Source organism: Nelumbo lutea, chromosome 1, assembly GCF_056320005.1.
Source record: "Nelumbo lutea isolate HS-2025 chromosome 1, American lotus-T2T, whole genome shotgun sequence".
Classification (NCBI taxonomy): Eukaryota; Viridiplantae; Streptophyta; class Magnoliopsida; order Proteales; family Nelumbonaceae; genus Nelumbo; species Nelumbo lutea.
This window is the reverse complement of record NC_142684.1, coordinates 16780111-16841058: the sequence shown is the minus strand read 5'-3', so window position 1 is coordinate 16841058 and position 60948 is coordinate 16780111. Positions and strand designations below refer to the sequence as shown.

Below are 60948 nucleotides of genomic sequence, written 5' to 3'. Positions count from 1 at the left end.
ATTGACTTGTAAGAAATCCAATCCCATTCTCTCTGAATTTCCCCTTGCTTTGGGGGTCATGTCATTGCAAGTTGGTTTTCCTCTAAGCCAAGGCAAGCCGGCTGAAGGATCTTCATGCTTCCTTTTTTGATGAGTATCCTCATGCTTCCCTTCTCCATCTATAATCACAAGATCTCGCTGGGGAACCACTGTATCTTTGAAGCCACTTGGAAGCACCATATTAAAATTCATATCCTTTGCAGTCCTAACATCAACGAAGTCTGAACCCTTGTAATGCTTCACAGAACCATGGTTTTCAAAAATTTCAGAAGTTAATGCCTTCTCATTATTGCAGTTCAGATAGTCAAATCCAACTGAAGGGGAACAAACCTGTAATGGCTTGGACGCCAACTGGGACCCATGGCAAAAGCCATTTCTTTTATGATATATTTCACTTCCAAAATTTGGGTTCAATCTCAAATTGCCATTAAGATGCCATTTGTCTTCAATAACCGCAGAGCCTTGAAGTGACGATTTGGAATTGTTACTCAAAAGGAGCAAATGGGTTGACACATGGGAGTGCTTCAACTGCTATAGGATTCTTCTGACTCAAGCTACACATTGGTTTTCTCCAAGATGAAGCTGAAGGTACTCCAAAATTGGCCATATCAGACCGAGAAACAACTGGATATGGATGGTTAAAATTGGGTAGATTTCGATCTTTATCAACTGTCACAAGTTGATAAAAAACTGATGCTATTTCATCACTATAGTCTATGAAGATCATTATCTCTAATGGGTGTTGGTTACTGGAATTGTCTATCAAACACCATGCTTTGGTGCCTGGAATTACCTCGATGGGCATTTCTCAAACATTATGGAGATGGCTTTAGAATCAGTTCCCTCTGTGTATGTGTGTCTTGCTAGGTTGCCACCTAGTAGGAAATTGCAGGAAATACAACCAAAGTCTGTGAATTTCATATTATGTGCAATAAAATTTTATTTATAACTATATCATCTTATGTTATCTTATGTGAAGATTTTTTAGATGCTGCCTCTTCATTTACCTGACATTTAGTTTTATAAATCAGACTGCAATATTCAAATTCTCAAGGTGAACCAATTAGTTGTAAGCAAGTATTAAATGAACTTATGAATGTAAAGGATGGATTTTGACTGTTCATTTTTTTTTCTCTGAATTGCAAAATCATCTTAATTCATTAATCTCCATTTGTTGCTTAATTCTCTCATATTTGATGGTTTTTCTCTGTTGTCAAGTCAATCCTACTGGTAAATGGTAATAGTAAACCTGATGAGCAGATTTGATTAGGAGCACAGACTTTTTCTTTCTTTCTTTCTTGTATGATGATTATATTGATATATTATAAGCCTATAAGGTGAAAGATGTACTCAATTACCCTATTCAGCAGTGTGTGCCTATAACAACTCTATGTTGATGAATTCATGTATTCTAGTGAACTTTTCATGCATCCACAGTGAACCCCTTGTTGACATCTCAGATTTCATTTTGAGTCACAATGTGGCTATTGTGGTCCTCAATCCTCATGGAATAGAAAGGGATTTCTTTTTCCATATTTTAGATTGTTGGCATAACTTTGTGTTGAAGTTCGGCCTGCCCTAGAAGTCTGTTTTGTTTGTTAGCTGAAAAGTAAAGTAAACAGCAAGAAGGAAGAGAGGAAAGAAGAAGGAAGAAAGAAGAAGAAGAAGGAAGAAAGAGGAAGAAGAAGAGACAAGGTCTGGTTCGAATTAGGAAAAATCAACCCTAGTTTCGGCCAGACCTGTTATTATATTAATAATATAATTGGAAAAGACATAAGTGCCCTTATTTAAGTAAGAGGCACTTGAACTAACACAATAGTACACATCAGCATTCTCAACAGGTACAAAGACCGAAATACCCCTTCACTAACACTTTGTTTTTCCATTTGATTTTCTTGTGCTTATAGGTTCATTATAACAAATAATGGATCTGGACATTCTGTAGCTGGTCTGAGGTAAGACACGTGCCACTTAATATGGCCAAAAAGTTAAACTGTATAATTCTTTTATAACTAGAATATCTCTCTTGGTGCAGTATATATTCTTAAGTTCCAATTAATTTTGAAATGTAAAAGGAGAATATCTCTCTTGGGGAAGACTGTTATGTTTTGATACATTTACCTTGAATTTAATGTTTCAGTAGATAATTTACTGTACTGTAGGTTAAAGGTATGATATTTAGAATAAAAAGGTCATTACCCAGTGTTGGTCCAACTATCTTGGGTCTTGGGAAGGGAAGACTGGATTCAGTCCTAACCTTTGGCATTTTTTGCACAAAATGGCCGCTGTCAGACTCAAACCTGTTTTCTCACACTAGCCAACAAAAGGGGAATTGCAACAGCAACTCCAAAATATATTACTATACTTGGTAATAGGTGACTGGCCTCTCAACAGCAAGAAATCTGGGATGAGTCCAATGTAATCCTAGTAGGGATCATATTATAAAGCTGAAGTTTGATGGTCGCTGTATTGGTAATCCCTTCAGGAATAGGTGGACAGTTTAGAGATGCACATGGCATCATAGTAGTGCTATTTTCAGGACCAGCTGGCCACAAGCACATGACTCAATAAGTGAGGTTTCAGCAGCATTGCAAGGATTGAAAGTGTAAAAGTTATTAAACAGTACAGGAATCCCCAAATTTCATTAAAGCAGGAATGGCAGGGGTAGAACCCCAAATCTTACAGAAGAGGGATTCTATCACTATAAAGTTCTTCCAGAAATACACCCTATTTGGCTAAACCATCTGCTATGTGATTTAGATCCCTAGGAATCCAAGTTAGTCTTGCATTTAGGTAGAAAGGGAATCTTTTAGTTTAAAAAATTTAGTTAACACAATCAGTGGTCCAATAAAGAGCTGTTCTGCAGTCACTTGGCTTCCTTTGGGCATTTAGAGGTTTAGGCCTATGGTAAATATTACATAGGCAGAGCCTGGGTGGGTTAGGACTTAGGCCCCTATCCCACCCTACTAACTTCTGCACCTGCTGGGGGCTGGAAGGATGTCTTTGGTATTACTGCTGATGATGGAGTCAAATACTAAAAATTTGACTATAAATATCTAATAATCCTTAATAATCTTACAGGTTGAAGCTTTTTTTGGAAAAATGAGATATATAATCTGTATTACATCAGGTTATGCAAGGTCATCCTATGTACAATTAATTTGTATTATATTCTTGGCTCATAAGAAACATACTGGTTCCATACTGATTACAGTGATGAGTGGTAGGATTTGATTAAGGTGAGATCATTCTCTTCTTCCAAAGAAGAATTTTATTATATAAACTTTGACGCAGACTAGCAATCTTTTAGCTTTATTTCCTTATGGCTATCTCTTTCCCTTGGTGACTAGGACTGTTGTTCCCATGCTAATGGTGCAGCAAGGTCAGCCTAGCTTTCTGTTTTTTGTCAAATGAGGGTTCAAAGTATTAGGTTTAGGGTTGGAGTGGGGACTGCTCGGCCCTGGTTCAGTGATCCTCTGCTTCACAGAATTGTTGTGATCCATGATCCATAAATTCCATATCCATCCTACACTACACACAAGAAAAAACCAACACAACTACCTGGAGCCTTCTCACTGCTTCTCATTCACTGTCTTTATTATCCACAAAATATGTATTTATAATTAAATAAACTACACTTTGACAACCATACAACCAAGATATCAATTGGGTGGCCCCCTACATACTAACTAAGCCATGGATGCATGGATAAAAACCTAATCCTAATCCTCAAACAGAGCCAAGCAGGATAGTATGCAGGGTCTCTCCCTTCAGTTGGCGAAGCTTAACAGAGACCTCAATTCAAATGCAACCCACCATCTGGGTGCCTTTATCAAATGCCTCAATCGGACCGTCGGATTTATACTTCGATAACAACAAAGCAATAAGGAAAGTAACTCAATAATTTATACTTATAAAAAATTATACTTAAAAAAAAAACAGCAAAGCTATAAGAAAAATAACTGCAACAATTTGTACTTAAAAAATGTATAAATTCCATAATAATTCGAACACACAAATACCAATAAGGAAAATAATGAAGAGACAAAAATTGTTCAAAACTTCAAATACCTTAACGATGCTGCTTTGTTTTGGTGCTTACAGGGATGATATTGGTGGTCAACCTAAAAGGGGAAAACAGAGTAAGAAGATGAAGAAGAAGAAGAAAGAGGAGGAGGAGGATATATACATCTTCTGTGTGCAGCTTGAGAAGGAGATGAAGAAGAAGAAGAAGAAGAAAACAAAGAGACAGAAAGAGAGAGAGAGAGAGAGAGAATTTACCTTGGTTTGAGCTCTTTGGATCGAACTTATCTTTAGGACTTCAACAGATCGAGCTCACCGTTACCCTCGATACCTCAGCACAGAGAGAACCCTCGTGAGTTCAAGTCGAGAACTCGAACGAAAAAAAAAAATCGGTAGGATGGGGCATGAAAAGTTTTCGTGCCCCAAATTTCATTCTGGGAAGAATGAATTCTGCAGCAAGAAATGAATATCCAAACACCTATATCTCATTCATTCTTGTTCATTCTTTTCCAGAATCGGCAAGAATTAAAAGAATGAAGCCACTGGCAGCGAACCAAACATGGCCTAATTTTCCCCTTCTACCAAGCCAATGTTAAATTTTTGCCCAGACCCAAACTTCATTCTGGGAATAATGAATTCTGCAGCAAGAAATGAATATCCAAACACCTATATCTCATTCATTCTTGCTCATTCTTTTCCAGAATCAGCAAGAATTAAAAGAATGAAGCCGCTGGCAGCGAACCAAACATGGCCTAATTTTCCCCTTCTACCAAACCAATGTTGGTCCAGCCATCCAAGTATTGATGTAAGTTTTGCCCACTGGGTACTCGGCCTCCCCAACATGATGGGGTCAGGGATGAGGATTAATAAGGACCCCTGACTGGGGAAGGGGTTGGAGATGGGGAGTGAAGTTCCCACCTCAACCTCGAGATTATATATTTCAAAAAATACTCTTAATTAAAAAATTTCAGGTATTCGGGTCCATACAGAAACCTGTCTCTATCGGAGATCGGAGATGGAGGATAACTTTGATCCCAGTGAGGACCGGAGTTAGGGAGGGGGGTTTGTTTCAAAATAGAGGTCGGGATATATGATCCCCACCCTAAATCTACCCCGTTGCCATTCCTAGCTTCCTACATCCAAGCTCTTAGAAAAAACCCAACGTTGGGCATTTTTTACTCGATGTGGCCACTCTCAAGACTCAAGACCATCTTCCTATGCTTGTCGGTCCAAGATTATATTGCACCCTGCAATGCCCTTACGCTCCCCTTGAAAATCTGCAAATAAAATTAGCCATCTAGGTCTAAGCTGCCATGGGGCCTGCCTACCACTGCTCCTTTTTAGCTTTGATTAGTTTTCCTGGAATTTCCCTCCTAAGAGTCTTTCTTCAAGTATGAAACTGACGTCCTGACACTTATGGAATTCATGGTCGAAAGGTTTGGCTGAATTTGTTGCTTGAATTTGAAAGATCCAGTTACCAACAGGCACACATCATGCATCAACCAGGAAAAGACAGAGACCAGAGAATTGTGGAGTTTGTGTTGAACACGTGTTAAAGCGTTTTCCACGTGCAAATAAGAAGACACCAGCTGAACCCGCCAAATTTTTGGTACATTGAAGAGAGTCCGGATCTGGTAAGCACACTGAGTACACTTGGTCCACAAATATATTTAAATCATTGCATGAATGACCTACAAATTGATTGTATACTTACTGTGAATTTGTGCCTATCAGATCTGGACTCCATTGAAGAATATAATTAAACAAATTCATGATACATCCAGGAGCTTTCTGGTTTGTTAGATGCTGCACAAAAGGAAATGGCTTTGGCAAAGGAAAGTAAGTATTACTTACACACCTATTATGGTAAAGAATATTATTTTTCTCAACTAAGATATCGATTCAGAACTGATAGTTGTCCAGAATCTCCATTCAACAAGAAAACTTCAAGAGGAATATAAGATGATGGAGATGTCAATGATGATCCAAACCTATGAGTAGGTTGGAGAATTTTGCTCCCTTTAGCACATTGAATGGTTCGAAGACGAGGTCCAGTTCGCATCTGCCAAACCTGCATGAAGCCATGAACACCACATTTAACATTCATATAAACAAGCAACCATATAAACAAGCACCCATAATAGCTATTTAAACAAAGAATGGACCCTAGAACAGAGGTAAGTTCAAATAAAAAATTAGGTATGTACAATTAGTTTATTTATATTTATAAAGACAGAAACAAGCAGAGGGAAAAATGTTGCACCATCCATGCTGCAAGTAACGGTTGAAGCATTGAACTAATAATCTTGAGAAGGTCTTGGTCAAGCAGGTGGACAGCACAAGCAAATAAAATGGAGAATAGGCCAAGTACAAGCATGCATGAAATAAGTGCAGAATATGAAGGAAAAGAAGAATGCGAAACATAACAAATGCAGTTAACAAGAATGCCATATTACTTGCAGCCTTAGTTCTCTGTGTCAAAACATGCCAAATTCCTTGATTTTAGTGATGTTAGAAAGTTAATGTAAAACCAAAGTAATAAGAAATAATTTAGGCACTCGTTATTTAACAACAGATATGGCATTGAACAGAAGAGAATGGTGAAACAGGATTAATGTAGCCAACCCCATATAGCGAGGTAAGGTTTAAATGATGATGATGATAAAGTTTATGCAATACAAGGATCCATCATACTAACAGGGCAATGAATCCTTCCACATATGGAGTGATGATGATGATGATGACGATGATGAGAAAGTTTATGTAATACAAGGATCCATCATACTAACAGGGCTCTGAATCCTTCCGTATGGAGTGATGATGATGATGATGATGATGATGGAAGAGTTAAAATAAAAGAGTCATTTTGTTTGGAATAATTCTAAAAGCTTTTTTTTTCTTTTCTTTTTTTTGGTTTTAGAGTGCTCTGAATCCTTCCATGTATGGAGTAATGCATGGTTTTAATTATGTCAATATTTAGTTAAATAAAATTCACATAATTAAAAGTAATAAAAAAACCTTCGTCATTTCTGGGAAACATAGAATTGTCTCATTTTGCAGTAAGATTAGAATTACCAACATTTTAACCAATTGTGGTAGTCTAAATCAAGAAAACATTTGCAACGATAACAAATAAATATACACAAAAAGACGAGTATAAGAAAATTGCACCTCGATAATTCCTTTTCGAGGTGCATGAATAGCTAGGCAGAGGCAATAACCATTCTTTGTGTGTTCATAATAAGCCGAGGTTGATGATGATGCTGTATCCCTATTAACTAGCATCTCCATGAAAAGGCAGCAAGCATCACGATAACCCTGATAAAGAGATGAAGTTCAGTGTCAAGAAGAAAAGGAATTAAATGCATGGATATTCAACTCAATTAGTCTGTGAGAAAACCTTCCAAAGTCGCACAACCACAAGTGCCTGAGTGTCAAGTAGCAAAATACGACCAAGTGAATCAGTAATAGCAGCCAATGTGCCACTAGGTGATAGAGTGAGTTTCTCTCCTTTTCTTGGCTTATCCTTCAAGCATGTTAAAGGAGATGCTGCCACAAAATCATTATCAGAAGAATAAATCAGTGAACTAAAAATATTGACCTTTAAGCCACAATATCTACCAATTTGAGCAAGCATAGGTTAAATCATATTACAAGTAATAAAAGAAAGAATCAAAAGGGTGTATACCATCACACATTCTATTATGTATCCCTATAAATCAATGCATTCAAAATCAGATTTACATGTCCCCTAGTAAGGTGGAAACCTAATAAAACACACTTCCCTTACTATACCCCTATCCAGATCATTGGCTGATCTTGGCACCTAGTGGAATGAGAAGTTCTATCTAGATGCCAATGCTCTAATCTCTCTGATGTGAGCCACAGTATCCAAGGGTCATCAGATCCACTCATTCATTGAATAACTTATCTCTGATTCACCCTCTACTACTACATCAAAAGGTTCAAAACAAAAGAAAAACAATTCAACTCTGTTAGTGTCGAGTATGTAGAGGTATTTCTGTCTTTTTGCTTATGTTTAGGTGCTGATGTGTAAGTTTATGTTAGATCTAATGTCCCTAACTTAAGTAAGGGCACATGTCAATATTTTAGTAATATAAAACAAATCTGGCCGAATGGGAGAGTTGACTTTTCTCTCATTCGAACCAGACCTTTTCCTCCTTGTCTTGTCTTCTACTCTTCTCCTTTCTCTCCTTCTCTCTTTCTCTCTTCTGTCTTTTCCTTGACTGTTATCAGTCTAACAGGCAGATCGAACTCTAATATGGTATTAGAGCTAAACTGAGCAAATCGGATCTGCCCAGAATTTTGTTCTCTGCGCACCCAGTCTAGGGTTTTCTCTTGCTTTCTTCGCCATCAGTTGGAGATAAGGGAAAGGGCTGAAAAGGAGTGATCGCCCTCTTCCCTTGGAGGTTTCTATGCCTCCAGTTGTGGTGTTCGTGGTCAGTTGCTGCGGTTTCTAAGAAGCCCTCCCCTAATCGATGAAGAGAAGAGGGCTAATTCGTGTGGTGCAGTGGGTGCCTTGTGTGGTCTGATTTTCGGGTGATCAGGCAAGAGGTTCTATGCATTTTCTTGGTGTGAATCAAATGATAAGTCTGTTTCAGACTGTATGGAGGGATTTCAGATTGTAGTGTGATAGGGTTTGTGCATTTTTCAGTGTGATTCGAAGGGGAAGTGTTCCTCAAACAGTGTGGTGAAGTTTCAGGTAGTCATGAGGTAGGGTTTGTGGTGTAAAGAGTGCAGTTTACAGCAATAGTAAGTGCTGAAATCAATGTGTAGTGTGGTCTTGTGTGCCGAATTCAGCAATACCAGAATTCAGCAATGGGAGACAACAGTGATAGCAAGACTAATGTGATGATTCCTACTGACTACCTGAATGTTCAAATGACCTCCATTAAGCTGAATGGAGAAAACTATGTAACTTGGGCTAAATAGGTAGAAGTCTTTCTTAAGGCAAAGAAGAAGGTGAAACACATAATGGACGAAAAACCCTCCACCGATTCTCATGAGTATGATGATTGGGAGCAAGCAGATGCACAGATTATCACATGGTTATGGAATAGTATGGAACCCAAGATTTGTGTAAATTTCATGTTTCTTGATACTGCCAAAGAAGTGTGGGACCATGCTAAGAAGCTGTGTTCGGGCCAAGACAATACAACCAGAATATATCAGTTGTATGAGGAATACTTTAATCTACAACAGGGTAATCAGAGTCTTGAGGAGTACTATACTAGTATGAGAAACATTTGTAATGAATTGAATGTTTATCACCCCCTAACTTCTGATGTCAAAATTCAGCAATAACAGAGGGAACAACTTGATGTGACTCAATTTTTGGTGGGGCTGAAATCTAAGTATGAACCAGTGCGGGCTCAGATACTAGGAGGGTCAACTCTCTCTTCCTTAGAAGAAGTGTTTGCTCGACTTAGGAGGATTTCCATTGGATCTACCAAGAACCCTAATGTTTTTGATAAATCAGCCTTTGTAGTATCCAAAGGCCGTGGTGTTAGAGGTGGAGCTCGGGGAGCTCAGTCTGGCCGTAGTGGCAGTAGTGGACCGGCATATGGCCAAAGTGGTGGTAGTGGACCTGCATATAACCATGGTGGTGGTCGTACTGGAGGTCGAGATTCAGGGGGAGCCTGTGGCAGAAGACGTAGTTCAGGTCTGAGGAGGTGTACGCACTGTGGTATGGATAGACATACCATTAATTATTGCTATGACTTGCATGGTCCACCCTCAACTTGGGCCAATCATGCCGTGACTAGTGACAATAGCTTCAGACAGGAGAGTCATTCAGCTGATCAGATACCTTCTACATCCACAAATAATACTGGGGAGGAGATGATGAGTATTCCTCGTGATGAGTATAAGAGGTTTGTTCAGGCCACATCTTCAAGTATGGGTTGTCTGGCATTTACACCCAATCCTTGGATTATTGATTCTGGAGCCTTCGATCACATGACTAGAACTCCAGGTGTGTTTTCTTCCCTCTCTCATTACCCAACATCACAATCTGTTACCCTTGCTAATGATTCCACATCCTCCATTTGTGGTGTTGGTAATGTTAACATGGACCCTGTATCCTTATCCTTAGTTTTGTATGTCCCTAAATTTCCTTTTAATCTTATGTCAGTAAGTTAACCAAGTCTCTTAATTGCTTCATTACCTTTTACCCCTATTCGTGTGTTTTTCAGGATCCCAAGACGGGGATGAAGATTGGTGGAGGGCATGAAGCTGGTGGATTGTATTATCTTGGTGGTGGTGGAAGTACGTCAACAGCTCTCCAATCGTCTCTTTCTTCTCTCCAATGTCATTGTCGATTTGATCATCCTTCACTGAAAGTTTTGAAATCTTTGGTTCCTTCATTGAGCCATCTGTCTGTTTTGGATTGTGAGTCATATAAGTTGGGGAAACATCATCGTGTTCCCTTTAGTCCTAGAGTTGATAACCGTATGTCGAGTCCTTTTTCTTTGGTTCATTCAGATGTATGGGGTCCTTATAAAGTAATGTCATACAATGGATATAAATATTTTGTAATTTTTGTTGATTATTCAAGGATGATGTGGCTCTATTTAATGAAAGAAATGAGTGAATTGTTTACCATTTTCCAAAAATTTTATGCTGAGATTCGCAACCAATTTGGTGTTCACATTAAAATTTTTTGTTCCGATAATGGCCGTGAATATTTCTCTTCATCATTTCAAGAATACCTAGACCAACATGGCATTATCCATCAGAGTTCATGTACCTACACCCCACAACAAAACAAGGTGGCTGGGAGAATGAATCGTCATCTTTTGGAAACAGCTCGATCCCTCATGCATCACATGAATATTCCCAAATCTTTTTGGAGTATGCAGTGCTTACTTTTTGCTTCTTGATTAACCGGATTCCCACGTCTATCCTTGATGGTCATTCTCCATTCACCACATTGTTTCCTACCTTGTCTTCGTTTCTTCTTTCTGCTCGGGTTTTTGGGTGTGTTTGCTTCGTTCATAATCTGGGGCCAGGAAAGGACAAGTTAGATCCACAATCTATTAAGTGCATCTTCCTTGGCTATTCCAAGACTCGAAAAGGGTATAAGTGTTATCATCCTAGCTCTTGACGTTCCTTTGTGTGTGTTGATGTTACCTTCTTTGAGTCTATTCCATTTTTCTTGGGGTCTGGTGATGTTTCTTCCTCTTCATCACCTCCTCCCCTTCCTCTTCCAGTTGTGGATTTTGTTCCTCTTGTTCCAGTTGTGACCAAGACCTTGCCTCCGGTGCCACCACCTGTTGAACGACCACCTATCCATCACATGTATACACATCGCCCACATGTACCAGCTCCTCCTCTAGCTCCATCATCGTCGACAGATCCGGTAGTTGTTCCCAAACCAGCCTCAACCCCAGTATCTGATCTTGATCTTCTCATTGCCTTGCGGAAAGGTAAACGCAGTTGTACTCTTCATCCTATTTCTAATTATGTTTCACTGACTTACCTTTTTGCTTCCCATTGCCAAATTATCTCTTTGTTATCCTTTGTTGTTATCCCCAGGATGGTATCATGCGATGGTAGAAGAACTCTCAGCTCTGGCCCATAATCATACATGGGAACTCACCACTATTCCTCCTGGTAGCAGGCTGTTGGTTGTAAGTGGGTTTATACGGTTAAGTACTTACTTGATGGTAGTGTAGAGCGGCTGAAAGCTAGACTGGTTGCCAAAGGGTATTCCCAAACCTATGGTATTGATTGCACAGAGACTTTCTCCCCAGTTACTAAGATTGGTTCAGTCCGTGTTGTGGTTTCTCTTGCTGCGATGCATGATTAGCCCCTCTATCATCTTGATATCAAGAACGCCTTCTTGCATGGTGATCTGCTCCAAGAGGTCTATATGGAGCAACCACCAGGGTTTGTTGCTCAGGGGGAGGATGGTAAGGTGTGCCAACTACTGAAGGCCATTTATGGGCTTAAACAGTCTCCTCAAGCATGGTTTGGCAGATTTGGTGAGGTGGTAAAGAAGCTTGGTATGAAATAGTGCTAAGTTGACTATTCAATCTTCAGTCATGACTCTCAGACAAGGAAGATCCTATTGGTGGTGTATGTAGATGATATTGTCATTACCGGAAATGATAAAATGGGCATTGAAAGGTTGAAGACTTTTCTACAAGAATATTTTCAGACAAAGGACCTTGGTAAATTGAAGTATTTCTTGGGGACAGTAGTAGCAAAGTCTAAGCATGGTATTAACTTGTGTTAGAGGAAATATGTTCTTGATTTACTTGAAAAAACAGGTTTGTTAGGTGCTAAACCAGCTGAAACATCTATGGAAACAAACATTAAGTTGAGCAGTGATATGAGTGAAGTGAACTACTTAACCATCACTCGGCCAGACATTTCATTCACAGTTAGTGTGGTAAGTCAATTCATGCAGAAACCTCTGGTTCCACATTGGGATGCGGTTCTAAGGATTGTGAGGTATTTAAAGGGGGCTCCTAGTCGTGGTTTGATATACAGAAGTGGTGGAAAACTTGAAATAGAAGGATATACTGATACTGATTGAGCCGGTTCTGTATCTGATAGGAGATCTACCACAGGCTATTGCACTTTTCTTGGGGGTAATCTAGTGACATGAAAAAGCAGGAAGCAAACAGTTGTGGCAAGAAGTAGTGTAGAGGCAGAATATAGAGCTATGGCACATACTACTTGTGAATTAGTGTGGCTAAGGAACCTTCTACAGGAGATGGGATACACTATTGATACTCCAATGAATCTCTATTGTGACAATCAGGCTGCAGTTCATATTTCCTCTAATCCGGTGTTTCATGAGAGACCCAAGCACATAGAGGTTGACTGTCACTTTGTTAGAGAGAAGGTGTTGAGTGGAGTGATAGACACTACATATGTCAACACAGGGAACCAGTGGGCGGATTTGTTTACTAAAGGATTAAGTCGGGGTAGAGTGGATTACGTATGTAACAAGCTGGGATTATATAATATACTATCCAGCTTGAGGGGGAGTGTTAGTGTCGAGTATGTAGGGGTATTTCTGTCTTTGTGCTTATGTTTGGGTGCTGATGTGTAAGTTTATGTTAGATCTAATGTCCCTAACTTAAGTAGGGGCACATGTGACTTTTCCACAATATTTTAGTAATATAAAACAAATATGGCCGAATGGGAGAGTTGACCTTTCTCTCATTCGAATCAGACCTTTTCCTCCTTGTCTTCTCTTCTACTCTTCTCCTTTCTCTCTTTCTCTCTCTCTCTCTTCTCTCTTTTCCTTAACTGTTATCAGTCTAACAGGCAGACCGAACTCTAATAAACTCTTACTAAAAGCCCTAGAAACTCTGCTCCTAAAAATTGAAATTGGCCAACACTTGTGGAGGGAGAGATAAGCTCTTTTTAATGACTTTCTTTCTTTTTCCCACTATTTAGAATGCTTTTGAGGTTGTGTTGTATGTTTCAATCATAATGTCCTAGATCATATCAATAACAGGATTGCCCTAGTTCATTTGTGTCCACGGAACGAGATTAGTTATCATAGGTAAATTGGAATTTGGAAGATGCAGTTGCTGTTTGGAGCATACTGCATACCTATGGTGGTTTCTTCTATATAGGAATAGCTTTTGTGCAAGAAACATTAAAGCTAAATATCACACAATCTCAGGGTGATGAAGGGATAAATCTAGAAATCTAATACCAATTCCTGATGAACATACCTATAGTGGTTTCTTCTATATAGAAACAACTTTTGTGCAAGAAACTCTAAAGCTAAATACCACACAACCTCAGGGTAATGAAGGGCTAATCTAGAAATCTAATACTAATTCCTAATGAACAAGCCCATTGATATCCCTGCAAAGTCATTTATGGTAGTAATCCAATGTGCTCTTCTGATGGTAACCAACTCAATGACCAACTGGAGAATGAGGGTGATTGTATAACATCATTTTTTTTCCATGCAAAAGTTCTTTAAGGTAGAACCTAACACACAAAAGACAACCTCTTATGATGTTACTCCAACACATTCCTATCCGTCTACCATTTTCTGCACAAGATAAAGTCGAGTTAAAATCAGCCCCCCACAATGTCCCACAGTACATCCCCGCCATGTATTGGGAACATCTCCCGATGATGATACCAGGAATGATGATGTCATCATCGGGAGGTGTGGACGTTGTGGGGGGCTGATTCGGTCTCAATAAAGTCTGTCTCTGAAGGCCCATGTTGTCAGAGCCAGATTGGACATAAAACTGTTTTGGCTGCTGGTTTACAGGTAGAATGGTCTGACTGCCCAATTGAACTTATTGACACACTCAAATAAAAATTGTGAAAAATAAAATTTATTAAAATATTAAATGGCTCCATATTATCTTTTAAAGCTATTTCACATTGAAATAAGGTAGAAAGAATATATATTGTAAAACCTATTAATACATGTATTTGAAGTAACTTTGACCAAGTCAACATTCTAAGAACCATTTTGGCTGCTTTTCCTGGCCCAAATGGTCCATCTATTAGTCTGATACAAGTATGACAACAGTGCTGAAAGGCAAGCACCCATTCTCTGAACCATAGGACATATCTGAATATAGCTACTACATTTGCAGGATGCCCATGTGACAATTGTAAACAGATCAGCATTTCAGGATCATGTTTGTGTGTGGTTGCTTGTAATGCTGATATAAGTAGCAATTATGTATATTGACCAACCTACCATCCAATAGATAGAAAATGGCATATCAAGCAGCACTATCCTAAAACAGTTGTCAGTTGTCAGAATTTTAATTCACATCACAGAGTTCAAATCTAAGTCAACAGAAATCATTTTTTTAAATGACAAAAGCACGGAGAATGAAGTAGAATAATAGGATAGGGAAGAACTGAAATAGAGTAGCAGAAGATTTGCAAACCTTTCTACAGATTGAATTTGTAAGCCAGTTCTTAAGAGTCAAAGATTGCACTTACCTCTCAATTAGGTATTTCATGGACATCTAGTTCATTGATTATTGTGAAGGAAGCATTATATAATAGTAAATTTGTAAACTGACTTCACCTCCAGCAAAGGGCTGAGGGTGCACTTCAGATTTCGTTGTTGAAATGCATATTTGAGAGGTTAATGCAATCTTTGACTCTTAATAGTTGACTTACAATGATATAAATGGTAAGTTTTGCAAATCTGCTGCTAATTAATTGATAGTAGCAAGATTTGCAGATGAGATAATGGTAAATTTGTAAATTGACTTCACCTCTAGCAAATGGCTGAGGCTGCACTTCAGAATTTGTTGTTGAAGTTTGGTCACTCTGCCAAATCATTTTAGAGAAAGAAACAATTGTGGAAAATGTAGTAGGCATGACTTTCGACAGAAAAGCTCCAAGTATAGACCTGCTTCTGTCTTCGGACAGCCTGTAATCAAATAAAATGCAAGTTAAAATTCAAAGTAAATCAATTTAGTACTAATAGATGAAAGCGGAAGTTTCGAAAGTAAAAGTAGAAAAAAGACCAAATACACACTGCAAATTGTGCCACACTAACCTGTAAGCCGAAATTACAGCATCACCTCCAATAGTAACTGCACAGTAGTAGCGTTGACTTGACTGCCCAACAATAAAAGCAGCTGAATTCAAAACCAGAATGCTTCAGAAAGTTTTCATTAGAAACATTTAATTAGCAGCAACTGCACTAGATAGTATACTACAGGGTTGTCATGATAAAGCAGAGTGTAGAAAACTAATGAATGTTTATATTCATTGAGATACATTGACATACTCATGGCAGTCAATAGAAGTACAGGGTTGTCATGATAAAGCACAGTGTAGAAAACTAATGAATGATTAGATTCATTTAAAAACATTGACAAAGTGGTAAAATAGAAGCTTAGCAATATAAACATGCCTCGTCTTTTCAATGGCCATATGCACTATATATATATATATATATATTTCACCTGAAAGTTCCATCAGTGGAGGCGGCATTATCCCAGTGATTGCTGCATCAACAGTTGAGCCATACTTGCTAACATTCCATAGCTGATATGGTACTCTCCCATATGAATTTCTAAGATCCTTTGTCTCACTCTTTTTCCATCTCTGATCCCAAAATTGTGACCTTGCTTCTTGAAACCATCGCTGCAGCAATTTCTACAAGTGCATGGACCATGTTAGTTTTGCAGTTCCACATAGCTCCCAGAAAATCACTAGTAACTAATACAAAGAAGATAGAGAATTGAATGGAACCCTGTCCTCACCTTTTTTTTTCTTCTGTTTCCCTTCTTAGGTTGGGGTGGGAAGACTAAGCTTAATGATTTTCTTCAAAAGTAATTCCCAAATCCTAAGTAATGATATTTTCTTCCTCTAAAAGATTTAGTGAATTAATTATGGTGCCTATTAGCAACCACAATGAAACTAATTATCAAGGATGCAGTTAATGATATTTTATAGAACTTCCTCAGTACAAACAACAGGAAACATAGCATACCCGAATATCTGATCCATCAAAACGTGCTATTACATCTGCCATAACAATACAAACCTCCTCTGAGGATGTTTCTTGTGTAAGACCACTCTTGGTTCCATGAACTCGTAGCTTTCGTATACATTCAGGATATATCATCTGTACATCCACAACTCCAAGATCACTACTTCCGGGTAGAATAAAATGCGCTTATGCGGACCTTATTTAAATTATTTTGAATGGTCACTTCATGGTAGTATGTTAAAAAATTCCAGGGAACAAACTTAGAAATTATAAAAGATAATTATCAGGAGTAGAGAAACTAGACCACATAATATGAAAATTCATGCATATTCAAACAAAAAGAAGCTTTTTTTTTCCAGAAAAAGAAGTTTTAGATGGTAAACTCTGGGGAATGGAAACAGCAATCAGCAGAGAGTGAAATCCAACAGCCTAAAAACTACAGCATCCTAAAAAAATCTCACAAGGACTACTTACAACTTCATTATAATAAATGCATTAGTTCAGATATGCAGTCGTGCTTGTATGTGTTGCATCATCACCAATATAAGCTTTTTTATGGATAACTTGAAATTTTTATTAAATTGTGGTATAGAATAGAGAATATGTACAAGGAATACAACCTGTCAACCCCCCCCCAAAAAAAAAAAAGAAAAAAAAATCTCTTTAATTAAGATTCAGCATTATCCTGTCCTCCACTTGTAGTCCCCCAAAATAAATGCTCCCCGCCGGCCCCTTGTCTTAGCAACACATCAGCCATGCTATTGGTTGTTCAACTAATTAAGCTTAATGTGGCTCTCAGCTCCCTTGCTAAGTAGGTTGATTCTCTTATGGTGTGTCTGTAATAACTGTTAGAGATTTTGTCTAAGATGAGTTAGCAATCTGCTGCTAACCTTTAATTATATCATCCACCAGATAAGGTTCAAAGAGACAAAGACAGCTGTTGCTTTAACCCAAAATGCTACCTAACTTAACTGCCATATTTTCAATCAAGTCTTTGGCTGTATAAGTCTCTTCCTTAAAAATGCTACCATTTCCTTCTTCCCAAATCACCCAAAGAATGGCAGATCTAATGCATCTCCGAAAATCCTCCCGGACCTCCCCCTTATTGTAAAGACTAACCAAGTCAATGGGCAGGGACCACCTGCACCAAAAAGGTTAAAAAAAATATTCCCAAATTCTAAAGGCTACTAAAGGACAGGAGATTAGTAAGTGTAGAGTAGTTTCACCACTATACTTGCTATTTAGGATCAACTATATGTGTTCTGTTTCTGTTGTTCCAACCTAACCAGGAACATGTCTTCCATTGAAGCATGAGTCATGAAATCCTTGCTTAGTAGCTTTAACCAACAACCTTTTTTGTCCTCATTTTTTCAAAACCTTCAACTTATATCAAATCCCCTCTCATCAATGATATCATTGATCATTCTTGCCTGTGCTATAAAGACAAGTCAAAAGTCAAGACCTACAAGTTCCGGCACTATTGAGACTTAGAAATTCTCATTGGCTTTTACAATTAATTTTAATAAAATGCTGATAACTCCCAAAATTGACATTAACATGACATATTACCACTTGGCGCTCCCATTAAAACATACCCACAAAGTTTGAGACCATGATTTTCTTCTATTTTCTATTATTTACCTAGTAATCATGGATTATTGGTGTGTATTGATATGGCTGATACTCTTTATTTTATTTCTTTATTTTTTTTAATAATGAGAAGGTCCCAGAAGAGGTCTGAGACCTTTTGAAGTTTTCAAAATATTTGTGTATTGGTGTATCCAAGGGTATCTATATAGTGGATACATCGATACCAATATGATATGCCTGATACGAGGCATGTCATATTGATATTTTAATCCTTTCTAGTAATAATTTTACAAGGATTTAGCATGTAAGATGAAACACAAAGTGTTGGGACAAGGCACCACTTCATAACCATAGATGTTGAAATACATAATTAAGGTAAGCAAACATGCATTTTAGCACAAATGTTTGTCTGAAATAGAACTTTACTAAAATAACTGCCTTTCCACGCACACAAAATCTGTGGAAGGTTTTATTTGAGATTTCCATCTTCCCCCTCTTGCTTTCACTGTTATCATGGTAAACTTAAGGGTGTTTGACTATTCAAATGTTGATTAGTGTCCAGTGTCTCAAGCACCATAAATCCTGGCACACAGGATGAGGTCATAAATATTGCATAAATAAGAAAATCTTGGAAAGTCAAAGTGTTGGAAATTAAGTGGAAGTCTTTTCTGACCATAGTGGGTTTTAAGGATGTCAACTATTCAAGTATCCATAATTATCAGTGTTTCAAGCACTAGAAATCCTGGCACAGGGAGTTGTTAATGTTGACAAGGGGTGTAAATAAATACTAAACTATAATACTGCCTAAATAAGAAAATCAAAGAAAAACTTACAAGAGGGTGGAGAGTTGGAAGGGATAATGTACCACTTACACATCTACAATTTGCAAATGATACGATTCTGTTTTGCGAAGGTGGGGATGTAAATTGGATTAAAAATTTGAAACTCTCTATACAGCTCTTTGAACAGATGTAAAATCTTAGGGTGAACTTTGAAAAAAGTTGTATAGTTGGAGTCAATATGGGGGAAGGGGAGATGGGGGAGTTTGCAGATATTTTGGGATGTGCAGTGTCTAATTGGCCATTAAACTACCTATGCTTACCTTTGGGAGATAATCCTCAGAGAGATGATTTCTGGGCCCCTGTTATGGAGAGATTTGAAAAGAGGTAGGCCAACTAGAGGGAGAATCACCCTAATTAGGTCTACGTTGGCTAACCTTCCTGTATATTTTCTGCCAGTTTTTAGGATACCGATGAAGGTGGCCAATAGGTTAGAAAATCTAATGAGGGATTTTCTGTGGGAGCCAGGGGGAGGAGAAGAGGGACCATAGGGTCAAACGGGAGGTGGTTTGTAGAGCTAAAGTGGAGGGAGGGTTGGGTATTGGTAATATTAGGACTAGGAACCTAGCCCTACTAAGAAAATGGTTATGGAGATTCTCACTGGAGAAAGATAGGTTGTGGGTTAAGGTGGTGGGAAGTATACATGGACTGGCAGATAATGGTTGGGATTCAGAAATTCTAGCAAGGGCTACAAGAGCTTCCCCTTGGAGAGTCATTCAAGCCATCTTGCCTTTATTCTCTCCATGGATCAGGTATGACTTGCATTCTGGTAACCTTATCAAATTCTTGGAACAAGTTTGGGTTGGGGACTCCCCTCTGAAAGATCAATTTCTAGGCCTTTTTGCTTTGTCCTCCCTCAAGAATGAACCAATTTCTTCCTTTATTGTTCCTTCTAATTCACCCTCTGGGTTTGGTTGGAATCTAAGCTTGAGAAGAGGTGTTAGGGACACAGAGTTTGCCTGTACCATAGCCTTACTTTCTATCCTTGAAGGAGTCTTTATTGAGCCATCTAAAGCAGATAGCAGAATCTGGACACTCACTCCCTCGGGCTCCTATACTTGTGCCTCCTTTTTCAAAGCACTGTTACCCTCTCATCCCGCTGGCTTTTCTTTCCTTGTTAAAGAAGTGTGGTGTCAACCTATACCTCCTAAGGTTGGGAGTTTTTGTTGGGAAGCCTTCTTGGGAAGATTTAATATAGGGGATCTACTTCAAAGGAAAAGACCCAGCAGCTGCTTGTCTCCTCATTGGTGTGTTCTCTGTAAGTCTGACGGTGAGTCCAGATATCACTTGCCAATTTCTTGTCGGTTTGTTAAAACTATTTGGGTATGGTTTACTTCTTTGTTTGGATGCAGGTGGACCCCCCCTTTGAATGTTCCAGGCTTGTTTTCTTCCATGCATAATTGGCCAACTAAAAGGGTTAAAATCATGTGGAGGTGTGGTAGAGCTGCAGTTTGTTGGACAGTGTGGGAGGAGAGGAACTCAAGGATCTTCTTAAGTAAAGAGAGAGGTGTGGAAGAAATTATAGAGAGCATTCACATTAGAATGACACAATGGTTGAGAACACTGAAGATGTTCAAAGTGTTCTCAGTTGATGAGCTGTTAAGGAATTGGAAGGAGATTGCAGATTCAGGCTTATGTAGAAAGTTATCAAAAGCTTGCTGGAGTCCTCCACCTATTGGATTCACCCAACTGAATTTTGATGGTAGCAGCATAGGCAACCCAGGGCCTTCTGGAATTGGAGGTGTGATAAGGGATAGAACAGGAAACTTGTTAGCCATGTACTCTGGACCGATTGGGGTGGGAGACTCATTGAGGGCTGAGATTCTTGGAGATATTGAAGGGATTCAAAGGGTCAAGGAAATGAAGATCAAAAAGGTGGTTATAGAAGGTGATTCTGCAATGGTGGTGAAACAGCTAACAGAGGACAGTGCTATGATGTGGATGTTAGACAGTTTTGTATGCCCTTAGCTTCAATCTGTTTTGATGTACTTTTGTTATTTAGTGGAAATAAATAATATGCATGTTTAATTCATGTTGTTTGGTTTAATTCTGTGTAAAACCCTAAAACTGGACATTTATAGAGACTCGTGTTAGTTTTAAATGTTCACAGCCGTTGGATAAATCTGGGGAGATTTATCCTGCCAAGGTTGATGCTGGTGTGCCACCAAGTGTTGGGATGGCCTGTCTCAGCTATCAGGGTAAGACCCGAGGCACATGCAGTATGGGATTACTTGAATCCTTGAACCGGACCAGATTTCCAGTATTGCCCTAGACCTTGGAGATAGATGGGCAAAACTGGAAAGTTACACCTGACCCCTAGACTCGATTATGACATTTCACTAGGTGTTGGATCAGGCTGCCTTTGATATGCCAATCAGTGAGATCCTTAGCGGGGATCAAAACCTGGGTATGTTGGGGCAGTTTGAGAATTCATCTGAGTGGGTGATCATAGTGACAGAATCAGCCACTTTGTCGGACAAAGGGTAATGATCGGGAATGCACTCTCTCTGATGGAAACCAAACTGCCGGCAGTTGATTTCAATCGTTGGAATTTTGTTTTGCAAAATTAATATATTTATATATATGTACGGTTTCGAATTGTTTGCAAATGGTTTTAATTCCCGGGATCCATGTGAGAGGAGAGTGCGGCACTGTTCCTTGCAGCCGAGGGAGAGGTCCTCTCTTGTCGGGTAGTGCTTGATCATTAAGGGCTGAGAGGTTAAGTGTAAGACCATTGAGGATAATACCTGATGGGTTAATCTTGCACCTGCCCACAGTCCCTGGGTTTTTATAAGATGGCTTGGCCCAGGGACCACTTAATGTAAGTGTTGGGCCCATAGGGTCCATATGATGGACTCAAGGGGTTCATTGAGTTTTTTCAGTGAATTCGGCTGGGCCTTGTATTAAAGGCTGGGCCAAACCCATGTGACTGGTGTGTAGATCAATGCTTGGGTCCCACGCCATATAAAGAAGCCCAACTGGGCAGCAGATTGGAATGTAATTAGACACTGAACACTTAATGGGCCAGAAGCCCATTTCGAGGTGGGCTGATATGATCACCCATCCTTGGGGCGAATCTGAGATTAATGTTAGTAAAAGGATTGGGCCTTTAGCCTTATCCACTCTTGGAGACCAAATTCAAATTAGATTTGAATCTGGTAACCTCCTGATAAGATCAGGAGTAAGCTAATTTTATCTGCAGATAGGATTAAGATTATCCCCTATCCAAATACTGATTTGGATTGGGATAACTCCTAATTTGGAGGATTCTTAATCAAGAAGAAAGGAGGAGAAACCCTAACCAAGAAAGAGAAATATCAGATTTCGAACCACCTTGAAAAGATATAGGATATCTCCTGCGAATTGAGAGAGGATCTCATTCATACTCTCCAGAAAAAGAGAAAAAGTAGTTCAGCCTTTTTCGTTTTGGAGATCTCCTCCTACCGCCGCCATCTGCCATTGCAAGATTAGATCTTTGCAGAAAAGAAAGTCAAGAAATCTGTTCTTGACATCAGTCTTGCAAGAAAGACTGAAAAAGATTCAGTGTTTAATACTTCCAGAGGATTCTTGTGAAGGATCCAGTGTGTAGGACGCACCCTGCTGGTTCTGTTCCATTCACAACTGTGTCATCTTCAGCAGGAACAGATCTTGGAGCATTTTTTGGGCGTGAACACCAACTTTGGGAGATACTGCTTCTCCGGATCAGGTATATTCCTCCCATTTATCTTTTAGTACAGATCTGGTTTGATTATGGTTCAAGTAGGATCCTTGAATATTGTATTCTAAATTTAGGGAATATGATTCCCAGTTGAGAGAAGGTAGGAAATTTTTGAAATTCGCCCACCCATTCCGCAACCTTTATGGCGTCCATTAGATGGATCCTACCATTCTTTCAGTGGAAATACAGCAATGAAGAGAGGAAATATAAATGGTTAACCAAGGACATGAAAATTCAATGTAATTGGATTAAGAGAAGTGCAAATGCATTAGCTGACGATCTAGCTAGGCAAGGGGTAAATAGAGACACATTATTCTGGGTTGTTTTGTAATCACTACAAGATCAAAAAGTTCTTGGATAACTGGAGTTAAGACTTTTTAGCTCCATCCCATTGTAATCTTGTTTTTACCATTAATAAAATTTCACTGTTACTGATAAAAAAAATCAAAGAAAAATTTGCAAAGTCAAAGTTTTGGAAGTTTACTGGATGTCCTCATGACACATCATCTAAGAGCACAAAGTACCAACTGCAAACAGATTTTGCCAACTTTATCCCAAGTTCCAAGTGTTAGTATGCAGTCCAAGAGTCAGCACAGATAGACCCTACAGTTTCCAGGTATCCTGGTTATACTGCTAACTTTTCCCCTTTCCTTTCTTAAATAAAGCCAACTAGATCAACTTTTTATTCTTTCTAATTTCTACTTCTCTTTTGATAAAACATGCTACCTGATGGCATCATAACTCTATATATAGTCATATACATTAAACAATTACAGACTAATAGGTAAGAGCAAAGAGCGTGATAGTATTTGTATTCCCTTTCTTTTAGCTTTGTTCCTTTTTCCTTTGGTTAGTCATCTATCTCTCTACCTCCCTCCATTTCCCATGTTTATTTCTTTTTATTATTTTCAACATTTTCTAATTTGCATAGTACCCTCTCTCCCCCTCTTTATCATAGTTTCCTTACTATTTTTATTTATATTATCTTCTTTTTCCATGTTTTTCTTCAATCCTTATGCTCATTTTGTTATACTTCTCAACTGAAAATTGGAAAAAGTGCATCATTAGTAATTATACTTCTTAAGGTGTATGGCTATTTCCCATCCTTTTTCGGTATTTATATTCTGTTTACAGTAAATCCTTAAATCATTTATGTATTTCTGATAGCTTTTTATGTCAGTTTCTCCATGCTGTGATTTCCAGACATCAATATATATACCGGACACCTAGACACTTTGGCACCAGTGCCATAATAAAGCAATGATGATTGTGCAAATAACAAACTGCCTCAATCAACTCACCCCTATTTAATTACATGATGATGCTACTCTGAACCCGGGCCTGAAGTTATCTCTCAGTCATAATCTAATTCTCCCTAGTATTGCAACTTATTAATTTAAAATTCTCATCTCAATGGGGTAACCAATCACCATGAATTGTCAATGAGATAGAGAAAGAAAATATCACAAGAAATTTCACTTCATTTTCGAACCAATAGGGACCTTCATACCTAATGTGCTGGCTGTTTGATGATGGCTGAAGTTGCCGAACTGAACGACTCATTTAGTGGATAAAATCATTAAATAATAAATTATTCGAGGGTATACCAACTTCAGCTTCAGCCATTAAGGAGCTCACAACCCCAAAACTTATCCACTCAAAGAGAAAGCAATAAGCTTTTCAGTTTAACCACTTCAGCTGTTATCATACGGCCGTTCAACGGTGTGAAATTATAGTCGTAACTGGTATCTATCCATCCAATACTTGACCCAAAAAAGGGAAAACTAACTTCTAGCATTCAATTACTAGAAAATTCTCCCAAATATTCAACAAAATAGAAGTACAGTTAAAGACCTTACGGCTCAATCAAATGTGTCAAAGTCGGAGTAAGTTGATTCTATGCCCTTTATGCCCAAGAAAACATATAAATTGGATACTCTAAAATATCAAAACCAAAACTTTTTTCGATTCAACCAGTCTCTAGGATGTATATGCAAAAGAATCTGCAGGTTTACAAAGTGAGGAGTTCGTTCAAAGAGGAAAAAATAAATTTCAAATTGGAGAATGCAGTACCTGTTTATGAATCAGATCAGATTCCAATGAGTAGATGATAAGATACCCATTAGAAGTTCCGACGGCAAGAGCATGGAGGTCATCAAAGACGAGCCACTCGATAGCGGTGATATCTCCCTCGACTGGCGTCAAAGAAGGTCGGATCTTAACTGGACGACTCGATGGGTCGTCGTAGCTCCAACCGAGAATGAGAATAACAGAATGATTGGCAAGAGCGAGGGAGTGGGCGTCAAGGGCAGAAAGAATGTTTGGGTTGTCAACAAGCCATCCTTCCCTGCCGGCGCCCAATTCGGCCAATTCGTCGCAGGCGATGCAACCAAGCTCCGTTACATGCGACCGCCTCGCCATTGATTTCAGAATTAAACTGGGAAGTTGAAAGGATCAGACTGAGAGATTCTTCAAGGTCGACGAATGTGTGAAGATAAATAAAATAAAAATGGCAGATGCTTAATGCTTACTACTACTACTACTTTTTTTAAAGTTCTGGCCTTCTGGGGAGTACAAATGTAAATTTGTAGAGTGACAGTGGCAATACAGATGATTCATTGACTCACGATTTGACTTTCTGCAGTTCAATCTGTCCGATTGGAACCTCTGAGGGAATTGATAGAATACACTAATATTTTTGCAGACAACTACGTGGCTACGTTGCCTGCTCCTCGTCCTAGGAAAGAAACGATAGAATACACTAATATTTATGGGAGTTTCCAGGATCATGGTGTGTCTGCTATCTCAATAAGGGGGCCTACATATGGAGTCGGATTTGACTTTTGTTGCCCATAATATATATGGTCCCACTCCCACCAAAGGAAGTAGGATATTTTGCCGTGTAACATGTAGCATCGCAGCACAAGGACTAGGGAGGGGGAGGGAGTAAGGATTGCCAATTGCCAATTTCCAATCAGAGAAGCAGCCCATAGCCCATTCAGTTCGGAGTGGAGCAACGGCATAAGCCCAGTTCATTACCCATGTAGGCCTGGGCTGGGCATGGCCAACTAAGCCATGGACATTGCCTATTTGCCTGCCTCAGTGCGTCTTTCTAATTCTCTCTGCCTTCTAATTTTTGGCACCCGATCTGATTTTTGGAATTCGGATGATCCATCTACATAATCGGATCGATTTCCAACATTGCATTCCACATTCCATAACCATTAATAGTCAAATTGATGTAGACTTAGGCTTTTTATTTTTTAAGGAGATATTATCTCCTGCTGTTCATTGAGGCATTTTGACAAGTCCTTAAAATAAGGAATGCCAAATGCAGTCTTAATGGCATCCGATCCAAATCCAATTATTATATACTAGTAAGGGGCCTACTTCGCAAGGGCGAAATACAATAAAGTAGCAGAATCTCCCTTTTTAAATTAAAATCTTTTTTGAAAAAAAAAATATTTACTTAAAATAAACAAAAAATATATAATATATAATTTACTTAAAATAAACAAAAAAAAATATTTGTGTAAATATAAACATATTTTTAAATTTAAATCTGAATTTGGCATGAAGTTGGATGACCCGAAACATTAAATTCAAAAGAGAGAGGAGAGAGAGAGAGAGAGAGAGGGATGGAGAGAAGTTATATAATATTTTTATTTTTATAAATATAAATTTGAAAATATTTTCTGTTTACATCCAAATTGATATCAAAACTCAGTAGGATGACCTGAAATATTGGACTTGGAGAGAGAGAGAGAGAGAGAGAAAAGTTAAATATAACATTTTATATTTATAAATATGAATTTGAAAATATTATATGTTTAAATATGAATATGTAATATTCTAAATTTCAAAATATTTTCTATTTAAATCCAAAACTATTTTCTACTTAAATCCGAATACAAGCTGTAAATTTGAAAATATTGATATCAATTCAAACTTGAATGATATCGAAACTAAGTGGGATGATCCGATATATTGAACTTAGAGATATGATATTTTATAGTTATAAACATTTGTTTGTATAAGTTTAAAAATGTTTTTCAATTTAAATTCAAATTCGAGATGAAGTTGGATGACCCAAAACATTGGACACAAAGAGAGAGTAAAGAGAGATTGTATAATGTTTTTATATTTAGGGTAAAATACAAAAACCTTCCCTTAAGTTTTTGATAATCATAAAAACCTCCCCTATAGTTTTACCTTAGCAAAAACATCCTCTCTATTTTTGAAAAATTCAACAAATACCTCACTTCTGTCAATAACCAAGTCGGAAAATGTTAAAGAGATGATTTTTTTTTCAAATTTTTATGAATTAATGTGCATCTGTTTTTATTAAAATAGCCTTGTCTCAGTCAATTTCTTCTTCTTGCTCGATGATGATAACTATGTTCACATGGAGCTTTCCTCGCTATCAAAGAAAGTGAGATGTATTTCACGTCTTTCTAACTGTTGCAGACAAGAAAAGCTTCAGGATTGCCTGTGCACAGACAGCTCATCGCAAGGAGGAGCTCGAGTTTTGGTCCAGTTTCGAGGCCGAACCAAAAGTGATGGAGGGTGATTTGACCCAACCTTCTAAGAAGGCGACATGTGGCATGGCTCAGCATAAGCAATAGCTTAGCATGACAATCTGGCTACGACTGAGTAACAAGCTTGTTAAGGTCCTCGCGGAACAACTCGCTACATTACAACTCGCCATGGAATGAGCTCGCTACAGTGCGAGCTCAAGGACCTCGGTATGTGGAAAGGGAATACTCCAAGTCAAGTCTATCCCAGCTCGCAAGATGAGAGAATCAACTCGCTCCAACACTTAGGCAAGAAGATTGCCCCAAAGACAACCTTAGGCGGAATCACCTCGGGACACATCTAGGAACTTGCTGCAAGGCAGCTCGCTATGGGATAGCTCGCTACAAAGCGGCTCGCTGTTAAGCGACACGGCGTTCTCAGGAAGCTTCTTATCTGACGAGACTGTACCTGTCAAACTGTATCACGTCTTCTGACTGATGGCGCAGTTCCTGCCAGCCCAGCAGACTGCACCCATGTCTCTCGACAGGTGGTGGCGTGTCTGTCCTTTCCAGGTCGTGTCTCTCATCCGATTGGACAGTACTCTACAATAATTACCTGCGCAGCCCTAGCAAATAACGGCTGCAACAGAGGGCCAGTGGCGGTTACGCCCGATTTGACAAGAACATCTGCATTTAAAAGCCCCATAGTTGAAGGGGCAAAGGTACCTTGAGCTAATATTGAATTTTACTGATCTAGCGCTATCTGCACTCTTAGCTCTCTTTGCATCTCTTACAGCTCTCTCAAGTATTCTAACTTAAGCATCGGAGTATTCCCACCGGGCGGACTCCCCAGGAATCCTTCAACTTCCTCTTCTCAGGTATCGTCCGTCTCCAGCTAGGAGCCAAGCGTCCGCTAGCTAGGAGTGCCCGGATCGCGCTGCATCAAGAAGGGCGATACAAACTCAATGAACATGAGCTTGGTGGCATAATCCAGCTACTTTGAGTCCCCTGGAATTGCTTGTACCAACCAGAATGGTCTTGCCCCTATTTCCTCAACCGGAATGGTCTTATGAAGGAAATTCGGCTAAACCCGACGTCCATCTGGAAACCAAACCGCCACCCTGCAAAGAAGGCTCTTTACACACTTGGGTTCTCCGGGGAGTGGTGGATAGATAGTTTTCTCAATCAACGAGGTTTCAGTCTCCGTAGAAGCCAACATCATCTCCTCATGTTCTACAACTTCGGTTTCCTGGCTATAAACCAGAGATTGATGACTCTCGTTATGTTTATAAACAAGAGAATGCAATAGTGATTAATGACTCCATCTGGTACATCAACTCAACCAGAGATTGATGACTCCTCTCGTTACATTTATAAACAAGAGAACGAAACAGGGATTGAGGACTCCATCTGGTACATCAACTCAACAAGAGGACAAAACAATGAAGCAAGATCAAATGAATGGCTTCTCCCTGATTCCCATGCTTTCAATGGTTCCTCTGATGAAGATTTCTGAGCATGGGATGATCAAATTCATTGCACAGTTTCTCTCTCTTCACTGGTAGAGGGGGGCGAACGTCATCTTGAAATCTAGTGTAGAATAACTAGATAGCTTCACTAGTACATTAACTCAACAGGAGGACGAAACAGTGAAGCAAAATCAAATGAATGGCTTCTCCCCAATTCCCATACTTTCGAATGGTTCCTCTGATGAAGATTTCTGGGCATGGGATGATTAGATTCATCGCACAGTTTCTCTCTTCACTGGTAGAGGGGGGCAAACGTCATCTTGAAATCTAGCGTAGAGTAACTGGTAGCTTCACTGGTACATCAACTCAACAGGACGAAACAATGAAGCAAGATCAGATGAATGGCTACCCCCTAATTCCCATACTTTTGAATGGTTCCTCTGATGAAGATTTCTAGGCATGGGATGATCAGATTCATCGCACAGTTTCTCTCTTGGTTGTATTGCTGTTTGGGCTGATTGGCCCATAGAAATTTCCAGGAATGACGAGACCAGTGTGTCTTTCTCGTCTGAAACAACAGTGTTCTCCATGTATGTGAACTAAAGAATTTGAAAGACGCCGAGGCCAGAGCCCCAGCTACCCCCAAAAGAAGGGTAAAAGGACTAAGAAAGGAGAGAGGGCTATTTTAGTAAAAACGGGGAAGGTTGGAAGGGGGAGTGCCATTGTGCATCATGAGGAAGATGAACAGTGTTGGAGTAGACTATGGAGTTGCTAAGATAGGACTATTTTAGTAAAAATAGATGTACATTATTTTGTAAAAGGGTAAAATAGGTATTTTGAAAAATATAAACTCTTTAACGTTTTCTATCTTGGCCATTGATGTAAGGAGGGTATTTGTTGAATTTTTTAAAAATAGAAGAAAGGTTTTTGCTAAAGTGAAACTATAAGGGAGGTTTTATGATTGTCAGAAACTTTAGGGGAGATTTTCGTATTTTACCCTTATATTTATAAATATAAAGTGAAAATATTTTTTTGTTTAAATCTGAGTTGACATTACAACTAAGTTAATGTCATGTGATTTATATTTATACATTTTCTATATAAATTTAAAAGTAATTTTCAATTTAAATTTGAATATGATATAAAGCTAGATGACCCGGAATTCTGAAACATCTAACTCAAAGAGAGAGAGAGAGAATCGAGACAGTGCTGGGTATATAAAACACTTGATTTATTAATTTATTATCATTTTTGTCGAGATTATATTATCAAAAACCAATTTTTAGGAAATAATTATAGCTATCAATGTAATCGAGTCTAATCGGATCATACCTGATTATTAGTTGGGATGGTATTGAGTCAATGATTTTGAACAAAAAGATTAGTTTAATAGTTTCTTACCAACAATTAAATAATTGATTAGTAAATTATGCTTTAGAAACAAAAATAATAATAATAATTTATTTATTAGCATTAATTCTTGGTAGCAATAATAATTTGTTAGTTGTAATATTTCTAAATAAATTATTGATTAATTGAATAATTTAGTAAGTTAAATAAATATAAAAATTATGGATAATATTTTTTTTAATTTAATAAATAAACAAATTTAATAATGGGCTTGGAAGTTGGAACCAACCCCCACCCAAGCCAATTCTAGGATCTAAGGGTTCACCCTACCCAAACCAACCTTGAGAACTGATCCTGGTTGACCTTGATGGAGCTGGTCTTGAAATTGAACTTACATTGAAATAAATCTCAAAATACTTGTAAAGATTTGATCATTTTTATCCAAAACTGAACTTACATTGAACCCAAGCACTCATTATTACGAAGGCCATACTCTCACTTGACCATTAAGTCACTTAAGTGATTTGATCATTTTTTTTATTTTAATATTTGAATGTGTATAATGAGTAATATAAAATATAATATTTACAAAAATTAAATTATAATGATAACTATTGAGCCGTATATTAACATATTATGATAATCTATATATTAAATTACTCAATTGAATTAATAAAGATCATATAAGTTTTCAAGTATATATTACAATTATTGAAAATCAAATGTCTAGAGAATTTGTTCCATTTTGGGGGGAGGGGAGGGAGTAAAGAAAGAACAAGTTCCATGAGTACCCGAAACCAAACCCGGAGTTGCCAAAGCTAGAATTAACCTTCACAAGGTAGGTTTTAATTCCAAAGACTTAAAACTAACCCCTATAGGGTAGGTTTCAGGTCCTACTTTGAAACTGAATCAAATCGACCCATGCTCACCCCTAATCACCCATATATACCTATCACTAATGTGTTCACTCATGATGGATCCAATAGCCAATTTAGCGAGCTTGCATTACTGTGATCATGGTCACAAAACACTTCAGTGACCTCTAAATCTCTAATGGAATGTAAACACGTTGATGTTTGCAATAAATTCAACACATTGCTACAATCGAGTTTTTATTTCAAACATTAGTGTTCACATTTCACCAGGATCTCTGAATTGTTGTGTGGTCCTGTGATTTAGGTAGTGTTTTCTCCAATGTAGCAAACTTGGGTTTGCATCAAATTCACATCCGAATTTTAACGCCCAATTTTCTCTTAATAACAGAACACACTCTTAATTCACGTTGGTCCCAACAAATCTTATACCACTATAAATTTTTTATGACTATTGTTGCATCATCCTTCTTTTTACATAACTTCTACATGAGTGCAATGAAGCGAGCAGCATATCCCACCTTATTCTTGTTGTCATCTCATCATTCTTTTTTCATTACTTCTACAAATAATAGTAGAGTGAAGTAAGCAAATCCTAACTTTTTTTTTTTCAAAACTTCTACACATAGATGAGTGTTGTGGGGATAGCAGCATATCCCAACTCATATCTGTAGACTCATCATTTTTCAGGAGATGTTTAAACTTTAATATGCAGCTCCTTCTACCATAAAAGGGCATAGTCTCCTCTCCCTTTTTTGTTACTTTGCTTTTTCATCTATTTTGATTCAGGTAGTTTTTTCTCCAATTTGGCAAATTTGGGTTCATGTCAAATTCGGCTATATTTGATTCACTGCTCTAGGCCTCATTCTTTTAATTCTTGTTCATTCTAGACAAGAATGGGCAATAATGAATAGCATTATAGTGTTTGATTACAAAATTCTTGTCATTGGCCACATTCTTTTTAGAATGAAAAATTAGCCACATAGCACAAAATTTGAATGGCCTGCATGAAAAACAATGATACCCCATCTTGCTCATTTTCCTTCTTTGTGGAAACTAATTCACATTGATCCCAACTGATGGAGCGTGATTTGGCCCGACCTCATCCTGAGGGGACACATGGACATGACTCAACATAAGCGACAACTCAGCACGACCAGTCCACCAAGATCCAGCGTAGCAGCTCACTACGAGATGACACTCCGATTACCACGAGCTAAAGTTCTTCCAAGTCAGGAATATCCCGAGCTGAAAGCACTTCGGATTGAGCTCGGGAGCCTCCTAAGTTAGAATAAATTTACTCCTGCCCAAACCTAAGTAGGCCACCTTGGGTAGAAGCACCTCGATACGGTACAGGGTAGTTCGGTACAAGGTAGCTCGCGGAAGAGCAGTTCGGCGTATCATGGGAAGATCTCCTGTCTGACAATCGTACCTGCCAAACCTGGAGACCTGCGCCCACGTCTCTCGCCAGGCAGCGCCATTCCTGCCAGGCCTGAGAGGTGTCCCTTCTCTGGTAGGGCCGTACTCTGCAACGGTTACCTGCACCCACTAGCTCAGCCTTGGCAAGTAACGGTTGTGGTAGAGAATCAGATGCGGTTATGCCAGATCTGTCAGGACACTGCTATATAAGAGCTCCGACACCCAAAGAGCAAAGGTATTGCAACTTGCGTGATATGCACTCTAGCTCTCTCATTTTTGCTTTGCAACTCTCTTCCTGTTACTAACTTAAGCATCGGTGTGTTCCCGCCTGGCAAGTCCCCCGGGATCCTTCACCTTCTTCTCCTTCTTAGGCATCACGTCCGTTGCCAGCTAGTAGCGCAGCCCCTTCTAGCTAGGAGTGACCAGGTCGCGCATCATCAATTGGCGCCGTCTATGGGAACGCTTCAAAAAGCCTTCTTCCACCAAACTTTGCAACTTTAGTTTCCATGGCTTCCTCCAGCAATGTCGGACACAATGCAGAAATGAATACCGTCGGGGAACTTCAGGTCCCAACAGTATGTATTGGACAATTCATTGTCCCCCTCTCTGCGGACAGAGTTCCTACTCTAAACATGCCTCAGGTAATGGCATCTGTGAACGCTCCACTCCCCTCAACAGTAGGAGCAACTTTCGCCGAACCCTACATTGTTCCTCCAGTGACCGGCCAGAACCAGCTTGAAGATCTGGTGCACTGCATGCAAGCTATGCAGGCTCAAATGCAACAGTTTCAACAACTTCAGTTGTATCAGCAACAAGTGTTGCACCAAGTCTATCAGCACCAGTATCAACAGTAGTTTCCACCATTGCTCTAGAACCAACAAGAAGTTCCTCCTCGACACCCCACTGCACAACAAGCCAAGCCCCGTCGTTGCAGCGAGCAACACCCTCACCGGGGAGAGACCTCCCAAACTCAGAACCCTCTTGGGAGTTAGGTCTCATCCCGCGGGAAGGAAAGACAACTCACTCCCCCCACCTCGCAGCATGTAGTCAGGTCGAGGGACTCTCAGCCAACCAGGCCCACATCACCTCAACCTTGTTGAGAACCATTTCAAGGTCCTGGCTGTGGATTATAGGCAGGGCCCTTCGGTCCATAGCCATCGGCAACAGTCTGAGCCCCTCCCCGAGCTTACTGTGCCCGACAACACAAAGGCCAGCAACACTAATGCAGAGCCAACAAAGAAGCAACGGAGACATCGTCGAGCTAGCTGAGCTATAGCCTAACGCCTGCCCGAACTCCCCAAAGAAGAGGCGAGCTCGGGAACAGTGAAGACCACACCGCTCCTCTCTATACCATCTCCTCTATCTCTTGATCTCCTGGCCGTCCCAATGCCCAAAGACTTCAAGGTACCTTCCCTAGACACATACGATGGATCATTCGACCCGAATGGTCATGTAGATGCTTTTCAATCACAGATGCACCTAGCTGGGGCAAGTGAGCCTTGCGTGTGTGTATCCTTCTCCACCACATTCAAGGGAGTAGCTTGCACGTGGTACAGGAACTTCGCACCAGGGTCAATCAAAAGCTGGGCGCAGTTCATGCAGGTTTTCACCTCCCACTTTGTTTCCAGCAAAAGATGCCCGAGGACCCAAGAAAGCCTCCTCGACATAGTATAGAGGGAAGGGGAGTCCATCCACAACTACATCAAGGGATTCAATGATGCATGTTTGTAGATACCTAACTTGGACTCCACGATAAGGCTCACAGCAGCCAAGAGAGGCATAACGCACAAGGAGTTCAAGTGGCATGTGGTTGTCAACAGACCAAAGGATGTGACTGAATTCCTCAAGCTCGCGAATCAGTTCATCGGAATAGAGGAAGAGATGAACTAGAAGGGCAAGAACCCACCCGAGAAGAGGAAAAGAGAAGGTGAGTCCTCGACCCACAGGGACAGCAAGAAGAAGAAAGAACTAGCTCGGGGAGGAAGGCCAAATCAGTCTTTCCGAGCTCCTCCAACCGAAAGGTCAAACTACACGCCATTGAACGCAAAGCGAGCTGAGATCCTCATGGCAATCAAGGACGCGTCGTACGTGAAGTGGCCACCTCGACTGAGAGGAGACCCAAGTGTTAGAAATAAAAACTTGTATTGTCATTTTCATAAAGATCACGGTCATAGTACTGAAAGTTATAAAAACCTCCACGATGAGATAGAAGAACTCATCCATCATGGACATTTAAGAAATTTTGTACAAAATGATAATAAAACAGGACGACAGGGGGAGCAAGGTAGAGACGCTCCCGAGTCCAGCAGCAGACAAGGCAAGCAGCCACAGAGGCCACCCCCCGAAGAAAGGCCAGTTCGGGGGACAATCTACATGATCACCGGCGGGTCGATCATCGCGAGCTGTACCTCAGATACGGCCAGGACCTCAGCCCGCGAGGTCGAAAGAGAAGGGCAGAATCCCCCAAAGCGACTGAGGATGGAGGAGCCAATTTTCTTCGCCGATGATTACACATGCGGAGTCCACTACCCTCATGATGACGCGCTCGTCGTGAAGATAAGAATCAAGGATTTCGAGGTGAAGCATGTCCTCGTCGACTCCGGAAGCTTGGCAGACATCCTCTTCAAAGCAGCGTTTGACAAGCTTCAACTTCAGGAAAGCGACCTCAAGCCCGTGAGCACTCCCTTGGTGGGCTTCAGTGGAGAGGAAGTCAGGCCCTTGGGGAGGATTTCCATACCTGTGGAGGTCGGCACCTGGCCCGGCATAGTGAGGCTCAACCACAACTTTTTGGTGGTCGCAATTCCCTCCTCGTACAATGCCATAATAGGTCGGCCCATCACTCATGCTCTACATGCGGTGGTCTCCACCTATTATTTGGCCATGAAGTTCCCCACGGACTTCAGAGTTGGGGTAGTGCGAGGCGATCAACTCGAGTCTCGCAAGTGCTATGTTGCCACCCTTAGAGGAAAAGCCAAGGTAGCAGATGACATCGAGCTGGAGCGACCTGTGGAGCACTATGAAGAGCGAGTTGCACCCATAGAAGAGATGGTTTCCATGCCTACTTCAATAGAGGACCTAGCTCAGACCCTCCAAATCGGCACTTTGGTTGAGGAGTCTCTGCACTCTTAGCTGGTAAGTTTTCTACTTCAAAATTTAGATGTTTTTGCATGATCCAAGGCCGAAATGCCCGACATAGACCCTAAAATCATCACTCACAAACTGAACATTGATCCTGTAGTTAGGCCCGTTAGACAGAAGAAACGCAACCTATCCCCAAAGCGTTGAAAAGCAGTTGATGAGGTCGGGAAGCTCATCGCAGCCAATTTTATCAGGGAAGTCCATTACCCGAGCTGGGTAGCCAACCCCGTTATGATAAAAAAGGCTAACGGTAAATGGCGCATGTGCGTCTATTTATTTAAGAGTGGGAGAGGGCTATGGAAAGGGGACCCATTCTTTCCCTTTCTATTTATCATGGTTACAAAAGCTTTGAGTATGATGATTAGTAGGGTCATAGATGAGGACCATATTCAAGGTTTTAGAGTGAAAGAGGGCAACAATGTTATCACTTTGCTACAATTTGCTTATGACACCATTTTCTCATGAGCCGGTCACTTTGATTTGGTGTTCATGAGGTGTCTTTTTATTTACTTTGATGTAGTTTGAGGTTTAACAGTTAATCTTTAGAAAATTGTATTATTGTCTATTTGAGATGTTCCTAATATTAACGAGTTACTACTACCATTGGTTCTAGAGTGCCTCACTTAATTTCACTTATCTTGGCCTTCCTCTCAGTGCTAGCTACAAGGTCAAAGAGATATGGGAGCTGGTGGTTGAAAGAGTATGGAGGAAGTTAGCATGTTTGAAAAGAGTTTATTTGTCTGAAGGAGGTAAGTTTGCCTTAATTCAAAATTCCTTGTCCAACTTACCTATCCATCTATTATCTGTCTCTTTTCACTACATCAATCTCAATTGTTTAATCCATAGAAAACTGAGTATGGATTTCTTATGGGATAGTCCAAATGAGGAGAAAAAACCTCATCTAGTAGCTTTGAAGCAAGCCCATGTTTGGTTCAACTCTCATTCTTGCCCAAGATGAAATTCTAAAATGGACAAGAATGGATAAAATGAGAAAATATTGCTATGAACCAAACGCTTTTTTCCTAAAAAATGAATTATTTTCAAACTAACAAGTGCCTTACGTTGCTCCAAAGTATTTTTCTAAAAGTGTTTTCATAAAAGTACTTTGTATAATTGCTTTTGTAAAAGTACTTTTCATAAAATTATTTTTATAAAAGTGCTTTTGTAAAGGTGCTTTCATGTAAAAAGTACTTTTATAAAATTGCTTTCACAAAAGTACTTTTGTAAAAGTATTTTGCTTTTGTAAAAGTAATTTTCATAAAATTACATTTGAAAAAGTGCTTTCGAGAAAATGTTTTCATAAAATGCTAATGATTTCTAACCATTGCCATAGAGTTTCTTTAAAGAATGAAAATGGGCAAGATGGGGCATGATTATTTTTCGTGTTGTAGGGTACCCCAATTTTTGTGCTATGGGCTGATTTTCCATTCTGAAAAGAATGAGGCAATGGCAAGAATTTTGTAACCAAATGCTCTAATGTTATTCATTCTTGCTCATTTTGGGTAAGAATGAACAAGAATAAAATTCTTGAGCATTATGTATAAAACTTTATTGGGGAAGTAGTAATGGTACTATGGTACTGAGAGGGAAGCTTTGTGAAGGGTGATGATCCATAATAAATATGGGGATGCAAAACTAAGTTGGGAAAACCACAATAGTCTAGATTTCTTTTGGCACTAGTGTTTGGAAGTGCATAAAATGAATTTTAAAGAAGCTTTCTCTCAATTCATCTCCTTCAAACCTGGGTATGGGGATCAAGTGAGGTTTTGGGTTGACATATGGTGTAGCCAAACATCTTTAACTTTGGTGTGCCCATAGATTTTCAATGCAGTTGTGGACAAGAATGCCTTGATTAAGGACTACTTTGAGATTATAGGGGAATAGGTTATTTGGGTGCCAAAACTTAAGAAGAAACTTACATGACTGGAGGGTGAAGAGTTGTTGGCAATGTTGGGTGAGTTACAACAAGTTCAAATCCAGATGCTTCTCCGGATAAAGGATGTTGAATTATTGAACCGAGAAGAAATTTTATAGCCAAGTCTTTCTACAAAGTGTTGGTAGACCATTCTTTGGAAGGTACCTCTTGGAAGTGGATTTGGAGAGTGGGCCTCCCATCTAAAATCACATTTTTCTTGTGGACAACTATCCTAGAGAGAACTCCATTTGCAGATCATTTGACTTTGAGAGGTATGCCTGTAGATAAACCTTTGAAATTTATAGTCATTGGGAAGAATCGGTCTATCATTTGCTTCTCCATTGTAGAGGAACCTACAATGTTTGGTTTTTGAAGCTTTTCAAAAGTAATTTATATGTCCAAAAGATTTGGTGACTCTGTTTTCTTCTTAGTGGCTGTAAGGGTTGAATAGGAGAGGGGAAATCCTTTGGCTTTTCACACTAGCAACAATTTATTGGTTGGTTTGGAGAGAGCGTAACACTAGATCTTTGACGGTAAGTGGTTGGAGATTCTTAAGTTAATTGCCAAGATTGAGATGCTCCTCATCTTTTGGCACACAACATAAAGGAGTTATTGGTTGACCGAATGCCAACAAAAGCATGCATCAAAATAATAATAACAATTAAACTAAATGATACTTGCAAGGCCCATTGCCATGAACGCCTCTTTCTTCATCTTCTTGCTTTCGATTTTAAGACAAGTAGAACATTCCCTTTAATCAGCTATTCAGTCCATCCTCCTTTTTGTCTTTGTAAACTACTATTTTTACTTATGGACTCTTGAATATGGGCTAATAGTTTGCTGTATTTTTGCAAAGGTTTTTGTATTTTTCTCAATGAAGCTTTTCACTTATTCTATTACTAGACTAAAGAGGCTAGAGTTAATTATCCTTTCGTTACTATCTCCTTTCTTCCCTAAGAGAGTTTGGTGGTAAGAGTAGAACGAATGGGGAATCCTTTCTCTTAGAAGAAAGCTAAAAAGGAGGGGCCTATCCACCTATTTTGTAGATAGTTTTCCCCATTAAGGAATACCCTCTATAACAACCTATTAGAATCACCCACATCCCCACTTATCCTTATCCTTCTAAATTCAATTTTAAATTTAAAATTGGATAATAATAAGTGGGGTGAGGGATTTTAAGGCTTCATAGTTTTGAGTTTTGACTTAACCAAAATGAGAGAGTTTTGCTAGGGAACCCTTATGACCACAACGGTTGGCCATGAATTTATGGGTCCCACACTCTAACAGGAGTTTCTTAGAGTCTCTTGTAATCATTTTACTTTTCATTGGAATAGTATCACTTAGGATAATGAATTTTCAATAGTTTTTTTGCATAACTCACACAAGGATTATCTTTCCTTTTATTTTGTAATTACCTTGTTCGAAGGGTGGCATCACATAGTGTAAAATATTTTAAGAAATTACTATTGGAATGAGTAATAAACAAAAATGTATTAAGAAAACAAAGAAATATCACATAGTGTAAAAGAAGAAAGATACAACTCCAATGGATAAGAAACTATGCTCCAAGCCATACATGTTGATCAACAAAGTGGAAGGCAAAGAACAACTCTGATGGATATTGCCCCTAAGCCATTCATACATATTGAACTTACTAAGCTCCGTGATCACCTAGGCCATGTTTGGTTCTTTACCACAGGCTTCATTTTTTTAATTCTTACTCATTTTGGGTAAGAATGGGCAAGAATGAACAACATAAGGGCATTTCATTACAAAATTCTTCCATGGGCCTCATTCTTTTTAGAATGGAAATGGGCCTTAGCATAAAAATAAAGGCAGCCTACATCATGAAAAATAATTATGTTGCATAGGCCCATCAATGATACCTGAAAATCCAAGGCCAAATCCAACATCCAATTCAGTTATTTCAGATTCAGATTATGTGTTTATGTAATCGGATCCGATTAAAATCTGAGTCGGATTATATTATAATATTTATTGATTTTAAATATTACAATTTTATATAATTATATTTAAAATTATACTTTATATATTATATTATATTATATATGAATATATATATATAATAATAATAATAATAAATTTAGTAATTTATATTTACATTAGTTTATTATATATACATCTTAAATAACTATTCAGTACCCTGAACTTTAGGGGTTGTCTCAAGTAAATCCCCAAACTTTCAAACGTGTCTATGCAGTATCCAAACTTTTAGAATGTGTCTAATAGGTCCATTATTCATTGTCTTATACCTTGAAAGAAGACATTATTTATTACAAGAATAGTTAAATGCAAAGAAGCAACTGATATTATGTCTGAATAGTTAAATGAATGGTTTGTCAAGATTCTCGATGAAGAGTTGGAGAAGATCATTGATTTCTACATAGACAAAGAGGAATAATTTGTCATTCGTTTATAGGTCTTTAATCTCTTGTTTTCATGTTCTTCCCTTTCTTTTTCTTGAAACTAATCCTGAAAAGTACATTCCATTTTTTGTTTATTGTTGTGGGAATTGTGATTGTTGATGTGACCGTTTCTGGTCATGTACCAAATTTTTTTTTCATGACATATCAATTTTTGGCTAAGTACTTCGTCATTTGACCTGCTCCCAGGTGGCCTGTGACTTGGAGGATGATGGAACTCCCTAATGGCGAACTGCCTGGTGGTGAGCTACTTGGTGGCGAACTCCCTTGTGGTGAGCTACTTGGTGGCGAACTCCCTTGTGGTGAGCTACTTGGTGACGAGCTCCCTGGTGGCGAGCTACTTGGTCACGAGCTCCCTGGTAGTGAGCTACTTGGTGGCGAACTCCCTGGTAGTAAGCCACTTTGATGAGCTGTTGGGTGTGCTGCCTTGGTGGGGAGCCTCATGGTAGTGCAACCTGACTACCCTTTGCATGAGATGATCTGCTCCTCTTTATAGACGGTGGGAGCCGAGGAACATGCGAGAACTGAATCAGAGGACCCGGGGGTGTTTACCTGACAGGGCCACTCCGATGGCTAAGTTAGCACTCTGATAGTAGAGAGCTTGAAGATGATATTAGAGAAATGAGAGAGCTAGAGAGCAGGGGTTACCTCCATTTTTCATCTTCCCTCCCTTCTAGGGGGTCGGAGCTCTTATATAGTGGTGTCCTAACATATATGGTGTAATTGCCTCTGATTCTCTGTCGCAGCCGTTACTTGCCAGGGCTGAGCTGGTGGGCACAGGTAACTGTTGCAAAGTACAGCCCTGTTAGACATAAGGCCTTGTCAGAGTTGGCAGGCACGACGTCGCCTAGCCAGAGATGTGGGTGCAATCTCCAGATCTGGCATGTACGGTTGTCAGGTAGGAAATCTTCTTGCAATACGCCAAGCTGCTCTACAATGAGCTACCTTGCACCGATTTATTTTTCATCGAGCTTCCGGTAATGTGCCAAGGTGCTTCTACCCGAGGCAGGTCTTCGTGGCCTACTAGGAGGTGAGCTCTTCGTAAGATGCTGGGCTGCTTGTGGCGAACTGCCTGTAAGTGGCCAGCTGCCTGAGGCGAGCTATGCCGAGCTGCCTATAAGTGGCGAGTTGCCTGTAAGTGGCAAGCTATGTTGAGCTACCTATGGCGAGCTATGCCGAACTGCCTATAAGTGGCCAGCTGCCTGTGGCGAGCTATGCCGAGCTGCCTGTAGCTAGCTCGAGCTATCTAGTTGTCAAGAGGCTGTACTTAGTTGGCATGAGGTGCTAGGTGTCACAATTTCACTAGACGGCCAAATCCGCCCTCATCAATTGTATTGACTATGGAACACTCAATCTCATCGGGTTGTGAGCTACTCTCATGGTTTTTTGGTTTGCTAATAGAACAAATGAGGATTTTGTTCATTACCACAACTTAAATTACAATATTAGGTAAGTTGCCATTAGAGTTGGCTACTAAGTCCCTTAAATTAGCCCAGCCTTAAACTTACAACCGCCCATGCCGGATGGGCAATACTCTAACACAATGAATCACTATTATCTCCACTTGTGAAGTTGTGATAGCATAACGGGGATAGGCAATGGTTTGAGTGGTGGAAAAATGGAGATGGAGAGGAGGGAAAACCTGGTGGAGAGGGTGAAAAGAAGGGGAGAAGATGAGAACCGAGTGAGAAATGAAAGAGGGGAGAGACGAAATCACCACCACTTTTGTTGTTGTCTGTCCATAGATTCATCGTCGATAACTGGTAACCTGTCATTCCACAAGTCTAGGTAGTTTTGACTCACTAGAATTGGAAGGAGTTTTGTTTAAATTGGTTTATGTGAAAGTGGTAGATAAAGAAAAATAGATGACACCTGATGGGTAGTTTTGACATTTTCAAAATTAACTGACGAACTGTTAACAACAGGTACCTATTAGACACATTTCAAAAGTTCGGGGATTGACTTGAAACAATCCCTAATGTTTAGGGTACTGATTAGGAATTTTCCCACAACTAAATTTTTAACTTTTTTAGTATTTAAAAAAAAATCAAAGTGGAATTGGGTTAAATCTCATTCCGATCCGAGTACGGTAGAATTCAAATTTGAGTAGGGGTATTTAAATTCCATCAGATTTTGGATCGGAGTCAGATACAAGTTAATTGGATTGGATTAGGAGTTGCTTAATTTGATCGAAATCTGATTTGTTACACCCCTAAGTGAGTAAGTGCCACAGGTTGCCCATTCACATTTTCTTTGACTGCCCATTCAAATTCCTAAACATACCTTGAACTTTGGAGGTTGTGTCAAGTCACTCTTTGAACTTCAAAACGTATCTCTGTAGTACCTTGAACTTTCAAATTATGTTTAATAGGTCTTTACCGTTAGTTGACCAATAGTCAATACTGTCATGTGACATCAGGTGTGCATTAAATAATTTCAAAATGAAAAAGTTACCCTTTATGATATTTTTTGACCATTTTACCCATTTTGTTTGAGTGTTAAAAGAAGAAAAGAGGAAGAAGGGTTATGAAATCGGACAGGTGATCATCCAGTTACAGTTGAAGGTTGAACAGGGGAGCAAAAGCTTTAATAGTTGATTGATGTCCGGTTTCATAACCCTTTTTCCCCTTTCCTTCTTCTAACACTTAGATGAAATGGGTAAATTGGTCAAAAAAATATATTACCATTTTGAAATTGGGGATTTTATAGTTTAGTCCACCCCTAGGGTAGATTTAGGATTTCTAGGGGTGGACTGAATCTTGCCCATGGATTCATGCCAAATTCACATATAGGATACGATTTATAGGGGGGGTACTAGTAAACTAGGAAGGGGCTGCCATTTCAGATTTCTAAGGGGGAGTACAATGTACTTATCCCTTTGAAATTATTTAGCACACACTTGATGTCAAAGTGACAATATTGACTAATGGTCAAGCTTGGGAACTTGACACAACCCAAAGTTCAGGACTATGATTTTTCCTCTTTATTTGAGATCGACTTCCATCAGAGATGACCCGTGCCCAACCTTGGAAATATCTCAGTCAAATCTATAATACTTCAAAAAGCACCAATGGCCTCAAGAATATTTCTAGATTTTTCTAAGGACAAAATTTACCCCTCTATATTTAAATTTATTGATAAAAAATGAGGGAAAATAAGGTAATCAGTTCTTGATATTTAATGAGTTTAAAAGAGGTAATTTTAAGATATTCAATGCATTCAATTCTCTTTCATTAAATCCAACATTTAAGTTATTAACTAGCATTCATATTCATTGAATCATATATTTAAGTCATTTTTGTTTCATCTTATCATTAAGTTTTATTAATTAAATTCATACTTAATAAATTAATAATTCCAATAACATAAAAGCTTATACTTTTAAACTCTACCTAAAAAAAATAGTGTCTTCATCTAGGTGATGGTAAGAAATTAAATCATTTTGGGTCAAATGGGTCAATCCATGTTGCCACGATTAAATAATAAAATTCAAAAATAGATAAATGAAAAAAATAGAAATTAAAAAATTTGGGAACATTTTTAACATACATATTAAACGATAATAAGTATGATAAATAAGAAATGTTTTTATTAATGATGAAAATGGAATGTAAATTTAAAACCAATTAGAAATAAAAATATTTTCCTATTCTACTCATTAAATCCTATATTTAAGACATATTTTTGTCATCATTAAATTCTTATAATTAAATCCATAATATTAATTTTAATAGTATAAAAATAAATATTTTAAAAACAAAACCATTTTCTTCCTCCTAGTGGTGGGTAAGCAATTCGACCATTTGGGGTCAAATGGATTAATAAATAATACCACAATTAAATAATAAAAAATTAAAACAAATAACTATGTGATGTAAGAAGTATATTTATTAATGATGAAAATGAAATGCTAAAATTAAAACCTACCTAGAAATGAAATGATGTCATAGTCAAATAATAAAGTTCTTAATAATATAAAATACAAAGAATCATAAAAAAGATAAAGAAATTTTAGGCACATATCTAATGTTATATATTTATGAAAAATAAAATATCGGGTACATCTCTAATATTATGCATTCATTATATTGAACAAAAATAAGTTTTATACACAAGAAATAATTTTATCAATGATGAAAATGTAATACAAAATTTAATGTCAACCTAGAAATCAAACTATTTTTCTTTTTAGATGGCGGGTTAGTGTATTGAGTCAAATGATACCATGAACAAACAAAAATTAAGTGTGATACGTAAAAAATATTTTATATAATGTAAATGAAATATATAATTTAAAAGGAAAGTTATAGTCAAAGTTGGTTGTACATTTAAAAATAGGTTGCAAATTGGCCCAGAAACCAACAAAGCTCTGACAACTGGCTCTACATTTCAAATTATAAAAAATCCCCCCCATGTCATTGAAGGCTTATTGCCAACATGGGACTCTTGGTCCATGTTGGATACAACCGAAAATATGTTTTCAGTTTCTCTCCCACTCGTCTATCTCTTGATCTCCCTCCCTTCTCTTTCACTCTCATAGTCATCTCTTGATCTCCCACTCCCTCTATCTCTCCCACTCTTTTTTGGTCTGTAGCTAAATTAAAATCTCCCTCTCTCTTTATCGTTCTCCCTCAATCTCTCATTTTCTTCTCCCTCACCCTCCCTCTCGATCAATATTTCCTTTTCCCTCAATCTCTATCATTCTTCAGTTGGTGTAAATTTCATAGCCAAGAGTTTCTTGTGAATTTTTATCAAATTGTTGTAATAATTTTTGAACCATACCAAGTTGGTCTCATGCTCTTTTATACAATCTAATTAATAACATATAAATGTTTAAGAAAATAAAAAAAAAGAACAAGAGAGGGAGCGAGAGAAAAACTAAGGGAGGACGATAGAAATTAAGGAAGAAAGAAAGATCGACTGAGAAAGAATATGAAAGAAATTGAGGGAGAATGATAGGTAAAGAGAGGGAATGAGAGGAATTGATATAGAGAACATAAATACAAAAACTAAAAACCATTTTTATTTATTTTCAAATCGCACAATCATTGAGTAGATAAAGATGAGAGAGAGAGAGAGAGAGAGAGAGAGAGAGAGAGAGAGAGAGAGAGAGAGAGAGAGAGAACTAAAAACCTTTTTTAATTTTTTCAATCACCCAACATTAAAAGGGCAATTTCGGTATAATTTTTTTGTTGTGTCCAATATAGATTAAGAGTCTCATGTTGACAATAACCACATAAGCCTTTGATGACATAGTGAGATTTCTTTTTATTTGAAATGTTAAGCCGATTGTTAGAATTTTGTTGGTTTATGGACTAACTTGTACCTTAATTTTAATTGTACAACTAGCTCCAACTATATTTTCCCCTAATTTAAAACTAATATAAAAGCAAAGCTATTTTCTTATCTAGATGGTGGGTCAATAATCTAACTTTTCAAGTAAACTCATTATGTCATAATTAAATAACAAATATTTAAAAAATGATAGAACACCAAAAATGAAAATGTACAAAATTTTGTCAAAAACATTGGAGAACATTTATGATGTTATTTATTCATCATATTAAATAAAAATGATTGTTAAAAAAGTTATTTTTATTTATGATAAAAATGCAATACAAAAATTTAATAATAATAATAATAATAATAATAATAATAATAATAATAATAATAATAATAATAATAATTTACCATAAACATTTATACAAACAGAAATATTCTCAAGGCTGCTCGAAACAGGCTAAAGCCCTGACCAGCTTTTCGTAGTCGTCCTCTCTCTCTCTCTCTCTCTCAAGAACATCGTTTAAGGCTGCCATTGATGTAACACATCTGATCGCTTCTTTGGGTTCCGCTTCAAGTTGTGATGAGACCGGATCTGCTCCTCACACAGGGAGCCTCACTCGCGCCTCACACGCAAATCGTGCCATACATTGAGAACATCTTTTGTATTTATACGTTATTATTCACGGGAGATGTTACCATGGCGGATGTGCATGTCAGGCGCTTCTGTGTGAGGAGCAGATCCCGTTCACAAATGGGCGCCACACATCCACCGTGCATTGGAAACTATCTTCTGTGAATAATAATTAATAAGTACGAGATATTCCGCATGCATGGTACGATGTACGTGTGAAGCGCCTGTGAGGCGCCAGATGTGAGGAGCAGATCTGGTCACCTTCCGGTTTCGGTTCTCTGTCGCTTCCATATAATAATGTGTCAATTTTCGGTGTGGCTGCAAAACAAATGTCGGCTTTCCGCTTCCAAGTTTTCCGTTGCTCTCTTTTGTCTTCTTCCCAGTTCCCCAAAAATCCTTCATCTTCATCACTCGAGTTGTTCACCTCGTGTCCACAGTGACCAAGAGGCAACGACTGACGACGTTCAGCAAGCCGGAGACAACCCACTTCAGTCTGGCGATCAAAAAGTTAAATCGTTTGCTAAAGCAGAGGGGTTTAAGTTGTTTGATAGAAACGACCAATGGTCAACCTCTTAAATCCGGCTTCCAGCGACCAAAAGGCTATAGCACAGGGGCTTGAAAGCACCGAGCCAGCGACCAAAGGCAGCGTGGCCAAAAGCTGAGTCCAACGACTGTGACTGGTAAATGTGCATCTCTGTTCTGTAATCCCTATTCATCTAGGTTCCTATGTGTGGGAATTTCTGTTTTCTATCTTTTCTTTTTTATTTTGTTCTCTTCAGTTTTTAGAGTTACAGTGTTTAGGCTCTGATGCGGTTTACTCGTAACAACCGAACAATTTAAGGTAGAGAACTCTCACATATGGCAAGAATAAAGATGAAGCAAGGACAGCCACTTCCAAGATTCGGAATGGGAGGCATTGGGAAATGGTAGTTTTTTTATAGATGTATGTCTGCCTTTTGTTATATTAGTTTTTTATATAGCGGTTGTGTTGATTACTTACTTTAATAAGTGATGTGTATGCCTTTTAAATTTAATTTTGGTTTTTAATTAGATGGAAAAGTTTATAACTATACTATGCTTGTCCCTGTTTGAAGGGATTAACAGAGTTAGAATTTGCTGTATTTTGCAGCAGATAAAGGGGTTTTGAGGGGGAATTTTAGAGCTGAAATGGACATGCCTCTGCTGTGTTTATAGCAGTAGGAGGGGCACAGAGTAAGACTAGTTTCTACTGTGATTTACAGCAGAGAACAAAGACTTTCATGGGGCTGAAATGGAGGAACTTCTGTAGTGATATATAGCAGCCAAATGAGGGTTTTAAGAGATAAAAAGATGGTAATTTCTGCTATGACTTGTAACGGAGAACAAACAATTTCAAAGGGTAACAAATGAGGCCTGTTCTGCTGTAATTTATAGTAGAAAAAAGTGGAAGATGGGGGGTTCGAAGTCTGAAACCTGCTGTGCTTTTTAACTGAAATGGGAGAGAACAAGGTATTATAATGACTTGGCTTCTGCTGTTATTTACAGCTGGGAGGTGAGGGGTAAACTTCTATAAATCAGCAAACTTCCACCTTCAACCATTCATTTAACACATACTGCATTCATTCATCACTTACAACACCATTTGCATCGCCATGAATTGAACAAGATATTAAAAGGTCAAAAAAATCAAGCAATTTTTTCAATCATTTAACACATACTGCATTCATTCATCACTTACAACACCATTTGCATCGCCATGGATTGAACAAGATATTAAAAGGTCAAAAAAATCAAGCAATTTGCTCAATTTGCATAAACAACTTAACAATCATTTGATCACCACAAAACTAAAGCAATTGGTGAATAAATTAGGTGTCAAAAGAACCTCACATCATAGATGATGGCATGATGCTTTTGGATTAAGATTGTTCCTTTTTAGTCTCCTTTTCCTTATTTTTAGGCTCCATCCAGCATTAATAAGATTCCTAAACTTGGGTGTATGGGAACTTTTTGGTAGATGGAGAAGGGAGCCTCTTAAAATGGAATTTGTCTATAAAACAACCATGTGGTCCATGCCCTTTCAAAGGCTGGTTCTTTCTTTTGAGAAGCAATACACCTGAATTAGCCAAAGTTTGCTACAATAATTGCTAAAATCAAACAACTTAGATGTTTAATGTGTGATAATATCATCATTCTAATCTGCATCTCAGTATTGGAATTGGATGGCTGGTCACCAATTGGAATCTTTGTTATTCCAGGCAAATCCACTAGAATGATATCAAGAGCATCTGATGAGTGGATCTTTAGATATATCTTCTTGTCTAAAATATCTTTGTTTCCTCCTATTTCCTCATTGTCTTTGTCTGCAATTTAGAAAACAAAAAGCCTATGGATGTAATATGAAAGCAATAATGGTTATAGGAAAGATATGTAGTTTAAGACTTCCAAAATAGATAATAATATGGCATCAGATGGTCTCAAAGAGCTGGTTCATACTAGTGGATATTTGCCCACTTTATTAAGGGTCAGAGACAACCTTGCATTTTACCCATCTTCCTTATGCGTGTGTTTTTCTCTAATATTGCTAGCTTTTATCAAATTCTTTACTTTTGATGTCCTTATTTTTCAGATGACATCTCTTGCATTTCTTGTTGGCTACTTTATTGGCCTTCTTTTATTACTAGTGGTGTGGTTTCTATCGACCCGACTTCCTCCTGTTTCTGCCTCCATACAAGAGGTTTTTGGACCTCAGAAGCAGCAGCAGCAGGAATCGGATGACGACTCCGAGGAGGATTTGGAGGCATCATTGCCTCCTCCCCAAGATTTGGAGGCAACATTGCCTCTAAGAAAGGTGGGAAGATTGCCACCAAAACCTAAATTATATCATCACATTGAAAAGTGTAACGTGGGCAAGGGTCCCAATGGGGAGCTCAAATTGATACCTGTTTATAAATATATTCATCTTGAGATGCTTTTTGAGGAATGAAATAGAGGGTCCTGAAAAATTTGTAACTTTTTGGATATTAGAACCCTTTATTTTGTGATAAATATTTTTGTATTTGTTCAATTACAATACGCTTGAAGTCTTAAACAAGTGTATTAAATTAAACAATGATGTAAAGTTTAACATGACTCATTTTGTTGATGTAAAGTTTTTGATCATTAAGATGATTGTATATTCTGTTGCAGATTTGTTATCCAAATTAGTTTTTAATAGTGCTCAATATGTAGGTTGGATAACAAACCTTTCTCTACCTATTTCCTCTCTGTTGTATCCAGACTTTGTTTCTCGTTAATGATATTTCGATATTATATGTTAAAAAAAAAGACAATGAACTTTGTCCAGTGGCAGTTAGTTTTATAAAATGCTAGATGATGAATGGTACCATTCAATTTGCATCTAAATATATTGAATACCTTTTTAGGCTAAAATTATAATAGCTTTTAAGTTAATTTGGAAAAATTTGTTGGTCTTTAAGTTAATTTGGAAAAGTGAAAAATTGATTTTTTTTAAATATATAAATCGGGTCGGGTCGGGCTTTAACGAATTTCTCTAAAGAGATGGGCTTGGGCTTGGACAGCTTAAAATAAAATTAGCCTCGGATTGTGCCGGGTTCGGGCCTAAGAAAAAAATTGCAAGCCCGAGTGAGCCTGGCCTGAACCTGGCCCATGAGTAGGTCTACTAGCTATACAAGAAAAGAAAATTGTGTTCACTGTGTCCAACATCAATTTAATTATTTCATAAAGTTTTTGGATATATGTCGATGTGGAATGTCTAATCACATTTCTCTTTTTTATTCTTAGAGTAAAGTTTGTCCATTATGTATTGCTAATAGGAACTCCAAATACTAGTACTTTGCGTGTTTTTATATTATGCAAATTCTTTGTAAATAAAGTATTAGTACTTTACGTTCTAAACTTGGACATGAAATTAGTTTAAAGAAAGAGAATTTCAGACATGAAATGTGATCAAAGACACTCAAAGCAGCAACTTGCTTTAACTTGTCTGCTTGAGTTTTTTTAACTGATTGATCATTTTCAACTGCCATGGAACCTCTATACATGGATATAGATTCAACTCAGCAAGTTGCTGCTGATCCTCTCCCATTTGCTAGAAGGTAAAATTCTTTTATTTTGCTTCTCCTTGAACAAAATTGCTTGTGGTGTAAATATCCCACGTTTAATAAAAAACAAAATACTATAAGACCTACAGAGTGATGAGGGCCAATTACACATATATATGTGTGATTCTTAACATGGTGATGCTATATTCGAAGAGGTGAGAAACATAGTGCAAATAACAGAGCATCAGCAAACGTTGTGCCGGTACTTCTGTGCTTGGTGATGGGCAAACAAACATGGCACTAACACCATCTGAAATGTCTGACATTGACAAACAATTTGGAGGAACAGGTAAATATTTCATGATGTAGCCATCTTGAGGAAAATATCATTTTCTAGCAAGTTTTTTTTCTATCCGGTGGAATTCTCTTTAGCATTTCTATCACCTATGATATATTGCACATCCAACCACACACAATAAAAACCAGAGACAGATGTGTCAGGTTCGGGCCTGGTCTTTCAAGCCGGGTCAGGAAAGGGCCCATACTTAAAACAGTCAAGCTCGACAAGCCCGACTCAACCCGCCCGTTGAACAGGAATATACTGGTGGACCAATTATATTTTATTTTTAATTTTTTTTCCCATTATTATAAAATATTATTAAGAAATTGAGGTCATATTTATGACAATTAATAATTTAAGAAAAAAGAAAAAAAAGCAAAATCTCAACCATTTAGAAACACTATGTAGTATGTAGTTTGTAGTTCCAACGCCTTGACATCGTAATTCAAATCACACCTTTACTTGCCTCTTATTGTATGCACAAAACCTCTTGTCACTTTCTATCCACTTTTCTGATTACTGAATATTCTCTCTCTTAAGTGACACAGTGCGTTGACATTCCATTCCAAGCTCATTCCTTGCTAAGTATAACTTTACTATACATTTTTTAATTTTTTTTTGAAAATAAAAATCTAATCAGCTTCTATTCGGTGAAATTCTCTTTAGCATTTCCATCACTTACGATATATTCAATTGTATTAAGAACCAACCACACACGATTGAAAACCAGAGACACATGTGTCAGGAAAGGGAAAAGAAAAATAAATTCAATTGTATCACGAAGCAAGTTATTGATTTATACCACTAGAATGAAAATTTGAAGATATGAGGTTGGTTGGTTAGGTTTTAATTTTTAATTCTGAACTTTTTTTTTTAAACTTTTTTTACAGCTTACTATAATTTATTTACAGTTTACTTAGATGGTGCTATTAGGAAGAATAGGATGTAGAGAAAAAAAAACATATTTTTAATCAAATATTATTTAAAAAATATTAGGATTGGATAAAGACTATAAAATTAACAATTGGGGTCTGTATTTCCTTCACTCTTTGTACACTATGGGCTTAAGGCCTTGTTAATAAAATTTAAGCTTCTAATAAAAAAAATATAATTGAAATATTAATTACTAAATAAATTAACATTTTAATTCTCATTTTTTAGTTATTTTATTCTTTTTTTTGAAGCATTTTATTCTTTTGTTAAGTGAATAACAATGAGTCAAATTATTAAAAATTCACGTGCAATGCATGTGGGGCAAAAATTAGTTATTTTTAAAATTATTTTATAATAGTATCATTAATTAGATTGCGGCGGGACAATTTTTGATGCGAATTTCATAAAAATTGAACATGTAGTCTGATTTTAATTTTTATTAAAAAAAAACTAGGTTGAAGGCCATGCTATAGGCCTGATGCACTGGGCTGGGCTCGCGAGAAGCAGGCCTGGCGTTGGGCCTGGCGAAGCAGTCATGTGAAACAGGCCTGACGCTTGTCTAAGCCCGCGCCCAGTAGCCCCGCACCCAGCAGGCCCGATTCATTGCACTTTCCCTCTTTCACCTTCGAACTCTTCCATTTCCCTCTTTCCGTGTTTCGTTCCTCTTCCAACTCTTCCCTTTCTCTCTTTCACCAAATCACGCAATTTTCCCTATTTTCCTCTTCGCCCAGCAGACAATTTTCCCTCTCTTCCATTGTCGTTCTTGGTGGCTCTTTGCATATGGTAGTTGTACTTTCGTGAATAAAAGTCCAGTTTTGCTGTTGAAAAAAGTCTTCGACATTTGGTGTTCTTGCTGTTGAAAAAAGTATGGTTTAACTCCACTGTCTCCAGAAGATTAATAAGTCAGTTCTTGTTGACAAATCCTTTCTGTTCCTCTCTTTACTGTGAAAGTAAATTTGATAAATTTGGTTAATAAGGCTCCGTTCAGTTACGTTGTGGTTGCTGTTTTTTTTTGTTTTTTATTTTGAAAAAAAAAACTAAAAACTTGTTCATCTAGGATTGTGTGTTTTCCTTTTCTATTTAATTACACAAGCGTTTTTTGCAGTTTAAAAATGAAATAATGAACAACAAACATTCTGGTCAATCGTTTAGTGCTTTTTTTTCCTTACTCCGTGAACCAGTGACAGACGACTATCCAAAAACAAGTGGATTAGTTTGAATGTGTTTTATGGTTAGAAATATTATTAGATTTCATATGCAGGGATGTATTGATAATTTATATGTTGTGTAAATTTGTGTAGTTGACAAAGACCAAATCTGTGACAAACTTATTTTATTTGTGGTTTTTATTTTTTCAAGTATTTTATTTTGTTGTATTTTTCCATTGATGAAGTTGTAATAGATTCTTCCTGGATGCATTTTCTCCTTGTTTTTAGATTGCAAGTTATTGTGAAAAGAGAGAATTATATTAATGTGGGAATTTTATGGTCAATGGTTGTGTGATGATGATGTTGTTGGTTATTGCATTTGGCCGAATTCCCAATGACTCCATCTTCGAGAAGATTTCAAGTGCTTTCAGGCTTTGTCCATTTGCAGCTAATCCATAGATCATTGCATTCCATGTATCAACACTTTTATTACTTGTTTTCTGGAATGCTTGAATTGCACCTTCTAAGCGCCCACACTTGGCGTACATGTTAATAAGGCATGAATCCACCTTCCTTGAGCAAGTGCACCTAGACAGGCAAATGCAGATAAAACACTAACAAGTGTCATTGGGTTCGGCTGGATACCCATTTCTTGAACATGAAAAGCAATTGATGGAGCGCAATCCGGCCAGTCTTAGCTGTCAACGAATTCACCTCTGAGCCGGAGCGTCGGGGAGCCTGAAACAGGAAAGATGAGCGAACTCCGGGGGAACCCGGTGTGATAACTCTGAAGCTCAAGTCAGTAATCTCTCGAGGGTAAAGTGTAGACTAGATAGCGCAAAGTTCACATACCTTGTTTGTTGGGGGCATGGGGCTTTTATAATCACTTCGCGCACTCGCTCCGAGGCCCTTGTCAGGTCGGGTATGACTACCCTTGCGTCTGTCAACTCGGGCGTCGTCATTTCTGCTGGGACAGAGTCGTCACTGCTTAACCATCTTTCTAACTAGAGATGGCGGCGTCAGGAGGCGGTGGCAGGCGTCCGTTTAGAGTGCGGCTGCTAAGCGTCAGATCCCAAGTCAGTTAGGTGCGGTGCCCTCGGGTACGGACTTCCTCGGTGTCAGGCATAGTGCGGTTTACTTGGTTTTGGTGCCTTGAGGGCGATGTGGAGTGGTGAGCGAGGCGAAGTCTTGAGTTCGGAGGTATGTATAGGGCAGGTCAGCTCGGCGAGGTGTACCCCGAACTGTTGCACGGTAGGGCAGTTCGGCGAGGTGTATCCCGAGCTGTTACAAGGCAGGCCAATTCGGCGAGGGGTACCTCGAACTATTACATGGCAAGCCAATTCGGCGAAGTATGTCTCGAACTGTTACAAGGCAGGTCAGTTCGGTGAGGTGTCCCGGACTAGTTCGGCGTAGTATGTCTCGAACTGTTACATGCAGGCTAGTTCGGATTGCTGTCTGGTTTCGGGCCAAGGGTGAGTTCGGGCCCCTGGTATGGAGTTCGGACTGCTGGTTTCTCCCCTTGGTGCTCGCGCCTTAGGCTTGCTTTTGTGCTGAGCTGTCACCTTTGCCACGTGTTGCATAACTGTGAGGTCGGGCCAAATCTTCCTTCATCAATTGCCCCCCACTCCTCGCGCCAAGGGTCTTGCCCTGGTGTGGGGAGTTTAGCGAGGTGGTAGGGGGATTTGTCCCGTTCTTCAAATCTTGACTGCGTGAGGTGCTTTGCCAGGGTTCTAACGGTTTTTTGGAGCGTCCGAAAAGGCGGGAGACATGCATACTACTCATGAATGTTGACAGATGTGGCAGCGCGCGCTTATTTTAAATTTCAAAAATTCGCGCCGCTGGGACGTGATAGTGGGTCTTGGACGTGACAGTGGGTCTTTCAATTTTGAAAAAGGTGCGCCACTGTCGTTCTGAAGGGACGTGCGCTGGCGGTTGTCAGTTGCAGGGAGACGTGCGGCGCGTTTGTCAGTTTCAGAAAGACGTGCGCCGGCGCGACGTCGGCTTCAAAAAGACGTGCGCTGATGTTTCGCTCTTTTCGGAAAGACGTGCACCAATCACGTTTCGATCTCAGGGGACGTGCGGTCAGCGTGAATGCGGGCCGTTGGATCGTCTTTGATCTGCACTACCGATTCTTGGTCACTGTAGCTATAAATAGTGGGGGACCCTAATCGATTTGTCACTTCTGCGGTTTGCATCTTGAGCTCGCGTCCCAGTTTTTTCAGCTCGCGTCTAGGCTGGTTACTTTGCCTTCAAGGTTCTTGGCTTGTTCCCATCTCCGGAGCCTTCAAAACTTTCTTCCGGTGAGTACCTTCCTGAATCCACCTCTTTTCCTCGATGTCTAGCTTTGATGGCTCAGACGACTCTTCAAGTAGGACTGACGTAGGTTCTACAAGCCTTGGTGACCCTGAGGTGGAACTCAAGGATGACTATGAACCTGTAGGTCGAGCCGCTTCAGTCTATACTTATGTCTTATAGTCTGACTGGGGGGCATACATATTTCATTCCTTCATGATTTTTCGATAGCAGCTCGCTGCGGGGTTGCGACTGCCTTTCCACCCTCTTCTCGTCAAAGTTATAAACCACTTCGGTGTTACCATTGGCCAGCTTCATCCGAACTCTATTTGGAACTTAGTGGGGACTGTCTCCCTTTTTTGCGAGCAGAATTTCCCTTTAGACTTGGAGATATTTTCCTCCATCTTGATGCTCAAGAGACAAGCGGGTTCTCTTCCTGGGGGAAGACGGGCATATTACCTTTCTCCTCGCCTGGGCTTTAAGCTTCTGCATGATCTTCCTAATAAGGTCCCGGTGTGGAAGCGGGACTATTTCGGTGTGCGAAGTGCACAAAGATGGCCTTTTCAGACTGGGTGGGGTGAGGCCGCTCCTGATTCTGGTGTCACTCTCGACAAAGAGACGGTGAAGGGCCTCTGACAATGGGCATGGCAAGGTTTAAAGTACCATCAGTACTTGACGGAGGCCAAGCTTATTGCAGCCAGTCTGAGTTCGGGTAGGTTTCTAGTTCTATGGTTTCTTGTTTGCTTTGTTCCTTCATTTTTTTCTGATGTCGAACTTGTTTCTGCAGGTGTGATGGATGCAGAGAGAACTCGTGGGGGGCGCCTGTTCCAAGGCATGAAGAGGAGGAAGCGGGTCACCAAGCGAACTCGTACCGAGCTGCCCCCGGATGAGGAGCCTCAAGTTCCAGGCCACATGCCGGAGGATCTACCCAGGGAGCCCGAGGTGACTCAACCGATGCATGAAGCAGCTGGGGTGCCTTACGCTGAGACTACTCACACTGGTGCTCCTGCTTACTCCAGTGCTCCTGCTCACTCTGGGTCCGCTCATACGTGAGTTGAGCCCTCGGGCTCGGGAGCTCAAGGAGAGTTCAGGAGCATGTTGACGCAGAACTACACTCTTCAGAAGAGTAGGGAGGCTACTTTCCCAGAGGAGATCGCGGCGTGGACCGATCTTCCTTTGAATCAGGTCGCCTGCCGCGTCGTAACACATGCTATGGTGGTAAGTCAAATTTCATCTGCCTTCATTTTCTATCGCTTTTGCTGTTGTTGCTTACTTGTTTCTTTTGGTAGGTGAATTCTTCTATTCACGCCTTAGCAGCCCAAGTGGAGAGGAGTTCGTGACAGGCGCGAGCTGTTGAGGCTGCCGCTCATGCTGCCGAGGAGGCCTTCCGTGCCGCTGGGGCGAATACCCGAGCTGTTGAGGCAGCCGCTTATGCAGCCGAGGAGGCTGCTCGCGTCGCTATGGCTAGGCAGGCAATGTCTCAGCGGGATGCCGAGGTAATGGGGGTAGTTGTCAAGCACATGGTGGACTTGAGGTTGGACCTGCAGCATCAGGTCGAATATCTTCAGGAGGACATCAGAGAGAAAACACAGATTTTCTCCCAAGGCATTGAAGGCGCCAAGAAGAAGGTCATTGAAGACTATATTGCCTCTCCGCATTTTGACGACCTGATGGTGGATTCTTATCGAAGAGGATTCAAGCTGAGCCGGTGGATGATCCGGAATACGTACCCTGACCTCGACGTTAGCGCCATATCCACTTTGCATATAACTCAGGAGATGGCCAATGCTGCCGATGGCGAGCTGGATTCTGAAGGAGAGGCTAGGCCTTCGGGTGTTATTGAAGTGCCTTCTGATGGCGAAGAGGTAGCTCCGGGCATGTAATGGAATAGACATTTTTTTTTCGATGGCCATTGTACTCCTTTTTCTTGAATGAAATAGACAATCTTTTCGGTGTTCTTTTTCCTGAACTGATTTTTCGTCAAAGTAATAATATGCCACTTGCCCGTTCTTGTACTTGCGTGACCTGTTTCAGTCCCTAGGCTCTTGTCGCGAACTGATCTTTTGCCGAGCTGATAATATGCCTGACTTTTCTTTGCTTGCTTACGCCAAGGTTCCTCTTGTTGGCTTTGCGTCGTGGACCTTGGGCCATTGTAGCGATTTTGTCCACTTCGCTCGACGGTTTATAGGTAGTATCGCCTTAAGTTAACAATGTTCCACGCTCGAGGTAATTGTTTGCCTTCTAAGGTTTCGAGCCTGTATGCCCCCCTGAGCGCTCTCTTTACTTTATAGGGCCCTTCCCAGTTTGGCCCAAGTTTGCCAACGCCGGGTTCGGGCACCATAATTTTACAAAGGACCAGGTTGCCGACCCGGAAGCTTCGTTGCTTTACTCTCGCATTGTAGTAGCGAGCTACCTGCTGCTGGTAGGCCGCTGTCCGGATTTGCGCGAGGTCCCTTACCTCGTCCAGTAGGTCAAGCTTGGTACGTAACTCATCTCCATTTGTCCGATCGTCATATGTTTCTAGTCGCAATATTGGTACTTCAATTTCCGCTGGGATCACTGCTTCAATGCCGTATGTGAGGTTGAAGGGGGTTTCTCCCGTGGTGGTTTTTTCTGTAGTTCGGTGGGCCCATAAAACGCTTGGTAGCTCTTCGGCCCACAATCCCTTAGCTCGATCTAGACATGCTTTCAGTCCACACAGGATGGCTCTATTCATGACTTCTGTCTGACCGTTTGCCTGCGGGTGCGCGACTAATGTGAAGTTCTGCCGAATCCCCATGTTCTGGCACCACTCTTGGAACTTGATATCCTTGAACTGCTTACCGTTGTCAGAAATTAGTACCCGAGGTAACCTGAAGCGACATACTATGTTCTTCCAAAAGAAGTTCTGTATGTTTCGGGCCGTAACTATTGCCAGAGGTTCGGCTTCTATCCACTTCGTGAAGTAATCCACTACCACAACTAGGAATTTTATCCCTCCTGTTGCTGGCGGGAATGGCCCTAGGAGGTCGATGCCCCATTGTGCAAAGGGCCACGGGTTGGCGAGGTATTTGAGGTCGGAAGCAGGCTGATAGTGGACATTGGCATGCTTCTGGCATTTGTCACATTTTCTGACAAGCTCGACTGCTTTTGCCTTCATCGTTGGCTAGTAGTATCCTTGTCGAAGTGCTTTTTGGGCGAATGCTCTGCCACCCACTTGTCCGCCGCATAGGCCTTCATGAGTGTCGCGGAGTACGAACTCGGCTTCGGCAGGTCGCAGGCAACGCAAGTAGGGGAGCGTGTAGGACCGTCGGTACAACCGTTCGTTAATTATGGCGTATTTGGCTGCCTGGCGCTGCACCCTCTTGGCCGCATTGCATTATGCAGGGAGGGTTTCGTCCATCAAGAAGCTCGCGAGTGGGTCGATCCAGCTCGACTCTGCTTCGAGGACGGGAGCGACCTCCTCTTCCCACTCGAGAATACAAGGCCGAGGTAAATTCTCTATGTACACGGTTCTCTTGTTGTTGTGGCTTGTGCTGGCTAGCCGGGACAGAGCGTTGGCCTCAGTGTTCTCTGACCTCGGGATTTGCCTGATGAAGTGTGACTGGAAGTTGAGCAGGGCCTCTTTTACTTTCGCTAAGTATGCGATCATAGAGAGCTCGCTTGCTTCATACTCGCCCGTGACTTGGTTGACCACGAGCTGAGAATCGCTGCAGATGACCAAGTGCTTTGCTCTTACCTTTTGCGCTAAGTTCAGCCCGACTATCAGTGCTTCGTATTCTGCCTCGTTGTCAGATGCCGCGAACTCAAAGCGTAGTGCGTATTCCAATTTTGTGCCGTCCGGGCCGCATAAGACTATTCCAGCCCCGCTGCCTTGCTGGTTCGAGGAACCATCTACGTGAAGGATCCAGGGCTCCTCATCCCACTTCACGGGGTTCAAACTCTATTGGCTCAGGTGTTCTGGGTTCGCCCAAACTGGGGACCTCGGACTCAACCTATTGGGCTTCGTGGCTGAAAGTGCACTCCACGATAAAATCTGCCAAAGCTTGGGCTTTAATTGTGGTCCGTGGTTTGTACTGAAGATAGTACTTGCTGAGTTTGATGGCCCACTTCGTCAGCCTACTGGAGACCTCGGGCTTCAGCAAGACTTGCCTTAGGGGTTTGTCGGTTAAGACGACGACTGTGTGAGCTTGAAAGTATGGGCGGAGTTTCCGAGCTGATATCACCAGTGCGTAGGCTATTTTCTCTATCTACGGGTACCTCGTCTCTGCTCCCTGCAGAATTTTACTAACATAATATACGGGCCGCTGGACCCGGTCTACTTGTTTTACTAATACCGAACTGACCACCTCGTCGCTCGCCGAGAGGTACAGTTCTAAGACCTCGCCCTCCTCGGGTCTGGCTAAGGTTGGTACGGTGGCGAGGTAAGTCTTTAGCTCATCGAACGCGAGCTGGCAATCTCGGGTCCATTCGAACCCTTTGCCTTTGATTGCCTTAAAGAAAGGCAGGCAGCGATCTGCCGACTTGGACATGAAGCGGCTCAGAGCGACTATGCGGCCGTTTAGCCTTTGAACTTCTTTTACTTTCCGAGGTGGTCTCATATCAAGGATGGCCTTTATTTTGTCCGGGTTGGCCTCAATACCGCGCTAGTTGACAATGTACCCTAGAAACTTACCTGAGGTGACACCGAAGACACACTTGTTCGGGTTTAGTCTCATGTTATATTGACGTAGAATTTGAAAGACAGAATCCAAGTCTTTTATTAATTCTCACGAAAACTGTGTTTTGACGACCATGTCGTCTACATAACATTCAGTTTTCGTGCCAATTAAAGGCCAAAAAAGTTTATTTACAAGTCTTTCAAAGGTTGCACCAGCGTTCTTTAGCCCGAAGGGCATGACCTTGTAACAGTACGGGCCGAACTCAGTAATGAAGCTGGTTTTTTCTTGGTCGGATTGGTCCATCTTGATCTGGTTGTAGCCTGAGTAGGCGTCCAGGAAGCTTAGCAGCTCATGTCCCGAGGTCGCGTCCACTAGGCGGTCAATTTGGGGCAGGGGGAAGTAGTCTTTTGGGCAAGTTCGGTTCAAGTCGGTGTAGTCGACGCACATGCGCTTCTTGCCGTTGGCTTTTTTCACCAGCACTAGGTTGGCTACCCAGCTCGGGTAATGAACTTCCCTTATGAAGTCCACTGCGAGGAGCTTTTCGACTTCTTCGTCGACCGCCCTCCAACGCTCCAGGGATAAGTTGCGTTTCTTCTGTCTAATGGGTCTGACTACAGGGTCAGTGTTAAGCTTGTGAGTTATAAGGCCAGGGTCAATACCGGGCATATCTGCCGCGGACCACGCAAAAATATCTAAATTTTGGAGTAAGAAACTTACCAGTTCAGTTCGCAAAGGCTACTTGACGGAGGCGCCGATCTAGAGTGTTCGCGCCGGATCTATAGCCGAAGTCGGGACTACGACTGTTTCCTCAGTGGGCGAAGCTCGTTCCTCGCCCTGCTCCGCAGGCCGCTCCAGTTCAAGGTCGTCAGCTGCCTTGGGTTTTCCCTTTAGGGTGGCAACATAGCATTTGCGGGACTCGAGTTGGTCGCCTCGCGCTACCCCCACACCGATGTCCGTTGGGAACTTCATTGCTAGATAATAGGTGGAGACTACAACATGCAGAATATGCGTAATTGGTCGCCCTATTATGGCGTTGTATGGGGAGGGGGTCGCGACCACCAGAAAATCGTGGTTGAGTCTTATCGCGCATGGCCATGTGCCGACTTCCACATGCACTGTTATCTTCCCCAGGGGCCTGACTTCCTCTCCACTGAAGCCCACCAGAGGAGTGTGCGCGGGTTTCAATTCGCTTTTTTGCAACTGCAATTGGTCAAACGTCGATTTGAATAGGATGTCCACCGAACTGCCTAAGTCTACCAGTACGCGCCGGACTTCGAAGTCACTAATCCTTAGCTTTATGACGAGCGCGTCATTATGGGGGTAGTGAACACCTTGCGCGTCGTCTTCTGTAACCACCGAACCACCGAACCACCGAACCACCGAAGTGCATCCTGCCACCACCGAACCGCCCACTATCACGTGGATGGTTCCCCGGACTGGCCTTTCTTCTGGGGGAGGTCGCTGCAAGGCTTCGGCCGGTCTGTTGCTTGGCTCGGGGACATCCTTCCCGTGTTCCCCTTGCTGACCTGCTTTATTGCTACTGTCATAATGTACAAAATTTCTTAAGTACCTGCGACGGATGAGTCCTTCTATCTCGTCGCGGAGATTATTGCATTGCTCGGTGCTATGACCGTGATCTTTATGAAAACTACAATATAAATTTTTGTTCCTCTCGTTGGGGTTGCTCTTCAGGCAAGGTGGCCACTTTACGTAAGGAGCGTCCTTGATCGTCATCAGGATCTTGGTCCGCCTTGTGTTCAATGGCGTGTAATCCATCCGAACTGCTAAGGGAGCTCGGGACGGCTGCCTTGGCTTCGCCTCTCGGCTCTA

At 40.0% G+C, this 60948-nt stretch overlaps 1 protein-coding gene and 1 long non-coding RNA gene across 7 annotated transcripts; one reads left to right on the top strand and one right to left on the bottom strand.

The window, feature by feature from the left end:
- Positions 1–5652: 5652 nt before the first annotated feature.
- On the bottom strand, positions 5653–25276 carry LOC148873723 (uncharacterized). Of its 6 annotated transcripts, none has more exons than XR_016107297.1 (10): positions 24761–25276; positions 16541–16675; positions 16015–16203; positions 15599–15663; positions 15312–15469; positions 7463–7611; positions 7234–7380; positions 6054–6133; positions 5777–5868; positions 5653–5693 (listed from the first exon to the last, which is right to left on the bottom strand). XR_016107297.1 is itself a non-coding variant. In XM_088970246.1 (9 exons), the coding sequence occupies exons 1-9, from the start codon at positions 25106–25108 to the stop codon at positions 5862–5864; spliced, it is 1278 nt and encodes a 425-aa protein (XP_088826372.1). In that variant the 5' UTR covers positions 25109–25276; the 3' UTR covers positions 5653–5861. The 6 variants fall into 6 exon arrangements, 4 of the variants coding, with proteins under 4 accessions (XP_088826372.1, XP_088826254.1, XP_088826287.1 ...); XR_016107344.1 differs by having other exon boundaries at positions 7284–7380; XM_088970246.1 differs by having other exon boundaries at positions 5653–5868.
- Positions 25277–46044: 20768 nt separating this feature from the next.
- On the top strand, positions 46045–46791 carry LOC148873722 (uncharacterized). The gene is made up of 2 exons (XR_016096030.1): positions 46045–46402; positions 46502–46791. It is a non-coding gene; the product is annotated as an uncharacterized LOC148873722 (long non-coding RNA).
- The last annotated feature ends 14157 nt before the right edge of the window (positions 46792–60948 follow it).

What these genes read in the sequence shown, in the direction of transcription:
- LOC148873723 (XM_088970128.1), bottom strand. Translation starts at nt 25,108, where the DNA reads ATGGCGAGGCGGTCGCATGTAACGGAGCTTGGTTGCATCGCCTGCGAC. An exon ending in CTGATCTGATTCATAAACAG is followed by an intron (nt 16,676 to 24,760) that starts GTACTGCATTCT and finishes GTGGATGTACAG; the next exon opens with ATGATATATCCTGAATGTAT. An exon ending in CTCGAAAAGGAATTATCGAG is followed by an intron (nt 6,134 to 7,233) that starts GTGCAATTTTCT and finishes GGCTTCATGCAG; the next exon opens with GTTTGGCAGATGCGAACTGG.